Raw genomic sequence first — 72,089 nt, forward strand, 5'->3', positions numbered from 1 at the left:
CTCTTAGGGATAAACATTTTTTCCGAAATTCATTAGTGTTTGTCTCCTTCTGAAAGTGCTCGATATATGGCGATATGAAATTCCATATCCGAACAGGAAGTTAGGGGAGGAGGGAGGCTCCCACTACACCCACCCATCACCTGTTCTTTTTGCGACCTTTCATCAAAGCTAGCTCACTAATTGACACTGCTTGAAACATATTGCGTACATTTTCCTTCTGTTTTACATTGTCGCACGTTATACCTCTCATCTAAATACATAGTTTTAAAATAGTAAAAAGAAAGTCTACATTGAACATTTTCAAATTGAAGATCCGAAATATAATGAACAAAGTTTCTTTGGAAACGAATGTTCTAATAGTGAGATCCTAGCTAACACTAGACATTAATACCTTTTATACCATACCGTCACACTAAATTCGAGAGAGAGACAAAAAATAAATATAAATGCAGTTTTCAGCATGTGAAGGGTACTGTCAACACAAAGCAGTTTCTGTGATCTGTCATAGTAAGTGCAGATAAAATACAAAACTAAGGAATAATCGTTTCTCTGAGATGCATGATATTAACAACACCAAGTGGTTTTGGTGACTCCACCTTACATTAGACATTATCTGTCACGGTAAATTCGAGATAGATTTACGTACAAAGACTGTCACGTATTCTTCGCAAAACCTCGCAATACACGTGCGACTGACCAGGCGCCATGTTTGCGCCATTAATGTCGCTGCCAACTCATCAAAGTAAAATCTTAAAGAATGTAATGAACAGTTTGACCAGACAAGGGAATACCCATCAATGTTTGCGTGAAATTTAATCCCCCTGATATCACCTGACCCATATGGATGCCGGGACCCTAAACTCCTCCTACAATGTTACATTTGGCCGGATTGTCTGGCCGGCCGTAGTGGTCAACTTTTACGCTTGTTTATCACCATACAGCGACACCTTTGTCCGAGCATGCGCCTTTGTTAAGGTCAGAGTCAATTAATAAGGTCATCGCCAATATTCTATATAGAGGTCAACTGTGGTCATCTGATGGCAGTTGGTCTTGCTTGGCCAAATTGTATCTGCAAATTTATGTCCAAAATGACCGGATCTCTGCTGCAGAGAAGTTGACTATTGTATGATATATCTAGCGAACTCTGTCTTCAGACAAATTGGAGCTTAATTGGGAAATAATGAGGAATGATTATTTTATTGTAGTAAAATCGTTAGCAATAACTGTAGTGTAATTTAAGTGTTTCGTGGAGGTGTTTGCGAACAACCCTTATGCGTACAAATGAGTGGATTAGGCCGATACAGAGAGTCAACAAAGCGAGTACTCTTAAGCTTTGTTCAATGACGACCACTCTGGCCATTGTCTATCAATGACCGGTATTGTAGTCCTAGTGGACAGAGGCTCAGGGTTAGCCCAATGTCCGGTAACCGTCCACTTCCCGTCCGATTGTCCGGATCATGTCATTGTACAGAGTAACTTACCGATAAAGCCTAGGCTGTATTACTAGGGTGTCGGGCTGGATTTAAGTGTCATCAGCTCGCGAGTGAAGTGGTCACTTTGTTTTTACATGGAATCAGATTGGAAATCGACTTGTAAAATAATAATGTTATTATATAGAAACACGTGATTAAGGATGATACATGTGTTAATGGCTAACTTTGGAGCGTCGGAGGCATGTGTCCTTAGAAGAGGTCATAGGTCAAAATGCAGGAGACGTTTCGAGCACAGAAATGAAGTATTAAGCTGTAATCTGCTGCATTTGACACTATGTCTTCTGCAAATTAAGTGTCATCTTCATAGATTCTAGTCTAAATGAGCGTGCCCCTCGTTACCTTTTATTCTTTCTGTTTAAAGCCAGCTGAATAGTATGGTCTGTATATAAGTCTAACACGCAACAGTTGTAAATTACTGAAAATAAACCATGATTGATTTTTATATTGCGTTATTCTAATAACAGTTATCCGAAATTGATGTACAACAAATTGGTTCAAATTTTCTATTACATCGAAAAATCCAGATTTTTCAACAATTGAGTATCTAGAGACCAAATGATATGAATTTAAGCTTTAATTGTAAATGCTAAATTGTAGGGCGTCTGTTTCCGTTTATGTTTTCTCTCATTTTATACATGAACTTGCTATTTATTTATCGGTACATATAAACGATTACGTACATAATCAAATTGATGGAGATTACTATAGCTTTGAAGCGATTACTATAGCTTCGAAGCGAAAACAACATTTTTTTTTCAATTTTTCTTTTCCTAGTTTTTCACAAAGGGGATTGTTTTCACACATATTTGCGCGTTTATTTTTTCTCCGCCATCAAAACAGGATCACAATTGATGAGAATCGTTCTTAGTCAAACTCGTCATCTCCCTTGTATGTTACCGACGGCCTCCCTTGATAAAAACACTGACATATAACACTGAAGTCGGATAAAACATCAATACTCGAGATAACCCTACAATTTTCGGGATGTAATGATAATAGTCCGGATAAAACATCAGTAATCGAGATAACCATGCAATGTTCGGGATGAAATAATAGAGATAATAACCCTACAATGTTCGGGATGTAACGATAATAGTCCGGATATGCCATCAGTAATCGAGATAACCATGCAATTTTCGGGATGTAATAATCGAGATAGCCCTGCAATGTTCAGGATGTAATGATTATAGTCCGGATATAACATCAGTAATCGAGATAACCATGCAATGTTTGGGATGTAATAATCGAGATAACCCTACAATGTTCGGGATGTAACGATAATAGTTCGAATATAACATCAGTAATCGAGATAACCATGCAATGTTTGGGATGTAATAATCGAGATAAGCCTACAATGTTCGGGATGTAACGATAATAGTTCGAATATAACATCAGTAATCGAAATAACCATGCAATGTTCGGGATGAAATAATTGAGATAATCATGCAATGTTCGTGATGTTAGAATCGAGATAACCCTGCAATGTTCATAATGTAATAATCGAGATAACCCTGCAGTGTTCGGGATATCAATGTAACGATACTAGTCCAGTATTAACGTCAACGACAATATTCTGGATATAATGATGTTATTCTGGATATACGTATGTAACGACAATATTCGGAATATCGGCATTATTCGGGATATATACGACAATGTTCAGAATATAACGACAATATTCGGGATATATACGTCAATGTTCAAGATATAACGACAATATTCAGGATATGACAATATTCGGGATATAAAGACAATGTTCAGGATATCATATAAGGACATGTTCCCGATATAACGACAATATTCGGGATATATACGTCAATGTTCAAGATATAACGACAATATTCAGGATATGACAATATTCGGGATATAAAGACAATGTTCAGGATATCATATAAGGACATGTTCCCGATATAACGGCAATATTTGGGATGTAATGACAATACTTGTGATACACATAATTGCAAAAAAATGCTTATTGTGTTGTTACCGCTATGGTTGCAATGCATATCTCGAGTATTGGTGCCATATTTCATTTTTATCGTTACATTCCGAATTTGCCATTATATTCTGAATATTGTCATTTTGTAACAGGCGAAGTCATGAAGGCAAAACAGCACTAACTAACTAAACTTCGGTCTATTTAGTATACTGAATCGTGATGTTAAGAGGGGAGGGATGCAACAAGTCTGTGACTGGAAAAAAACAGACACCAAAGCGATAATTGTACATTACATGTAACTTAATTCGTTGATCATTAGAACCAGTCTATGACCCAATACTTATTTTAACTTATTGATTAACACCTGCCACATTCTAAATATAATCATGTGATTAATTTTTTTTACTCGTGGGATTGACGCAACACCTCCGGATATATATATATAGCGATCCCTCTCGACCCCGGGGATGGGGTGCTATGTGATCATGCCCTCCTTTGGGTGTGATCGACTGACTAATACGTGGAAGAAACATAACGCTGTCAGCCTAGCCGATAATAGGTAAAGTGTCAAGTCTAAGACGTCCATTTCATGGTCGACGTTGATGTAATTCTTTATGTGATATACTAGGATTAAACCACGGGTATATTTGTATCACTACCAACACCTGCTTTTCTGACACTAGTATAACTTCACAACGTATCTTTACATTCTCACACCATACAAATACATATAACATTAATGTCAGGGAACTGCTTAACTCTTAAATTACTATTAAGTATCAATACTTTAGTGATTAAACACCATTTAACGAACGCGTTGTTATCATATGTTTTTCAAGTACTCAAACAATAGCAAAATGACCTCTCTTTACAATTTTTTGATAACAAAGAACGTCATGATTTCCATTGTTTTGAGTTTTCTCATAGCATTTTAAAATGTAATAAAGATGAAGTTGTTGTCTGATTAGGCCCGATTCTTAAAAGATCGTTCTCATTTGTAATCACCAAAAAAAGAAGTTTTTGAAACTAACCAAACACTGAGATTAATAAGATAATCACTGTATAAGGCCCAGCAAAACATAAATTAAAATGACGAGTCAATAAGCATTTACCAACACCATTCTCTGACTTGAACATGCTTCTTTTATTTCACTAATAAATGTAATAAAAACATATGCGACAAATATATGCTTTTATAGCGAATGTACAGATCTAGAGATACTTGATGTCTGATATAGCTCCATCAGTCGTAAAGGACTATATATATATAAATGTAATTGTGTGAGTATTCGTTATCATTTAACCTTTTAGTTCCTGTGATTAGCTACATTTAAAGCTCTATTATCCCTTTAACGATCATCGATCATCGAACATAGTGCGTTTAAAACACCAATTAGAGCTCTATGTGGTCGGCCTGTCGCATATATCACTGGCAGCTTGAGTGTGTAGGTGGGCGTGGTCACAGCCTAAAATGGGCGGAGCCAATATGAGGGCGGGCGGAGAGCTATAGTAGGGAACACAGCTTTCTAGCCGCTGTACTGTGGCTATCGATTTCTTTACTAATCCCTTTGCCTATTTATTGATATTCAATTGGCTAATTTAGTCATGTGACGTATCTGTTTTATCACTTTATGTCCGACACTCGGATATACAGCCGTAAATGGACAGAAAGATAGCTTTTATATTCATGATCGGTTATAATTGCCTGCCGTGTCCCCAAAAGTCAACACTTTCAATAATTTCTTTAAAGGGTGCTGACGATTATTTGATGTGATAAGATTTATTCTATTACTTCATATTATCAAAGCATGGATCTACGGTGGACAACTTTATCATACGTCGGGATTAAGTTCTGAGAATAAGCATCCATAGGACATTTATGTAACTGGAATAATTCTGACGCTGAACACTTTCCATATTTATCGCAGTATTTATATGACATCTATTTAACAAGGAATATCTGACCCTGGACACTTTCCGTATTATCCCAGTATTTATAGGACATTTATTTAAGAAGGAATGACAGACGTTGAACGCTTTCCGTGTTTATCACAGTATCAATAAGAATGACAATCTCAACTTGTGAAGTGCTATAACAGATTGTTTTTATTTTTCATCTTGCGTCAATTTCATTCCGGGATATCCGAAGTTTACCAGAAAGACTCTTACACAGAAGATGTTCCCCAATATGATCAGTCCGTCCCCTCTCTACCATACCTTTTTCCGGACAGCACATTTAGCGGGACAGCCAAATGGAAATGCAACATCAGCCTCATTTCTTGTGGAAAACCTTTTAAGAGACAGGGGACATGCCTTATTATCAAGGCCCGGGGGTACGGGGATGGTTCCCCACCCCGGAGCAGGTCAGAATCCAGAAGAACATATCGCCACTTCATCCATCAGTGGACAGAACCCGGCCCCATATCTCAAGTTTGGTGTGAATGCTATACTTGGTGCTGGGGCAGACCAATCGTCAAAAATCGGTAAGTTTACTGAATCAATTTCCATATGAATAAATATCTTAATCATTATTTTGCTTATAAATTAATTCATTAGTTTTTGTTGCTTAATCAGTACACTGTATATTTTGTATCAATTAGAAGTTACCATTATTATTTTTTTCCTTTTTGAATTTGCATACTTAAAGTCGAATATCAATTAATTTTTGTTGTTGTGAAAATGGTCGTGAGGTCGATTAATTACACATTATATGTATATATCCTTCAATACTATTAGTGTCAATTACCGTTAAGTTAACGAATAAAATTTGATAAATCCTTAAGATAACCGATTCTGTAATATTCGGTACATATTCAACCCGGTAACTTTACGCATATGTTCCATTTATCAATGACTTACCAGAATTATACAATGTACGTATACTTTATTTGTTATCTTTCTAATGGTAGACTTCGACGATCTGGTCTAACTTGAAGAAGTGAAAGTATAGCCTCATATATGCATTATTATAGATGAAATCTTAATGATAATTAAAGTAATCAATGAAGGGACTGCCAACCTTCAGTTGGTAAATAATGTGATTTTATTTTGCGTTATGCTACCTGAGGTCTTACCATCAGATAAAATTCAGGATTTGAATCATCAGCACATACTAAAGTGAAACCGTAATCTCTGAATATTAAAATTTAGTTTTTATTCATTCATGAACATTATCACATTTAGCTAAATAAGCAATATGAAGAATTAAACTAGGAATTTGAGTGCTATAGATGAAACAGCCCCATTAATTTATTGGATAAAACAATATACCCATATTGTCTGTATATCAATGCTGTGATTACATTACATCTATGATCTATTACATCCTACAATATTCTGTAACCTGTGGAACGGAAAAGCATTTTATGTATTGGTAAACTGACGAGTTAAACATTTAGACAAATATTATCGACCAAAACATTTAGACAAATATTATCGACCAAAACATTTAGACAAATATTATTGAGCAACAAACCAGTGTCGTTGATGTAACATTGAATCAAATTACAATCACCAAGATGGTAACGACCAGTTACTTCAAACCATATCCAGAGACAGGCTTACTCGTACACAGGAAACATTTAATTGAGGACAATTCTCCTTATTCAACATGGAAGGACTGTAACGGTGATTTCGACTTTTAGGCTGCGTCGAAATAATGTACAATGGAGACATTTCAATTATAATGAAATATTTATTAAAAGCATGAAAACTACTTGAATCTTAGTTGATATTGATCCTCTCGTGATCATTTTATTTCCCATCGAATTAAACAAGTTAGCGTTGGGTTTTCTTACATAATTTCTTTATTATTTCTGTATCTCAATAGAGACACAATATGTACATATTTTAGCTATAAATAGACCGAGACTAAAACTCTCGCCTTTCTTTCTTTCTTTCTTTTCTTTCTTTCTTTCTTTCTTTCTTTCTTTCTTTCTTTCTTTCTTTCTTTCTTTCTTTCTTTCTTTCTTTCTTTCTTTCCTTTTTCTCTTTCTTTCTCTCTTTCTTTCTTTCTTTCTTTCTTTTTCCTTCTTTCTTTCTTTTATCCCAAATTTTACGATAACATATATACAATCTTATCATACGGACAAAAAAAAACCCAAATGAAACCATGGTACATGTAGGTAGGTATAGTACTAATGTGTGTGTTGAGATACTACATGAAGCATTTTCTAACCAATATTTAGCCAGATATCGTTGATTCTGTTGCTAAACATCATACCGGTCAGGTCAGGTGTGAAATTTAATAACCTTGATTTTAATTTGACAGGTGATAAAACGCCACTTACCCCTGTAATGGGGAGTTCTGCGTCTACAACGCCCCCCTCAACGTGTGTGAAAAGTTCCGGGTTCGGCGGGCAACACTTGGGCTGTCAGGGATGCACTGTTCGTCACCCCTCTGTATATGACAACCACTTCTCCGGATTTATGCGACATCCATACCTCGCCGGTGAGTTAAAAAGATAATAACTGCATCTTTCTATTGTAAATCGTTTATAATAAGAGATATAATACTATACCGGTGCCTCAAGGAGGGGGCGTGTGCCGAGGGAGGGGGCGATAATTTTCAAATAACGCATGTGTAAACATTTAATAGAAGAGAAGGTGCAGATTTTCTACTTTTTGATCCAGGTGTTTCATGCCTCTCACCACATTCGTTGATGTTAATGACATTGTAATGTAGGTGTAATCATCATACGAATGTGTTTCTAGAAACTTCTCTAAACGCTGTTAAACCACGTACCATACTCGTCATTTCCTCAGATCCAGTACACTAAGGTAAAGGTCCTTGCGGTTTGTAGATATCATTTCAAAGTTTTAAACAAAAACTGTTATAAACATCCTCAATCTTTAGGAAATAATATCACTTAGATGTAACGGCAGTGATAGTAACCCCTGTGGATAGAGGATGTGGTTTAAAGTCATTGCGTGAATTAAAAATACCCCATTGTGCGGGGTTTTCGTCAATCAGAGGAAATAGTCTGTGTTTTATTTTAACATGTTAGTATATACACTAGTAACATGTTAGTATATACACTAGTAAATATTATCACAATGTCATTCATTGGTTTGTTTGAGTAAATATTGCATAAAACATCCAACAGACTCACTCATACACGTAGTCTCTAATCAAATGGGATGCGATGATTTCAATAGGTCAAATATCAGTAGCATGACCGATAATATCCCGCGAGAAGTAAGGACTATCGAAAAAAGGGCTATTTTCCGCCTGTCACAACCTAGGCCGCGCACACTGAAAATACGCCACATTATCTCATTTTAGGAATAAGTTTAAAGTTTAAATTACTACACCGAATAAAATGACCTATAGTAGAAGTTGATCGTCTGTTAACAACTATGAAATAGAAGGATTTACGGGAAAACTAAAAACAATCGTAAATGGTAACTCTACGGTCATTTGATGAATTATCTACTGCAATTGATAAACTAGGTTTTTTTTCCAAATACGCTCTATTATATGTCAGATGTACAACATATGTATTCAGAGACCCCACATTTTAAATTTTATTTCTGGATTTTGAAAACGGCCCCCTTTACAATTGTGTGTCGAAATGGGCCAATATATGCTGTACCAGCATTGCATTGCATACATACCAGAGTGAGTTATCTCCCATGTCGACCAACAGCTGTTTCACATGTAAATCGGTACGATGATCTATCTCATTTCGTGTTTAAATGAGAAATTCAATAAATGGCTGTGTCGGCAACGAACAATTATTAATAATCGTATAATTAATTCATAGCCCTGACTCGATAGTATATTTCCGCAAAGGTATATTTGATTATGTAAATGACAAGGTAACATCTTACTGGGTATTTAATTCCCATCCCGCTACACGTCTTGTCATAACCATTAACGCCGTGTTTAACTAGTGTTAGGTGTGTGTTATATCCGTATAGTCATCTTGCAGACTTTTTTTTATTCAATGTCAGATAAAACAAATCGATAGCAGGAACAAGCTAACAATGCAAACGCGATTTTCGCGCACGGGTTGCGTCCCTTCACCTTTTGCGACTTCGGCGTATTTTCAAAGAAGATTTATAAACAAAATCAATATAAATAAACATTAAACCAAATATTAGATGTAACCTCTGACCTGTCTGTTATATGCTTCGTATACTAAGTGATTAAGTTTGTGGTCAGCAAATGTCCACAAATTGTCATTTGAAGACATGTTGTTCACATATTTGCGATTTCAACAAATATTCAGAAGGAAACAATGCGACAACAAAGTAAGATATAATACAAACATAGATACAAAAATGACATTTACAACAATATTTTAGAAACAAAGTAAGAATAATAAAGGTAAAATGAAAAAATAATCAACAGCTAAAAAAATAGTTTTTCTCTCGCAGAAGAATTGCATACACACACACACATTACTTCCGCGTATCGCGTTCATTTCTGATACTATTTTATTTCTCACACCTTTAGATTATATGTATACGTACTGAATAAATAAAACACGTATACCCTTGTTAGGAATCAAACAGTTGGCCGTTTAACACTTGCTATGGCACTTAATCACAAGTCATTGACAGATTTCTTGTTAAAACTTTTCATGATGAACAAGATGGACACCATTTGGTTTAAATCTGTAGGGTATCAGTATCTCGATATGTCTCAGTGTACCTATTTATATTGCATATCTATTAAATGCAAATCACTCGTTCAGGTCTACATTTCATTCATGTCCTCTTTCATTACTTCTCCGACATTTAAACTTCAAACAAAAGGGGCGTGGCACCAAGCGTTGTTTACACACGTATTAGGCTTATGAGTGCCCCGCCCACTCTCACCCGCAGGTCCCTCTGCCTTCAGGATGATCAATCCTTCCAAATTAAAGCCTAATTGAGATTCTTGTGAATCACTATTATGCTAAGAAGCTATAACCCACCATTTTACTGCTATCGCACGTATTGATATACTAATGTACCCCACAGTGCTGTGTGCTTTATGTAGGTCATTGCGACAATAAATTACTAACAATCGTATGAGATCATCGCATTGCTTTTTCAACATTTGAACTAACCAGAGACTTAGACTAAGACTCCCGTATCTGATATCAGAGCAAGCCATCAAGCAAACAATTAAAAACGTTCATACCAATAGATCAAAGAACAAAAACAATTTCAAAGAACAACTTGAAGGTAAAAATAACGTTTTTTTATTGTTTACTATGCAAAAACTTACAATATACATCATAAAAATGCTTCTACCTTGCTTATGATTTGTAAACCTACAATGGAAATTGAATATCTTAAAAAACAACTGTTCAAATTAAACTTATTTATTGTATTTAATTGCATGCTATCAACCAGTTTATAACCTATCTCCATATCTCCTTGACGATGATATGAATATCGCATTATATTCATTTCATATTTCGATAATTGTCGTGAGAAATACTGGATATGGTATAACATCCTATTCTACAAACTAACTGTGAAGTTTGATATATTATACAGCGTTTATTAGGAAATAGATGTATTTACTAATACTTGATGGGAACACTACAAAGAATTAATATTTTTCTTTAGTGGATTCTGTATTTCTATCTTCGTCTGAGTCGTGTTACAAGTAATGACAAGAACAATAAATACACACAAAATGTTAGGTATAATTAAACAATAATTAATTTAAACAAAGCATACTTGCATATGAACTATTGTATGTTTGTATACAGTGCCTCTAGAACTGTACTTCCTTATATTCTCTAGTTGGACAACAGAAATCATGTTTCAGTGACACTTCATTTGTACAACGTAGTAGGGTTGTGGCTGGATATCGTGGACAGTCTATTTCAGTATCCCCAATACTATGTTTTAAAGCGAAAACATCTTCGTACAGCCTATAAGGAGACTACTGTGAACATACCGCAGCCTCCAAAAATACACTGTCTGTAAAGCGCACAAAGTAATTTCTCAATAATAAAAAAAAACTGTCAGTAAAATAATCATACTGCGTCTGATAATTTTAAAGTAAAATGAAATTGAACAATAGGTAATAAATTCAAACAGCATTTTTATAATTTGTATAATATTAATTATTAAAGTGGAATGTGATGATGGAAATAACAACACCGAAATGTTTCCAATATTATCTGTTTAACAAACAAAAAATTAATTAAATACAAATATTGATGAAAATATGTGTGACCACCAGGCACAACCAATCGATCAACATCTGTATTAAATTTGCTGTTGTGTCATTAAAACAATTTTAATACGCAAACAAGTTAATACTATCTAGAATTGACGATATTAATTAGATTGTAACCTTGGGGTATGAGATAAATTAACTAATGCTGTGACAATGAAATAACAATGTAATAAGGTAACACCTGTTACACACGGACTATGATAGTTCATCATAGTGGCTTATAAAAATATTTATTGGGTTTTTTTTTTCAATTTAATCATATTTAAATTGAAGATAGGTCCAGGATCCGTTTGGGAGTATATTGGCCTTTCAGAATTTTATATCATTGCTAAAGACAGAAACATATGTATCCGACCACGACAATACACTAATTTATGTCACAAAGTTTTAGCAAGTAAAATGATAAATAAATCTCTTTTGGTCATTTGTATACTTTCAAAGATATCAGTAAAAATTTGAGTTCATGTACCCTAGTAATAATTATGATCCACTTTGAGGTGTTTATACGTACGTATTTTCTTAACGTTTGACTGTCTTGTGTGTAAAAGGACAGATTTACATAAACCCAGTCGTGTGTTATAATGTAAAATTCAATTCTTGCTTAAAGCAGTATTACATATTTTAAAACATGCGTTGCAAATTATTTTTAAAAAACATAGCTGGCAGGTAAAATGATACAATTGATGGGATGCAATGATAGAGCATGTCATATTTAAAATAAATAATGTAGCCAGGTTAATTTAAAAAGCAGATAATATTTTCTAAACAGAAATATAATTAATTCAGTTTTCGCCACAAACAATTTATAATGACAGTAAATATTATCATAAAGTACGAAAAATCTAAGTTATCTTATCGAACAGTTCTTCTAAAATATCCTATTATTTGCTGACTATTTCTACCCACAGGTAGCGTCCATTGTATTATAATGAACTAAACATTAAATATCTTTAACCTATTGTTGTTTTAGCCCCACCTCTCTTACCTGTGCCCAACGCCTTTTCTTTCCTGACGAATATGCGAGGGAAACCACGCAGGGGGATGCTAAGAAGGGCTGTATTCTCAGATATGCAGCGAAAAGGACTAGAGAAAATGTTCCAGAAACAGAAGTATATCAGCAAACCAGACAGGAAAAAGTTAGCTGCAAAGCTTGGACTTAAAGATTCACAGGTAAAAATGAAAAGAGACAACTTGTGAAATAGTAATTATGATTTTTTTAATCAGAAATATGAAGAAAGTAGAAATTTGGCATTGTATTTTGACACAAATAACACTTGTTAGTTCTCCAATAGATAAACATAATGTTTAAGTTAAGTTTAAATAGAAAATAATTCACTTTCAATAAATGACTATCATCAAGAAGAATTATATTCATATATTTCACACTGAATATTTCTGAATAAGGTAAAAAAAGTAAAAATCAATTAATTGATTATCATAGTTCTGTTGCACTCTTGAAATGGAAGTCTTGAGAACACAGGAAAAAAACAACAGCAAAATAATATTTTAATCATTCATTATCAAAGTTTTGCGATTTAAAGGAAACGAGAGAAAGCTGATATGAAAACGAAAAAAGGTTTGCAACATTGAGGGAAATGCTAATTTTCTTAAAACACATTCGATATTCATTCAGACGAAGACAAATAATGTTTGTAATCAAATTCAAAAAATAACCGATGGGGTTTATTAGGGGTAATATTATTTTATTTGCGTTTATTTCTTATAATACTTTAGATATAAATGATGAGTACAATTGTTCTACTCCCGTATTATCCCCTGTCAGACAACCCATACCCACCGGTCCCGGTGCCCCACTAGTACGGAATGTGGCGACAACAATAAGCAATAACATTTATGTCACATGCAGCCACATTTGCTGTGAGGTTTATGAAATCAAAACCGTTAATTAATACTCATTTTGGCGCCGTTACTTCGGTACGTGTGTAATATAGTGTCAGCGACAGACGTTAGATATTGGCCTATAAGTGCCTTTCAGTTAAATAGAATAATTCCTCTTTTCGATCGAATGCTCTTGCAAATATTGTTTCGCAGTTTGGCGTATTTCCCTGTGAGACTCGAGACGGACTAATACATTGAGATGTCATTTGCGGGAGTAGGATTAGAACTATTTAACCAAACGGCGAATTCGTAAGCGATGGAGAATAAAATCGATGGTGAATATATCTTGCGGGGCAGGCCGTCCTCGGTCTCGGAACAGCTGTGGTTGACATGCCAAAAGAGATAGCGAGTAATAAGAAAGCAAATTAAATACTTGGATAATGAAAATCGCTCTGTAATGGAGACTCGGTCCTATTATCAATGCGGCGACTGTGTTCATCTTAAGCAGTGATATATCCGTCGATATGACTGTTAAAGAGACACAGTTCAATAGAATGTGTCGGGGACGGCCATTTCTCTCTGATATATCTCGCATCCCTTTCATAGAACATCTTGTGCATTATGTGGTTTCTTATAAAAATATGTTGGATTATATGGGGAGGTGATCGATCAGGTTTTACAATGTAATAACAATATGATACAGTATCAGCACAAGGCGAAACATACGGTTTTATACACCCTCTTATACTTCTCTACAAAATGAAAATGTTATATAAAGTTTGTTTAATTTTGCAGATTTTGTGTCACATCAGTTTGACTTTATGATAATGAATTTTCTTTATGTTTTAGTTTTAAATAAAATGAAAGGTGAAAAAAATGAATAACGACTGTAAACTAGCTTATATACGCGACTACTTTTCTTCGCGTTTTTTCATGTTTCTTCAGGACGTTTTCAACTTCGGGACCGAGCACTCTTCATTTCTTCTTTTGTTTTATTTGAAACATGTTCGCGGCGATTCATGTTCGATATGCGAACATCAGTAGCTTTATAAATCAACGCATAAATAAAGCAAACTGTGAAGAATCAAGAAAAGGAATCACTGATCAGAACGTATCCGTTAAGATCAAGATGTGATTGTATTTATACACAGTAAATGAATTGTGCATATCAGTCATTCAAATCGATTCACGAATACATCTAATACTAATGACAATTATATGCAGTTAATGTATGTAAATAATTTGCTACTTATTTGATCACTGCATTCAAATAAAGACAAAATGTTTGTGTTTGACAGTAATTTCTGCATAACAATAGAATTGTTTTCCAATCTTGTAGGTGAAGATATGGTTTCAAAACAGGCGAATGAAATGGAGGAATTCCAAGGAACGGGAACTGTTGTCGTCGGGAGGATCACGGGACTCTGCACTTAGTACAAAGGAGGAGACAAACTCCCAGTACGACCAGCCCTCTAAGGACGGCGAGGAAGAGCACGTGCATGATTCTCTTAACGCCAACAGCAATGATGTTCTAGACTTATCGTCAGACATTCCAAAACGAGAGGACGAAAGTGACCTGGCAGATTCGTCAGACGATGACGATGATTTGATCGATGTGTCCTAACAATGTGTGTAATGAGGATACGTGATCATCGTACTGATGTTATAATGCTATAATACTAGTCCAATTCAAATATACATGATCAAATGAACTGAATTTCTTCAGACATTCGACGTGATTGGGGAACCAAGAGTCCCGTTACTATTTATTGACATCGTAAATTGTGATGAAATGTAATCGTTGTTATGTAACTGATAAAGATGGACCAGGTATTTGTTATTTACACGTGTGACTATACAGGTGTGAATGAGTTTAATTTGTCTTTGGTAACAGAACTATATATACGTACAGTACATACCGTGTTGCAAACTGTGAAATAATAACATTTGTATTGTGAACGAAGTACGGCAACAAAGTTATCATGATACAATACAAATGCTCTGGTTTTTGTTTATATTACAGTAGTCAATTAATATGCGCATTCTTAGGTACACAACCCGGTATTTGTGATAGTTTTCTCTTGATATAACACACTTATTGATTTGATAAATACCGGGAATTAAATACGAACTGCTAGTTTTTAATATCATAATGGCGAAATAAGATAATCACTTAAAAGAATGATATTTATCTAGATTTATTTGCTATCGTGGTACATGTATTACCATGGAAAAATAATAAATTCCATAGTTGTTACACAAGTAGTCTTAAATAGAATTGCATAATTAATGATGAATGAATACACTTTATTTATCGTAACCCAATTAAAATATAAATAAAATTATGTGACGTAACACATAATGCAACTTCAGTTACTAAAGTATTGTACAGTATAATTCGCATTTTGAATTAAGTTTACTAAAGCGTCACGTTAACACATGCTTTAAATATAACATAGTGACCATCATCATTTTGTAATAATAATCTAGTGTTTATTGATCTCTGTTGTACCCCGCTGTATCGGTGCTACTACATTATGTATGGTCTGTAAGCTTACCTTTGTACAATAACGTCTTCAATTGACATTGAGATACCGCTATCTGAGGTCCCCCAAAGGTAGCTGGATAATGTAGCCGTCGAATGTACTAAATTATTGTAGTATTGCTATGATAATTACGCCTCCCCTACTTTTGCTTGTTAATTATATTAAAAATCTTAAGCATGAAAACAAATAATGTGATAATATTACATGTTCTGGCTAGTGGAAATAAACGCATGGCACGGAATACAAATGTAGGTCTATTACCGTACAGTCGGTTATTTTATCAGGGGTCATATTTTCACCATTCCGGGATTGCAAAATTTTGATATTAAGAATGACTTGGCTTATATAAACCCATGAAACTAATTCGCGAAATTTTGATTTGCAATTTTTATCTTAACTTTCGGTCCGAAGAAACAACCGGTACATTGTATTATGGAAAAAAAAAATAATTCAAACGACTTACATGTACGTCTGTTCGGCGAAAGTAAATCGTTTAAAGTGACATTGACTTACAGGATTTGTATGTGCGCTTTACCGCTTTTGTTCCATCTTTAGTTTTTAAAATTAGTGCTGAGAAACTCTTTTCATTTTCTTTTAATTTTTCAAAAAAAATATTTGATACTCATATAGCCAGACTGAAAATTAATGAACATTCTATAAATAATTAACATTGATGCGGTAACAAAAATTCTATAATTTAATTGAAACTCACAAATTTATTTTCAGTAATTTGTAATATATTAATTCTTATAGTAATAACTAATTGACCGAAGATCAATAGCAGTTTATGAGGTTAATTAGTTTAAAGTTTCTAATTTCGTTGGCGAACACACCTGTTGTACATCGTTTGAGGTTACGACAACACTGTTATAAATAGGAAATGTATTAATATAGCGTCATTAAGTAGTCAAACGCTTAATAAGCATGGAAACGAGTATTTATACCGAAAGGTTAATATACATAATTCTAACGGAACTATACACTTGGTGGTAAAATAGTTTTGCGGGCAATCTTAGATTAGATACAGCGTGCTCATACGGTGCTGATGCATTAAGCTGTATTTGATTCTGCACATGTATGTAATTTAATAATAATTGTAAACAATACTTAAAATAAACAAGGCCAATCGAACTTAAATTTAGTCCAAACAAAGGATCTGTCGTCGACACTTTCAGCGGTGTAACCGTGGAATTATGATTACCGGTAATATGTAGGGTTAGTATGTGATAAAAGTGCTAGCTGAATAAAGAAAGAAAGATAAATGGTATTTTGATAAATACATGTGATTTTCTTTACTTTTCTAGATATTGATTCCATACATATATACCCAATTTGTCTTTGATGGTATCAAGGCACATACTGTATAATTTTATTGAAAGGATTTGTCCAGTCTTAGAAATAATGCTGCATCAACATTCGTGTCGGGATGTTTCGCATTTTGGATAATATATATGACTTATTTATGATTAAAATACACACTGTAAAGTTCTTTAATGTAAATTTCCTCCTTATAATGTTGTATTCATAATATGTTTTTTGTCAAACGTCAAGGCCGGGATAACGATGGTGCATTTTGACGTCAGAAATATGATTAAATTCTTATTAAATCAAATGGATTTGTTTTTGTTCTTATATCAAAGGTATCCCAGGGGCACGTACTTTAGGGTATATTACACTGTATCTGTTGTGTTGCCAATTTTTGACTGTTTATAAATGATATTTTCTACTACTTTCTTGATCAATAAAATATAAGATGTTGAACCATACAATTCATATAAAGGGGAAATATCACTAGACTATCGTTTCGACTCTGGATGTATATTGTAAACATGAAAAACATCCAACATTTAGCGATATACATACATTAACCGAAGTTGAATTGATAACAAGATGAAATGATTAATTCATTAATTAGTTAATGATAGAACTACATTATTGAATCTGATTATGTATGTTATTATTTTTGAGTAAAAATAATAAAATGCCTGCTATATTTTTTTCCAAACGCATAGACAAATATTGAAATTAGATAACGTTCCGTACGAGTCAGAGGAAAACTATTTTGAAGTAAATTATCATCATAAATACGTACAGTGTCCAAGTCATTTTGTCGAATGTTGAATCATCCGTCATCTTTACCAGTCGGAACACATCGCCTGATTCAGGATCTCTCTATGACGTCTGGAATTAGCCGAGGTGTTCCGATAGTCATAGCGGCGTCACGCAATTTTAATTCAATTGTATTTTACACAAATAATAGTCATAGCGGCGTCACGCAATTTTAATTCAATTGTATTTTACACAAATAATATCACATACACAATAACCCTATGCAAATGTATCATTTTCGTTCATTGAAAGTGATCGAATGACGCTTTGTCTTTATTTTCGCTTAGAACTGTTATTTTTCATTTTTTCTTCTGTATAGATACGCGAGTACGTTAAACGTAAGGGGTGTTTACGATGCCTTTAAAATCACACACACAGGTGCTTTGATTGAATACAATAGCTAGTATAAAGTTCCCCCTCTGGCGAAATGATAACCCCTTCTATCAATAGTTGCTTTAAGTATTTGTTCATTCTCGTTTAAAGACATAAAAAGCAATACATTTAAAGGCGATACGAATATTTAGAATGGCGTTTAAAGTCAATGAAGATATACGCAAATAAAGTGTTAGTGTACCTTTGATTTAAAAACGGGAGGTGACCATAAATGAAGATATACGCAAATAAAGTGTTAGTGTACCTTTGATTTAAAAACGGGAGGTGACCATAAATGATGTTGACAAATCCGATCAAAACGCGAAGTTTAGATACACAGTACCTGTACTTGTAAATGTACTTTCGGAAATATACTACAATTTGGTGTTATTCGAGTAGCTAATTAAAGTCCCCCTCTTTGCTCTCCTTAACATAATTTAAATTCCACGTGATAAAACTCCATTTTTCCGTTAGCTGAACGATATTGCGAGGTTAAATACCGGAGAATCTAGTTTCTATTGACAATTGAGAAAAATATAACTAGAAACTTTTGATTTCTTTAAGGTTGTGTGGATTATAATAACTGAATAAATTATGTAATCCCGAGGAAACCGTTTAACACAAAAGAAACTGAGATTACATAATTCACATGTGCACAATTGTAATTATCTCCTTATAACTTTAACAAAATCAAAAGTGGTATCTTTTATTTACAGAATTTCTGTGTAAGTTAAGTCTCTGATTTCTTTATATTCTATAGAATAATTGCCTTCTCCGCATACCGTCATAGCCAACTACTTAGATTTCACAGCTGGTTCAATTGCAATAAACCATCTGGAGACCGGGTTGTTCTGCTGCAACGATTCATTGCCGCCGATATTGACATTACGTCATTTCATCACCCGCCAATACTGCCGTCACGTCATTTCATCACCCAACAATACTGCCGTCACGTCATTTCATCACCCACCAATACTGCCGTCACGTCATTTCATCACCCAACAATACTGCCGTCATGTCATTTCATCTCCCGCCAATACTGCCGTCACGTCATTTCATCACCCACCAATACTGCCGTCACGTCATTTCATCACCCACCAATACTGCCGTCACGTCATTTCATCACCCACCAATACTGCCGTCACGTCATTTCATCACCCAACAATACTGCCGTCATGTCATTTCATCACCCACCAATACTGCCGTCACGTCATTTCATCACCCACCAATACTGCCGTCACGTCATTTCATCACCCACCAATACTGCCGTCACGTCATTTCATCACCCACCAATACTGACGTCACGTCATTTCATCACCCACCAATACTGACGTCACGTCATTTCATCACCCACCAATACTGCCGTCACGTCATTTCATCACCCACCAATACTGCCGTCACGTCATTTCATCACCCACCAATACTGCCGTCACGTCATTTCATCACCCACCAATACTGCCGTCACGTCATTTCATCACCCAACAATACTGCCGTCACGTCATCTCATCACCACCAATACTGTCGTCACGTCATTTCATCACCCACCAATACTGTCGTCACGTCATTTCATCACCCACCAATACTGTCGTCATGTCATTTCATCTCCCGCCAATATTGCCGTCACGTCATTTCATCACCCACCAATACTGCCGTCACGTCATTTCATCACCCAACAATACTGCCGTCACGTCATCTCATCACCACCAATACTGTCGTCACGTCATCTCATCACCACCAATACTGTCCTCACGTCATTTCAGCACCCACCAATACTGTCGTCATGTCATTTCATCTCCCGCCAATATTGCCGTCTCGGCAAAACAAAATCACTTTAAGTACAAAGCATTTTAACGGCCTTATTTGATACACAGTCAACAGCTTTGTTTCTGTTTAAAATTAGGATTTAAAAGAGATGTCCAAACACAATCGTACCTGTACTTTTAAAAACAAAACAAAAAAAGTTTTCATTTAATCAATATTGTAAACTTGCGGCGACTTAATATTTGTATAAGGCCGACTAATCACATGATGAAGTTTGGTGTAAATGTTCGGTGTAAACTTCAATAAATACTTACCTATAACTAGAACTTAAAATTGGACCAACATGCAAGTGAAAGACATATAGTGACAATTATTTTAAGATAGATAAAGTTAAAACCATGGCAAATGGATAAGTTATCAGGGGCAAAAGTTATACTGAAGTTTTCCCATTTTGGCCCATGCAAATTTATAATAAACCCATCTATAACGTTTAAACTTTTGTATCCCTTCCATATAAAATCTTGTTTAAATATAAGCTGTAACCGCAGGCGTTTGTGTAAATGCTTTATCTCATTATATTACGGTCATTAAAGTCAATGCTTTCAGAAGAGGTAGGATCGTTTTACCATCAATTCGTTAAAAAGTCCTTAATACAACCAGGATTTATTCAACAGGGTATCAACAGGGACTTCAGATTAAGATAATATAATCAGGTACCAATCCCTAATAAAAACTTCCACAATCTATAACTTGTTTGGAGAAGGGTTTTTGCTATAGAAAACAACACATGAATGAAAATGCAAATAATTTGTATATTTGTTTTATAAAGAGGCAGGACTCTAAACTCAGAATGTTTTCATAAGATGAATAGTCATTTGAAATTTTATAAAAATGACTTGAGGGAACGATTTCAATATATCTTAGGTCCAGTTTTAATAAAAGATAAAATCCCTAGTTATAAAAGAAATAATTGGTCGTTTTCAATAGCATTTAATTACTAAAAAACATATGGAGCCCAAAATCATGTTTGATATATTTATTTGGTGCAAATGTTTTAAAACCCGATTTATTATTGGTTTAAATTATACATTTGATACGAACTTTATTTGCACAGAGCGCGTGGAATTTTAAGGGGAAAAAAAAAACAGAGTCGAGGAATAACTTCTGTGAATTTCATTTTATTGAACTAGATACCAGACATACAGAAAATTTTCTGAAACAATAACGTATAAATACATGTAATATAATTCAGATGGAATTAATCAAGCAAATTTTATTTGTTATTTGATCCCTAAAACACATCCCGACATTTCATTATAAACTGATTGATTGATACGAGGTTTTACTATTTTATTGTAGTAAAACTGCTTAAAATATCAATCTAATACATATAACATCGATATCCCAACAAAAATAAAACATATGATTCTTGCTTAAAAATTGATTTAAATGAGTTACAACACCTTATTTCATCGCATCCCTGTGATGTCACAATCCATACTTGGATAGTGCTATCCCTTAAAACCTTGCCCGAATGATGTCAATCATAGTTATTTTTAGCATTGGTTGAATGCTATCAAATTCATTTTTGATTAAATATCTACCCCACTTACAGATATAAACAAAGAAAATGAGTGATTTATTTTACAATCAGTGTCATACATTTTACTAAAGTGGCATGTTAAGGAGTCTAGGAGAACACTTCACTTTCAATCGTATTTCTCTCAATATAAGCATTTTATTCATCTCCTTCCTTACCACCAGCATAGTAAAACTACTTCACAAGTTCTCAATACGGTTAGTTTTGGAAGTATAATATTGAACAGATTGCGTGTAGTATAAATCTAACCCGGTTTACATGTGGTGAGAAAATATGTTATAATCTACACTCTTCCGACGGTCTTTCCAAGAAGTAATAGCAACACTTTCGCAGATAATTATGGTTCTCTTTACTCGATAATTAAAAACAGTCACGAATAAAATAAAAACAAAAATGATTATTAAAATAACTTGTAAAGATTTAAACTGTTCAAAATTTGATAAACATCTCTACGTGGGAATTAGTATCAAAGATCAGATTTTTTCTCTCTGCGAAATCAAACAGCCCTGCAGTATAACGTAATTCAACACAAAAAGGTGTAATATAAGAACAGCGAAGAAATCATTCAGATGTGGACCAACTACTTTTCTACAATGAATGAATCGCTGAACTAGACTTCAACACGTATTCTTTCATTCTAATTAGTGGTATGACCATACCAATTGGCCACTGTATCTGTATATCATACACAAAACTGTAGTAATAGGTAAATTCACTTGCCAATACTACTACATACACTAGCCTAGGTAAAATTAAGTGTATGGGGATATAACTGACACCCAAAAGGTGACCATTATGACGTCACTAATGTTGTCATGATTACGTCAACTGATCACCTTAAAAATAGCTGTTCCATCTTTGGGATAAAATCGTCGTTGATAAACATTTTTCCTGATTTAACTTAAACAATGTTAATGCAGAGACCTCTAGATGAGTTAATAGCTAGCGCGCATTATGAAGATTGTCTGCAGAGCTCTGGCATCTACAGTTGTATAATTGTACACCATGTAGAGGCCATAGTGAGATAGTTTAATGCTTAAATAAAGAACACCTCTATATTAAAGACACTTGTCTATAAAAGATAGACTCGTCAACCTGATTAAGTGTAATTTATGTACCTCTGTAAGGAAACTTGTCTATAAAGGATACCTTTGTTATGTCCTTTTGGTGTCCTTTATAGACAGGTTTGATTGTACTTAAATAGACAAAATAATGATACATTGTGGCGGACTTACTGCTGCATTTTTACCAGAATTTAGTATATCCCACTTCTCTGTCTTGTATATCAAAATTGACATGTGACATCAGCCATTATACAAGGTGCTATATGCGAGTAATGCATGTATATGTTAATCAATGTTGATGAGGTAAGGAGTATGCAGTGGAGAAGTATTTAATTTGTATCTATCATTTATAGGATTTACTAGTTTTTTTCTAGCTATGATTAAATCAAATCCGTTCAGATTTTGTTTGAACAAGACAACCAAGGTTCCCGAAAATTATACCAAATTTCGTGTGAAGACATATAACCCAAAACAAACAAAAGTTTGTTTTGTTTCCTACGAATGTATTAAAAGTTAGGACAATTTGAAGACGTGCTTCGTTGAAGAGGTGAAAGACAGTCGCAGTAAGTGGAAGCAAATGCATCGACCTATGATCAGTAACTGACAGGTGCCTAATGCATCCCTTTAAATCAAGAAGCATACTGTGAGGAACAATATATAAGTACACATTTTAACTGTAGAACTAAGACGCATTAGAACACTGTGGACTCTTAACCATAAACGTCTGAAGAAGAACGTGTAATATGCACGATGTATTATATATATTTGAGTACCTTAGAAAACTAATAAGTACTGTTTAAACTTACCCTGCCGCTAAATGACTAGGAAGGTTAAAATTTTCAAGCTATTAACACAGGTTTAGTAAAATAATTGTCTAGTATAAGTACATGTAATACGAATAGATAAGCGGTACGGTAACGTTGATATAGGATCTTACATGAGTGTACATTTAAAAAAGATTTCATGAAACGAGTATAAGAAGTTTTTGTTAACGCTCGTAAAACTTAAAACTTCGAAGCGAGTTTCATAAAATCTCATATGAAATGAACTCAAATTTAAGTTACGTTCCATCAAAACAAAAACCTACAAAACAAAGAATTTCACGTCAAAACATCTTCCGAAAATCCAGCGAAGGACGCCATTTTCTCCCGCTGTCCTCGTAATCCAGACGCCATTAATCTTTCCCTGACGTTAATTTGTTTCTAAACGACGTCACAATGAATTTGCTAGCAAATGAAAATCGCTCCAGGTCATATTACACTAGTGAAATACGCAAAAAAGTTGCACGGACGAAATCACTGGATATCAAGCGGATTATGTTATAAATATCAATTATGGACCTTTGTTGAGGTCCATATGGTGTTATATCACCCGAGTAGACTAAAAAATGAGGTAATTATTTAAAATTTTTCAAGGGTGATATAACACTATATGGAACGAATCTAAGGTCCTTAATTTTTTAAATTATATCTGATAATTATTTTAATTGTTTGCTTCGTGCAAGGTAATATTGAAACGCATGGAAAATGACTCGAATACATCTTCCCGAAGAACTCGACCTCGGAGTATATATTGTGACGTCACAATTGCAATATCGACTTGGGGGTGACGTCACAATAGGGAAGACTGACTTTGTGGTTCTTAAAGTGGAAACATCGAGTCAATACGCTTTCTAAAAATGGAAACATCGAGTCGATATGCTAAATATCACCCTCCACATGACAGTGTATCAGCCTATGAGAGTGGCGGAAAATCGATGTTTATCTAATATAACGTGTTATCTAACATTTCCTTTGTAATATCGAATATCTAACGTTCCTACGAATTAAACCCGTTGTGACTTAAGTACATAATGAATAGCAACTTTTGATAATGCACATTAAAATATAAAATGTAAATTCAATGCATGCTACGGAAGTAGAGCGTTTTACTTTCTTAGTGTGATTATGATTTGAAGTTGTTTCTTAAAGTTATATGTTCCGTATTTTCATACTCACGTATCAAGAAGAGCTTTTCATATGCCATTCACAACAAAAAGTTACCAACATGTTGAGAATAACAAAAACATTTACATAGTGTTATTAGTAAATGTAAAATGACATATGCAGATATGTTTTCACTTAAATATGCATAAAGCGTAAAACAAGAACTTATATGGTGCAAAAAATATGTGCTAGAACTAATGCTTATAGGCCATCATATATTTTTTCACAGCTTTATTCATCACACTTTATGGATAACACTAGACTACTGGAGACAGAATAGTATAACAAAATGTACGATCAGTTACGGCACATATAACTGGAAGATTGACATAAAAACATAGTAGTATTTTACTCCTGAGAACTTTACCTACATAAGGAATGTGGCGTATCCCTCAGGGTCAATCACTCAAGTCATTTGGTAAATGGTTTTGATTTAATCCAATGACGATTACAGTGTATTGCATTCCTGCCCACAAAGGGTCCGTGGCACTTAAACAAATAAACATTAAAAGCCACCCAATCTAGGTTCTAATCCCTGGTGGTTTTGTTGTCTGGACATTCACTGACCATTCACTGACCATACACATCTCTACCTTAAGTAGTTCTATTAGACACATAATTGACTAAATAAACCCAGTACACATTGACCTACTGCTATGTAAAGAGGATCTTACGATGTTTGCTATTAAATAACAGCTATTAACTTTAAATTTCTCAAAGAAACATTTGAATAAAAGTCAATCTTATCTCACATATCTTCAGGTTATTTTCATTTGCTATTTCGGAATTTTATAATCAAATGATTGTTTCTCATGGGAACGATAGTGGCGATAGGATCAATGAGCTATGGAAAGAGAGTCTATTAAAAATCATTGGTATTTAAACGCTTTAGATCTTGTCTTTACTTCCATTTACATGTAGCTGTAGATGGAGTAAGGATACTTTATGGATTTATTTTAATCATCTTATCATATTGACCATGGAAATATACTTATAAATCTCAACAATTTCTTGGTTAGGGTTGGTTACTGAATGCCTCTCTATAATTTTAATTGAAGGAAAGGTCTAATATAGCTATTACCTATTGCCCAATACTAATTGTAATCTTAGAATTAAATAAAACTAAAACTAAATTGAACATTTTAGTCGACAGATAAAGTACTGAACAAATGGTCTGTAGTCTATTAGAGTTGGAAAGGAAATCGAAGTTCACACAATCTTGTTTTACTTTTAGGTATGGCTATAATAGAATAAAGATGTAAATTTTACACTCAATGTCGTGATATATTTGGATACGATTCTAATTTGAGAACCTGATTAACTTTCTATTTTATTTTGACAATCATAACAAGGGATGCAGATCTTCATGAACCATTTGAACCTTTTCAGCATTTTGCGATGTTTCTGTGATTAAGACTAATATGTTGCTATTTTATTGAATTACTGAATTTCTGCTAAAAGATAAAAGCTGCTTTGAAAAAATATTGTTAGTGTATTATTTGAATTTGTCGCAAGCTCAACACAATTTGAAAAGAAAAATGGTCAACCACTTTTACGAAAACTTTTCTTTGCGGACAAATAATACCAATTGTAATATATGCATTAGAAAAGGCATCGCAATGATTTTCAGTGTGAGTTATACAATGCATCATTATTGAACAAAAAAATGTTTTAAAGGTTTTCCTTCATCGTATAATTTTACAATCTAAATAATATTTGTAAGGTCAGCGGTATAATAAAATTAATCTTATTTACTTTAATGTTCATAATTTACAAAGTACATTGGCTTGTCGATAAAATATATTGATCTTTTTTCACCTTACATCACGTTATGGACCTTCGCAACACGAGTCTATAATGGCCCACTACAAACTAATCTTGACAAAAGTTTGTGTATCTGTGTTTCTTTTGATGACAGCGCCTGATTACATCTATTGACGGTGTTTCTATGTTCTACCACACGTGTTACCTCCAGTGCTCGTCCAATCCAGGTATAGATGTAGGCGGTGTGTAATATCGGAGATAGATTCACGCTGAGAATTTATAAGTCGGCACTGTAAATTTACACCGATTTGTTCGAGGATAAATATTAATACTACATACATTATAATTGTGTTTATGATAATCAAATAACCCGCAATAGCCGACAATCGATTAGTTAATACAGTGTTATTGTCACCCAATACTAGGCTACAATTGTTTTGTCAGCTGTTGCAGCGATGTAAGGGGAATTATCGCTCTATGATAATAATCCGGGAGAAACAGATGGAGATACAATTATACATATCTATTATGTTATTTTGGATAGTGTATTTCAAACACTTAATCACAAAGAGGTATAATTTAAATTATACAAACTGTTTCTATATATATACCAGGTTACTCGAATTAATCGCGTTGCCAAATGTTACGTTATTAACGGCCCCCATAACGAGATCGGATGTTCCATTGGTATTTATCAGATCAGAATGTATATCTTTATAGGTAGAACATCAGTGGCTATATATCACACGGGTAATCAAGATCCTTTAAATGTTTTATTTGCTGTTGTTCGCTTTATTAATTATCCATTACCTGATAACCTTGTAGACCACAATCTGTACTCTTATCAAGTTATCAAGTTCTTTAATGGACCAACGATTGGTCTTCACAATAGACGATGTATTTGATTGAGGACAATGTTATCCGGTAACAAAGGGTGGAAGTTAATCACGTAATTATAGGTATATTACTGTTCCATATGGTGTCTACAGATAAGATAAACTGTTGATATATAGTGCACTGTTATGTCATTCAGTACATTTCGCTGTTCTTAGAAATACATGGAATTGTTCTAAGATCCTTGATGACGAACAGCCAATTAAGCGTTACTGACGTTAAAGTAAACTCGAGGTTCGTAGTTTGACAAGCCAGTAAATTATAGAGGTATAGGGACCAGGCGTTACGAAATAGTTTCCGCTCCCATTTCACGTATTATTGTAAACAAATTTATACTTTATACTTTGCATTGGTCATTAAATGGACATTAAAATGCGATCTTATTAAAAACATTAAGCTGAAATAGTAGGTACAAATGTATTTCAGGAAAAGTCAAGGAACATCGCAATGAAACCTTGAAAGTATAACGAACTTTAATGGGTAGTGGTATGATATATTACTTCTATCAGAATGAGAGGAGTTGTAATAGCAACATGTTCAGGTAATCACATGGAATACACGTTATTTTACTATTCGCATTACATGCACCTTCAAAATAAATCTACTAATTTACTATGCGAATCATTGTGAAAAATGATATCGTATCCGAAGTTACTGTAAACAATCCTTCTTTCGTGTGCGATTTATTTTTGCGAATTTTGTGATCTAGGTACGTTCGCGAAAGTTAATTTCTTGCAATATTAAGATATAAGATATCTGAATTCAATTTTAAATCTGCAAAAATTAATCTATGTGAAAAGTTTTTGAAACTAAAATCGACGATTCAGTAGCCGCGAAAAATAGCTGGTTTATAGTAATCTGTAAAACAAAATAACACAATTGGATATTTCAGAATGCTACATAATTCTCAGAGGACAGACTCTGTATTAGTCTATCCGACTGCTTGATATGAGGCGTAGTAATGATATGAGGCGTAGTAATGATATCCAACACAAAGTAGTTTTATTTCATTTTCGTAATAAACATTTGCGTGTTGTTGCAATTAAAAACATAGCACCATTGCATTGTTACGATAGTATACAACTGTAATGGTGACGAGTGACATCTGTGATAAAGACAATCATGAAAAAGTTTTCATTGAATACTAATATTATATAATAATGGCTTCACGGAAGTGATATTGAGATAATTAAATAAAGAGGTGAGTGTTCTTGTTTGTTCTTAAATTTAAATTAATTCATTAAAATATAATGTAACAACAGCGTGAATTCACACTCGTGTTTTAAACATATTGATGTTACATGGCGAATTTTCACATTCTGGCTTATGTCAAACGAAAAAAAAACACACAAAAAAAAACAAAAAAAAAACACCGCTCACACAACAATTGATATGTGTTATAGAATGTTTCTAAAATATGTACAGTTTATGACACAAAGCATCAGATGTTCACTTGCTGAACATATTTCAATTAACATTTTAATTAACACAATATCTACTCCACATGAAATATAGGTATAAATCATTTTAGATACCCTGATTCACCAACTATATGGTATTTAATCATATAAGCAAAATTGCCATAAGATACATGAGAATAAAAATTACTTTATTATCTGAAATGTTTGACAACATATCATAGAAATATTATACTTGTCCATTACCAAGTTCTCTCTCAAGCATTTCGTATATAATGCACTGTAAACAGTTGGCCAGATGTTCAAGAAGGTCAGCAAATGAACGGGGTCAGAAAGGTCAGCAAATGATCATGTGCGGGGCCGCAAGGATTGAAAGATCAGTAATACATTATTCCGAGTATTTCAATAGTAGGAGATCAATAACCTCAAATATGTATCCTACCTATTACGAAATTGAACGGAATTATACAATGTACTTTGAAGAAGTAGAAAGAGTTTAATGGGATATTTATGCAATGGGGAAAGGCTAAACACAAATGTCTATGTTATTCGCCTTAACTTTCAATCTGTCAAAACTCAAAGTGATCACGTTATTGTTTTCGTATCAACTACAATAAAATAAACAATATGGTACAATGTGTTTCCAAGATTTAACATGTAGCAAGAGCTAAATCGGATTTTTACGGAATCTCTCTTTTTTGGCCTGAATTACCAATCTGTCAAAACTCAAAGTGATCACGTTATCGTAATCTCTACAACATAACTAGAAAAAATATCCCATTTCGAATCGAATTTGAGACGATTGCAAAAATAGGCCAACGAACACAGGAACGACGTGTAATTGCTGGTAGATAATCCAATGGACACCTATTTCTAAAGCTAATCTATTTCTTTTATCTATTTCTGAGAAGTTGACAGCACTTTTATCATAATTGGAATTGTTCTATATGACTAATTCTTATTATCAGAGAATATGTTATGGATATTCCTCTATCACTATCGTTTTATCATGAGTATAACTGATTGTCAAACAAAACACGATATTTCCGAATGTTTCATAATTTTCAGAGAATGGACGCTGCATTGGTCTATCTGACTGTTTGGGATATGTTTTATCATATCGTTAATTGCGTACACGGATGTTTGTCAATAAAATCGGCTATAAAGCATTGATTGCAAACAGGGTATAAGGGAGGTAAATCAAAATCTACTTTATTTTGTATGAGATCTAAATATTCCAGAGTTATTTCCCTTTTGTCTTTTCATGATTATAATAACAAATATAATAGAATGTCATAAATATTCGACGTAACTTATTAAAGTTATGACCAGTTAAATGAAAATGTTCACCTCTTTATTGACAATTATCACCGGTGTATTAAGAATTGTCATCTGTTTATCATTAACGGCAATTGTTTAACGCCGTATATGTATATAATCAAACCCATATTTATTTCTAACAACAACTATTTCTGACAATGGAATGGTAATACAAAAAATTGCCTTGAGCATTTGTAACAAAAAAAATTTAAATAATTGAATACTCGATGGAACAATAGGAAATGCAGCCAGAATACCGATAGATGTGAATTTTCCAAAACTAAGCAATAGTAACCGGGTTTAAAAGGAAATGATTAACGAAACAAACAATGAGACATGAATAATTTGTACTTAATTTTAGAACTGATACTATGTAATTGGCATCCTTACCTAGCTGTGCACCATATAACCATCACGTTTACAATAGGAAACATTGTAATTAGCTTACGTTCGTAGCAGATAAATAAATCAATTAACCAACAAAAGTTAGCTTTATTTCATTTTCACCTATTATTTTCAAGTTGTTGCACTAAAATACATAGCACCATTGTTTTGTTTTTTTTGGTTTGTTTAGTTTTACGTCCTATTAACAGCCAGGGTCATGTAAGGACGTGCCAGGTTTGTTGGTGGAGGAAAGCCGGAGTACCCGGAGAAAAACCACCGGCCAGCGGTCAGTACCTGGCAACTGCCCCACATGGGATTCGAACCCGCATCCCAGAGGTGGAGGGCTTGTGGTAATATGTCGGGACATCTTAACCACTCGGCCACCGCGGCCCCAGCACCATTGGTATTATACAACTGTACATATGATTGGTGATGAGTGATATCTGTAAGATAAAGACAATAATGAATATGACTTTTGTATGTTTTCATTGAATAATTACTGCATAAGAATGGCTGCACTGTAGTGAAATTGTGATTATTAAATCAGAAATTAAATATCTGTGAAAATACTTGTGAGTGCTCTTGTTGTTAATCTTAAACTCAGATAATTGATATATAACATTACAGTATATGGTAATCAATACTGTTTAAAACATTTCCATGTTACATTTACGAGGTTTTAGATTCAGGCTAACGTCATACAAAACAAAAATCACACTCACAAAACCATTAATATGTGTTACATAATGTTTCTTATATGTACAATTTATTAAACCAAACATCAGATGTTCACATGCTGTACACGTTTTAATTTACATTTATTAATTAAGGAGATATCTACTCCACACCACACATAATTATAAATCGTCAAAAATTCCCTGCTTCACAAACCTATATGTTCTTTAATCCTTTTTACGCAAAGTTGTTATCTAATATGAGGAAACAATATATGTTATTAAATGTAATGTTTGACAATATATCATGATTAGTGTATATATATGGTACGTATACTTGTCCATTTCATATTACATTACGTTCATAATTTCATTCTCTCTTCTCTCCCAAGTATTCCTTATATTGCATGATAAATAGCAGGCCAGACGTTAAGAAAGGTAAGAAAATATGCGGGATCGCAAGGATAGAAAACTCACCCACACATATTTATTTGTAGGATGTCAAGACTCATAACTTCACACATTATTCAGAGTATGTAAGCTATAGTCAAACAGTAGGAGGCCAATAACCTCAAATATATATCGCACCTATTACAAAACTGAACGAAATTATACCATGTGCTTTCAAGATGTAGAAAGAGTTTAATGGGATATTTATGCAATGGGGAAAATCTAAACATAAATGTCTATGTTTTTTCCCTTGAACTGTCAATCTGTCAAATTTTAAAGTGATCACTTTATTGTTTTCGAATTTGAGACGATTTCGAAACATAGGTTGGGGCCAACGAGTACAGGAACGACGTTAAATTACTGGTACATAAATCAATGAGAAATAGAAAAGAATGTCAATGTCTGAGAAACACTGTCACATATTGGTATTGTTTGGTTTGTTTAGGTTTACGTCCTATTTACAGCCATGGTCATGTGAGGACGTTCCAGGTTTGATGATGGAGGAAAAACCGGAGTACCCGGAGAAAACCCATCGAGAAGCGGTCAGTACCTAGCAACTGCCCCATGAACTCGCGACTGAGAGTTTGAGGGCTTGTGATAAAACATCGGAATGTCTTAACCACTCGGTCACCGCAAATATTGGTATTGTTTCATTTGACAAGTGCTTATTGTTAGGAATATATGATGGATTTTCATATATCTTATTAACTGAATGTATCTTCTTTTTCTGTGAGTTTCTGAGTCGTGCTGGGTATTTCTGCTTCCTTTGAATACTTGTCAAGTTTACAGCCGAGTCTTACTATAACTTTCTCTTCTGGCAGTTGTCTCCACTCAAATTTACCTTTGATGTCTTTGAAAACTTTCCGCATCGTTAGCTTAGCTTCAATAGTCACAGGGAATTGTAGCTGACTCCGGTTATAAGCCCTATCGATATAGTACCACCAGCCAGTGCTCATTGGAAGCTTACTTAAACCGTTGATGTTGTTAACAGTCCGGTTGTAGCCATATCCCCCAAACACATAGCGAAATATGTCTAAGGGAAAAGGTACACGAAATGGTGGAATGTCTCCAGACTTGTACTTGATACTTCGTGCCAGAGAGCGCTGAACAGCAGATTCGAACTGACGTGCCACAAGTGCGAGTTCCTCATAACTTACTTCGGGGTAGGAGAACAAGGTTTCGATATTTTTTGGCAATATTGACTGAGGTTCCCATGTAGACTCGGCGAGCTCGTAGTTTTCCCATTCCATAAGATACATGTACATCGTTTGAGTCTTGTTTTATGAAAATACACAAAAGGTGAATAATAAATATCGGATTTTAAATAAATGTTCATTTTATATGAGAAAATATGAAACATAATTCACGAGCGAAGTCATTTGATATCAGGCGGATTATATAAAAAATATATAAAAAAGGCATAATGGTTATGAAATAAGTTAAATGGCATGGTCATGATCACAGTAAATTGCTTTTGTTTTCTCTTGAGATTTCGTGTGTTCAAAGTACTGTATTTGAAACAATATAGGGGAATAAGTAATATTTTGGTGTACATCAGATATAAGATAATGAAAATTCTAATTGATAGTACATATGCTGTAATAACACTAACAATGCGGATTTAATGTTTTTACCTTTGAAAGTTTTCGTCCAATGATTCTCTTGAAATTGTGAACTTTCAGCCCGTAAGGTACAGTGGGGCGGCTTTTAGCCATCATCTGATCATACGTGTTATCAAAGTATCCCTCCCAGTTTGTTTGCCGATATTCTCGAAAGTTGTATCTAGAGACTTGTTTCGTGATCTTTTGTGATGACTTTTTCTGAAACATTCAAATGTGATAATTTTGTTATTGTTTTCATACTAAATCTGATTGGTCAATTATTGATACATACCTCTATAAAACGTCCGATAATGACGCAAAAACGAGGTTACTTGTAATGGGACGTTATAATTATAAGATTGCGTATAATTTTTTGAAGAAAAATTCCCTTGTTAATTAAACGGATTTTCTACCTTCAGCTCGTATGATAAAATAAATAGAATCATTGATATCACTACTTTTTTTATTTATTTTTTAATTTGATCGGGTTATGAAAAAAATGTTAACTTTGCAGACCGGAAGAATCCATCATAGAGATTAAAAACGTTTGCAAACCTTTCATTACGCGATGAAATGTTTACATCATGTCTCTGTATACTGTATACATCAGTATATCAAAGTAACATTCATATCAGAAAATAATTTTAGTAATATGAAAACAAATATATTTGCACATATTTACCTGTTTGGCCCTCATTTTATAACGTTGACTTATATATGACAACCGTTCTCCTATCTCCTATGTAATATCATCTATGTTGATCTAGCGAGGTTTGGCCGTGTTAGTATTATTTGACTGGGAAGTATATCTGCTTATATATAGAGCGAGTTATCTATACGTACATGTACGTCACAGCGACCCGTCTGAACATGTAAAATACAGTAAATCAGACTTCCCGTAATGTTTATATATAGAACTGCTGACTAGGCAGCCACTCACACAGGTATACCCCAGGTACATTAATCGGGAACCACTCGGGTCTTTCCGGTAACATAGAAGTTTTCCCGAGCTTGCCGGAAAGGCCCGAGTGTTTTTTTTGCAGCTGATTGACGTTACACAATACCTTAATGGGGACAACCTACGTCATCGGAAGGGATATCGGGCACACAAAAATAATGAAAAAACGCCCGCTTCAAGATGAAAATCGGCTGAAATTATGACATAAAAGCAATGCATCTTCTAAACCTATCGCGCGTCAAAGACAGTGTATTGTTAGAGACTCTGTGAAACTATAAGATATCGTCAAACTAGCTCAGATAATGCAAACACCTCGACACAATATTTTTCGACAGCAGGGATATCGGTCACATTTTATTCAATAAAACGTAACAAGTTGTAAAAAAAATAAATTTTGCTGCCACAAAACCGTCCCATTTACTAATATGTAATATATGACTATTGAAAGAAAATATTTCATTCATTATATCTTCTAGTGGAGAAACATAGACGGTGCTTAATTGTAAATTATGAAAGTGATATCGGTCACACTTAGAACTTTAGGGGTAACGGTCACATCCAAAATTACGAAAACTGAATATTACAGCATTGTACATGTAGTCGTTATTTACGCATTCATGCAACTCCAGTGGAAAAGCGCTAATACACTTTTATTGAATTTATCTGATCTTGAAAGATGACTTTTTAACCGATTATCAGCAAATGGTTGGCGAGCTATAAAAAACCTTTCCCCCATTGTCATCCATCCGTCTTTTGTTTCTGTTATTTCTCTGAAAGTACTGGAGGGGTTTCATATGTAGATCCAGTTATGTATAAAATATTTCGGGATCAATCAGAAATCGAGATGGGAAACAAGAAAACATCATTTGTTTCGATACAAATACATGTATTTGCCAGAGAGTATTAAGGATCTATTTTAAATTCCATGTTTAGAAAGTCATCTTTCTTGATTCTAATAGTTGAACTTGCTGCTATGGTTCAAATTCCACATGTGAGCATAGTTATGCATATTTCATATTGGGACCGATCCATTGACACAATGGCCAACTGGTAGTCATCTTTGGTTTTCATATAGGAGTTATTACCCATATTTATGTACTTAATGGACCTTTCTGGAATTTTATAAGTACTATATCTCTCTTTACCATTGTTGTGCATAATGCACAAATTAAAGCACGGTAGTCGACAACTTGAAGTTCGTTGCCATGTAGATATACAATTATCAAATATCTTGTTTGATATAGATATTTTGATATTCATTTATGTCATAGGGTTGTATTTATTAATGCTCATTTTTGGGACAGATAATATTACAAAATAATGAATATTTGGCTATCTTGGAAATTTTTGACTACCACGGTGCTTAATAGCATTCATATACATGTAGATATATTTACTTTTTCACTGCAACCCCACTATTTATACTTACCAAGTGCATTTGACATTCAGGGGTGCATGATCTGCTATCCGCCTATTTTCATGTAACGTCATAATTTTTGTGCCATCGATCACATAAACTATAGTTGTTTCGTCCTTGACGATATTGCTTTTTTCCTTAGATATCTTTAAATGTTATCATACAATTGTTATCAAATGAAAATGCGTCCAGTTGACAATTAGGGGAGCATGAATGCCAACTGGACATCGGCTAATTCAACATGAAGCGCTAAAGATATTGGTCCCACATATCAAATTGACTAATTTGCAAATCCAATGGTAGACGTCACGATGTTTCCTGGGCCTCTTGTTATCGACTGATTTGCTTTTATAATTTGTTTGCGTATGATCATTTGTGATATTGTTGTTAAGATATATTCTATTTACCTTTTCAACCGTTATAGTGTGTTTATTTGTATAAAGCAAATTATTGAGTTGAAAATCTTTGGAGAAACTATCAGTGAACTGTCATGAAGAACTGTACAAACGCTATCAGCTAAAAACCCTCAGTGATCCTGTCTATCATGTATTCACGTATTTCCGTTGCTTATAGATCAGTGTGGTTTTCCTTTTGTTTACATCGGATGCCTTTACATCTTTAAGTTTTATGTAGTTTCTTATATATTGTCACTGCGAAGTTTTTAAATTATAATTACTTTAACACAGAAACGTGCTTCAAAATAGTACAATGGTACTACATGGAGATGTAATTTGTCTGGTAAGGGTTGCCACAGTTCCACTTTGCTTCAGCAAGCATTCCACGCAAAGACAATGCAAGAACAAATGGGTATGTACAAATACATGTATAGACAAAAACAAAACAATATACAGTGTACGAATAACCAAAGTATTCAGCAAAAAAATAGTTACGATAATATTTAATGATGTTTCATGTATCTCGGTAGTATTTCCTCTTGAATGATTAGATAAGGAAAACCAAGCTGCAATATTTCAGCAATCTTTACGAAGCGACAAACCATTTCAAAAACTTTGGATTTGACCGTTACCATGTGAACGACATTCTTTTCAAAAACAACAAAACGCCAATTATACAGGTACGTCACTTTTGAAGCGGATAAAAATGAACTATAGTTACTACTTGAAATATAAGGTAATTTATATCAGTAAATAACAATAAAGTTACGAAATTTACACTTGACATATTTTCAGTGAATAAATTGTGACCGATAGCCACGCTGTCAAAACAAAAAACGGACGGATGCCGAGCAATGGACGAAAGGCGATTTCAATAGCTCGCCAACCATTTGCTGATAGTGGGTTAAAAGTCGTCTTTCAAGATCAGATAAATTCAATAAAGGTATTTTTTGGAGTCGCATGCTGCTTAAATAACGACTACATGTACAATGCTGTTATATTCAGTTTTAGTTACTTTGGATGTGACCGTTACCCCTAAAGTTCTAAGTGTGACCAATATCCCTTTTATAATTTCTAATAAAGCACCGTCTATGTTTCTCCACTAGCAGATATAACGATTGAAATATTTTCTTTCAACATTCATATATTACACTTTAGTAAACGGGACAGTTTTGTGACAGCAAAATTTGTTTATTTACAACTTATAACGTGTTTGTGAAAAAAATGTGACCGATATCCCTGCTGTCGAAAAATATTGTGTCGAGGTGTTTGCATTATTTGAGCTAGTTTGACGATTTCTAATAGTTTCACAGAGTCTCTAACAACACACTGTCTTTGACGCACGATAGATTTAGAAGATGCATTGCTTTTATGTGATAATTTCAGCCGCTTTTCATCTTGAAGCGGGCGTTTTTTCATTGTTTTTGTGTGCCCGATATCCCTTCCGATGACGTAGGTTGTCCCCATTGTTATCACAACTATGTTACCTTTCTTTTGTTAGTTTTGTTATGTTTTAAGTGCTTAATTTATCTAGTTTCATCTGTACAATGCGTACTTTCCCAAATCACTAAAGTATATATTAAAATATATGAACGTTTCAAATATATTTGAAATAGATCATGTACCAATATAACATTTTAGATTTCTCATGTTAGAAGGGGCATAACTCATATTTCGCGTGTAACCTTTAATGTCAACACTCACATTAAACTTCTTCTCATTATGGAGTTGTTCATGTAAATGGGCAATTAAAATGATCAGCTACGGCACCTAAAATTTCCCCATAAATAAACTAAAATCTCGTCAATTGTTAGAGGTTTTTTGGGAGTATAGTAAAACATGGGATTTTCATTAGGCAAAAATTTTCGTGGTTTAAATAAAGGATGTTTCATTACAATTATTGTGTCATCGGGTGTCTCCGTATACTTCTACCAACCCATAAACTACGAAATATTACATCAAGCATGAATATACATATATATATATATATGAATAGCATGTTACAGAGTATTATATTGTTGTATTGCTGTACGGTACATGTGTAAGACTCCAACTAGAGATGTATATATATAACACTTATGCGTCAAGGGTACATCAATATGGTGTAACGATGACGATAATGAATGATGGTGATGCAGTAGTCATTAAAATAATAATTAGTTTTTAATCGTATACATATGTATATATATATATCTAATTATTAATTATAACAAAAACACATATGAAATAATTTATTCTGCCTTTATTGTCTGTGCAATCAGTTCCTTATTATTTTTATATATGACATACATGAAGTGCCATGAGTTTTTAAGGACGCAGTTAATCATCTTAATATATTTAGAAGTAAAATAAGAAGCGCAAACTTTTCAGGGGTGGGAATAGTGTAAAGTAAGTAACTTTTGTAACTGAAGAAAATTACTTTTTCCCCTGCTTCTGTTTTTGACAGAGAAAATAGCATTTGTAACCGGTGTTGCATCTTTGAGATTGACTATTTAATAGATTGCTGTAATAACTTAACTAAAACGAGAACCAACGCCTTTTCATTAGATATTGCCATCATTATACATATATCAATGTACTTGGGTCAGTAAAATGTAGACAAAAATCCTTGATGTATTATAGTATTGTTCAGCTTCTAAATAGTAACATCTCTTCACGCTCAGTGTTAATTCCAAAGCCGTATTCATTTTGAAATTGTCTTTTTTTTTTCAAATGACCTTATAACAAGACATGTTTTTTGTGATTGACTTATCTTACTGAAGTCACAGTTTTTTTAAGGTCGACGGCCTCATCTGTTTGCTAAGAAAAATACTATTGGTGATGCAAATTTCGTTTTCAGTGTGAGACGAAAACAATGGCTCGATGTCATACATAACGCACCGTTAATTTACCTTTGTTGTCGTCATACCAGTAGTCGGAGACTATTATTACATATTGACGCATAATTTTCTATGACGTGTTGTACATGTACAATGTATCGGTATGATATTTTAGTTCCTGTTTTGTAGAATGAAGTTTTTTCCAAGCTGTGTTCAGACGAGATTTGATGGAATTCGGGGTTTAAGCAGTGACCACAGATGATGTTTTCCAGTTTTCAGTGATATAATCATGTCCATTATTTGCAAGCGCATACCGTGTCAAAAAGGTAGAAATTTTGTTCTGCGAAACGCAAATTACCCCACAATAACTTTCCAAAATAGTGAAGTTATTGACACTTCACCTAATACACATTTAGGGCTAACACTTACTTACTTGTAACATGGAATCAACATATCCAAAACATATGTACAAAAGGTTACAAAAAGATATTCTTCGTCATATAAACACTTAAGTGAGTCGAAAAACATTAATTTCTCTATATACAGCATTTATTATACCAATTTTAGAATATGCTGACATTATTTGTGATAACTGTACTCAACAACCATGATGTATAAATTAGTGCAAAATATATCCTCTCAGTATTTACAAGATACTCTACTACCTTTTGTTAATAATCCTAATAATAATCACTAATACTAATCTCATCGTCACACAAGACAGTTTAATTTCCCAATTTGTAGGACCAACAATTTCTAAGTTAGCTTCTTTCCTTTCATTTGCCGCACATTCAATACCTCAAATGATAAACATTTTAACTATCCTTCTTTTGCAAGTTTCAGACATCTATCAAATACAAATAAAGTTACCGATATGATACATGTATCTGTAGATACTTTAAAATCTTTTTACTTTTTAAGGGGAAAGAAGGGCAAATATCATACTTACCCAACTCAGAAATAGTTCTAGTGATTTAAAATCTAATTTACACCCTGATCATCTAACTGAAAACCCATCATGTAGTTCTCATTATTTTCTTAAATGCCAACTCTACATTAATTTTCAATGAATCATTCTAAAACCTCAGTAGATACAATAATACATATAATTACATTAGTGTTGATACATTTCTATATGGATGTTATAATTGTGATGTTAATATGATAAATAGACAAATGCTTAATGATATTCATCATTCAAGTAGAAAATCTAAACGATTTAATATTTATAAAATCAAAGTTTCTGTACTGACCGTAGGATATACTTACGAATATAGTATAATCTTTTATTCTGAGGGGACCCAGTTGAACAATAATTCTGTGTTTGTGTGTTAATAAACCAATTTTCAAACAATTAGTTTGTGATTCTTTCAACTTTAAAGATGCTCCACCGCCAACAGACCATAAATGATACTCATCATTTGAACAATAATTGGTGTTTAATCGTGTATATATATGTCTGATTAACACAAACAATAATATAAAATAATTTATTTTGCTTTTGGTGCATGCGCAGTCAGAACTTCATTCTATATAGAACATAGTGGCACGGAATTTTTTCGGGATGCAATTAATTATTTCTAATATTTTTATCTTAAAGTAAAATTAGAAGCTCAAACTTTCCAATGGTGGTAATGGTGTAAAGTAAGTAACTTTTGTAACTGAAGAAAAATACCAAATCGTCTGATCCTGCTTTTGATAGTGAAAAAATACCATTTGTCAGCGGTGGAGCATCTTTAATATAATTCAAACTTATTAATAAATATTACATGAATACATACCTTCACACGCGCACCATTACAAACCCATACATTACAAACTTAATACAGTTAATTAGTAAATATAAATAAAATAATACACATTAAAATCAGACATTGTATATTTCATATGTATAACTTAGTTTAAAAATATCTGTATTAAGTTTATAATTTATGTGTGTGTAATGGTGTGCGTGTGAATGTATGTAATACATATATAGTTTATGTAATATGACCTAATAATTTACCTTTTCTATGTGTTGTTGTTATGTAATTATTCATTTCAAATATTTTAACTCATTATCCACCCAAGCAAAGAATATATATAGGCTTTGCCTGTTATTCAATCCTTTTGACTGCAACATCATGTCAATAAAATTTGTTGAAACATTAATTGCAAACAGGGTATAAGGGAGGTAAATCCAAAACAACTTCAGTTTGTATGCAATATAAACAATTTAGAGTTATTTCTCATTTGTCCTAATATAATTATCAAACAAAATACCAAAATGTTACTTATATTTACATTGGTACAAGTTAATTGACAATTGTCACTTGTTAATTATTAACAGTAGTTGTTACATACTGTATATGCATAGATATCCAACACATAATTGTTTCTAACTACAGCTATAGCTGACATCGGAATTGAAAATTAAAATGAAATGTACAAAAAAGTGCCTTGAACGTTTTAACCATATGAAAATGAAAATTCAAATGAGTACTCGTTCAAATGACAGGAAATGCAGCCATAATATTGATCGATATCGATACCCCAACACAAAGCACTAAGAACCCGATTTGATTTTAGTAAGTTGTGAATAATGAATTCAATACTGAGACATGAATAACAATTTGTACTTAACTTTAAACGTGATACGCATGTGATTGGCATCCTTACCTAGTTATGCATCACATACCAATTACGTTGTCAATAGGAAGCATTGTGATTAGTTGGTGCTTTTAGCAAATAAATAAATCAATTAATCATATCAAACAAAATGATTTTTTTTTCATTTTGATAATAATTATTTACATGTTGTTGCACTCAATTGCATTGTTACGGTATAATACAACTGTTGCAGTGGTGAGTGATATCTGTGAGATGAAGACAATAATGAATATCACTTTCGTATATTTTCACTAATTATATTTAAATTAGATCATTGATATATAACATTATAGTATAAGCTAATCAGTCCTGTTTTAAACATTTTCACGATTTATATACGAGGTTTTATGTTCAGGCTTATTTCGGACCCAAGCCAAAAGCAAAAACAACAACCAAACTCACAAAACCATTGATATGTGTTGTAGAATGTTTCCAATATGTACAATTTATGACACAAAGCATAAGATGTCCACGTGTTGTACACGTTTTAATTAAAATTTACTAATTAAGGAAATATCTACTCCATATGAAATTTAACTATAACTTATCATAAATACCATGCTTCACACACTTTATGTTATCTATACGCAAAGTATGAGGAGACAATATATGTTAGTATATGAAATGTTTGACAACATATTATGGTAAGTATATACATGGTACATGTCCATTTTATATAACAATATATTCACCGTGTCTATCTCTCTTTTCTAACAACAATTCCTTATATTTCACTATAAACAGCAGCGTAGAGGTTCAGGAAGGTAAGAAAATATGCGTGGTCGCAAAGATAGAAAGTTCACCCACACATGTGCATTTGTAGAATTGTTTGACTCATCACTTCACACATTATTCAGCATGTCAAAGCTATATCTTTACAGTAGGAGGCCAGTAACCTCAAATAATTATCGAAGTAAACAATGTGGTTTCAAGATGTAGAAAGAGTTTAATGGGATATTTTTTCAATACGGAAACATTTAAACGAAAAATGTTTTTTGCCTTAACTTATAATATGTCGATACTCATATTGATCAAGTTATTGTAACTTTTCGAATTTGAGATAATTGCGAAACATATGTTGGGGCCAACGAACACAGAAACTATGTAGAATTACTAGAACATAATCCGTGGGAGAAGAATGTCAATGTCTGAGAAACGCTTTGTCACATATTGGTATTGTTTTGTTTATTTATTTCTACATCCGATTAACAGCCATGGTCATGTAAGGACGTGCCAGTTAAATATTAAGTAAATATTAAAATAACTGGTATTAGGTATCAGTTTTAAATTGTCTTAATGAAGTGGTTTCATTTATTTGTAATTAAAATAGGGATGGTTTGAAAATAATAATATTTTGAGTATGTGCAAAAATGGAGAGGATAATCAAATTCAAATCTATCGATGTTAACGATGTATTTCGATGATAAAATTCAACTGGTTTATACTCTCCAGTATCGAGCTGAATACCCTTGACTAGCGAAAATATTCAATATCGTATGGAAAGTTAAATTCTCTAATTTTAGTCTTTAATTTTTATAATGGCAGATTATAACACTATAACAATGTAAGGTAAAATAGTCGTATATTTTATGGGTATAAAAGTGTATACACGAACCTCTCAAATACATTTGGAATAGATCAAAATAACATTTCAAATTTCTTATGTTAAAAGGGACATAACTCAAATAAAAATATCGCGTGTTGCCTTTAATGTCAACACTCAACATAAGACTCCTTCTACTATATGTAGTACCACCTATTTATTTCGGTATTATGATTTATAGGCAAACTCGTATAGCAATGCTAATCCTCGGTTTATAGGCTGAACATTTTCTGTTCTAGCTGTTATTAAAACTTCTTTAAATCTAAAAATGCTCCCACAAATATTTTTAGAATTTAAATAAAAACTCTTATTAGATCAATTAAACAAATGATAATTATTTTTCTATCTTTTTCTGACTTTTTGATTGTCCTATTCATTTTTTTTTCATTCCACAATGAAAAAAAATCCGAGATTGGCGCGGAAACCCGACGTTATCGTGACGTCACAATAGAAACATTGACGTATCGTATTGATGTGGAAAAATAATCCCTTGGAAAAAATCAATGGAATCGTACGTGTAAACGTATTAAATTTTATAAAGTAGCCTAGAAAATTAATTATAAGCAATAGTGACTTCAATGCTAAATCAAAACACAATTCTTTGTCCTAGTATCATTAAGAAAATAAATGCTATAAATTATCGTTTAAAAATAGATTAAGTGAATCCGTTAAAGAAAACATTTAATGGTTAGATTTTATGAACATATGAAAATGTATTAAATTTATGTGTTTCCTTAATTTCATACTCGCGAATCAAGAAGTGCTTACAATATGTTTTTCACCGCCAAAAGTTACCAATAATTTGAGAATTACAATACTTACAATGGATAGGTTTAAATTGAATGAAAATTAACTTAGGCAATACGGCTGTTAGTTACGTTAACAGTGCAGTGAAATAAGTATACACGATCCCCCAAGAAGCCAAGTTCTGGTCTACTATTTACAGCGTTCATCAAATATATTTTCATCTAAACATACATAAGTACGATGGCCCATATCAGCCGACATGGCAACTGCTTTACTAAACTGTAGTTGTACACACATTTGTGGTGATTGTCATGGCAACTGCTTTAGTAAAAAGCACTTGCCAACATGTTTTGTCATTTTACTCGTTCGCAACTGCTTTACTAGATTAGCTATTTTGTCATCCTTACGCATGGCCCATATCAGCCGTATTGGCGAGTGTCTGGCTTTTTAGACAATTAACATTCCACGCCGATATCAAGCCTAGTTTGATGCCGTACAGGTGTGCTGATTAAATGACCTTCGAAACCAAAACGATACTTTACGACACAAGACAAAGGCGATTAAAGTTATATACAAATAACATAGCCACAGGTGGTAACAAGTTATTGTACGGTTAGTAACGGTAAATAATTTTGAGAGCCGGATGGGGAGAGGTTACAGCCCTAGGAGGGGGACAACCAAATGATAGCTAGATTATTTCTCCTTAGTTTGGAACCTAATCAGACATGTATACTTAGTAGAGACAAAAAAATCGAGCCAAATTTCAGTGATTTTTCCCAATATACTAGGGACTGGTTGCCAGTCCAGGAGGGAAGCTAATATAATGCAGGTGTAACGTTGAAAACGGACTTCCGTTGCAAATTGACCTCGGGTCAGTTTTCAACGTTGAAAACAGACCCCGTACGCCGTTGAAAATTGAACATGCCGTTGAAAATTGACAGTGGCTAGGGTCAATTCTCAACGGCAGGTCTGTTGAAAAATGACCGTTGAAAAATGACCTTGACAAACTATCAACGGATGGTCTTTTGAAAAGTTTGTACTAATGATTTTCTTATGATTATATCATCGACGATTTTACGTTTGTCAGGTATTCAGTAATTGTTAATATATATTTATTCCCTGCAATACAAGAATACATGTATTATATATCTGCGTATGGATCAGTTATGTTGTGTTCTGCGTATGGTTGTGTTGTTGTGTTGTGGTTGTGTGTTTGTGTGTTGTTGTTGTATTGTTGTGTTTTATGTTGTGTGTTGTTGTGTTATTATGTGTGGTTGTGTAATGTTATTGTGTTGTGTGTTATTGTGTTGTGTGTAGTTGTATGCTGTGTGGCTGTGTTTTGTGTTGTGTTGTTGTCTGTTGTGTTGTTGTTCCGTGCTTGTGTAATGTGTTGTGTGATGTTTTAATGATATGTTGTTGCGTTATGTTGTGTGATGTTGTGTTATTGTGTATTGTTGTGTGGTTATTGTTAGGTGGTGTTGTATTGTTGTTGTGTTGTGTGATGTGTTGTTGTGTGATGTTTTGGTGTGTGATTTTGTGTTATGTTATGTTGTGTTGTGCGATGTTGTCGTGTGTTGTGTTGTTGTGTGTTATCATTGGGTGGTGTTGTATTGTTGTTGCGTGGTTGTGTGTTGTGTTATGTGTTGTTGTGTGATGTTTTGTTGTTATGTTGTGCTGTGTTGTATGGCGTGTTATGTTGTTGTGTTATTGTTGCGTGTTTGTGTTATGTGTTGTTGTGTTAGTTGTGTGATGTGCTGTTGTGTGATGTTTTGTTGTGTAGTGTTGTTGTGTTGTTGTTGGATGTTGTTGTTGCGTGGTTGTGTGTTGTGGTGTGTGTTGTGTGATGTTTTGTTGTGATGTTGTGTCTTGTTGTGTAATGTTGTCTTGTGTTGTGTGATGTTGTGAAATGTGATGTTGTGTTATTTTGTTGTTTTGTTGTGTTGTGTGATTTTGTGTTTTGTAGTGTTGTTGTGTTGATGTGCTGTGTGATACTGTGTGGTTTCGTGGTGTTATGTTGTTGTGTAAAAACGAGTTCTTATGGGGTCACTTTTCAACGGGGTCTATTCAACTCATCTAAATCTCTCATTATATGCCCCTACCTAGGGAAAACCCATATTTTTACATAATACCTGATATTATTAAAGATGAATAAACATGAGTATGAAATTTTATAATATATTGAGTTACTTCACTGAAAGTCTATTTTCATTCAAACGTCAACATTAGCCACAGATTGCGTTACATACCAATGATTCTACCAAGAAAAGTGTCGTAAAATATCGCTTTGGTTTCAAAGGTCATTTAATCAGTACACGTGTACAGCGTCAAACTCGGTTAGATATCGGCGTGGAATGTTAATTGTCTCAAAAGCCAGACACTCGCCAATACGGCTGATATGGGCCACGCGTAAGGATGACAAAACAGTTACTCTAGTAAAGCGGTTGCCAAACTAGTAAAATGACAAAACACGTTGGCAAGTGCTTTTTACTAAAGCAGTTGCCATGACAATCACCACAAATGTGTGTACAACTACAGTTTAGTAAAGCAGTTGCCATGTCGGCTGATATGGGCCATCGTACATAAGGCATAAAAGGACAAGAGCTATTAGGATGTATAGATTCTGTGTTGAAACTAGTTAGCCCAGTTATAGGACATGCCACATTAAGATCTATAGGATCTTAAATGAATACAAATTTAATATACTTTTTATTGCATAGCTACAACAACCATTATTTCGAAGAATGCTACGTCAAAATGTATTGCGAAAATCCAGCGATGGCCGCCATTTCGTCCCGCCGTCCTCGAAATCATAACGTCACATCATTTTTCCTGACGTAATATTATTGTTTCTATCTTGACGTCTCAATGAATTTCCAACCAATGAAAAAAATCGCTCCAGGTCACATTCCACCAGTGACACATGCAATATAGATGTTTAAGTATCTTACATTATTAAATAACCAGAAAGTTAAATTCAGGAGTCAAGTAAGAAAAAGATCTGTCAAATGTGGAACAAATTAACATCGTATTGACGAATTAAGTATTTCGCATTGGCCGGTTTATCCAGCAGTATTCATTCGTCAGTATGTGGGGAAATTGCAGGAAAAAAAGTTTCACGGCCGAAATAACTGGATATCAGATGGATTATTTGATAAATGTAAACATGTGAATGATGTCTGTAGTCGCTAAAATATATTCGAACGATTTTAGATTCTAATTATTAGTTTAGCAAATTAGTTCGACTTCTTTTTATTATGGTCTCCGTAATAGTAACATTATATTTAAAAATCGAAGTCGTAAGGGGATATCAAAGTCACAACGTTATTTACCAGTTTGCTTCGAAAAACGTGTGTTGTTGCGAACTGCTATAAACATTATAATAATGTGAATAAGCTGTGAAATATTGGAATTGGAAGTGCGGTATCATGAAACGTAAAATATCGCTATGGATAAAATGGCAACAAAACTTCCTTAGAAACCATCTGCGAACCACTTGAAAGCATTATTGTTTTTCTTATCTCAACGCAAACATTTCCCATACAATGCCAGGTTCAATATAGAGAATATAGCTCATTACGCTCAAATGATCTTGTAACTTCATCAACATTTTCGTTACACGATTAGTTGTAAAATTGACTGAAAAGGTTAAACCAGCCTGTTTAGGATGCAAGGTGTACTTATGTCAGAAGGATGAACTGACCCGTACGTAGTTCACGAGTGCAGGAACGCATTATATACTGAATAGATGTTTTAATTTCACGGGAAAAAATAGCGATCTCCAATATGATATTAATGCACAGGTACAAATGTTCTAACAGAAATTAACAATACTAGTGGCTATTAGCATAAATAATAGACGACCTTCATTGTGAAAGATAGTCATTTATTAATCCTGAGAGTGAAGTCTGCTGCCAGAGTTATGTCCCTTTCATACTTTCCAATTATTCAATATATAGGACGTTGGCCAATCAACAATTCACAAAGTAAGCACGCACACCTGAAGATATTCAGGATAAATCAGTGTTTACCAAATGTGATGAATTTATTTCAAAAGAGTTCTAATGAGTAAATTCGACACACCTATTGAAATTGAAATTGTTATTGTTAATAGTAATTATTCAAGGTTTTAGATAATTTCTAAACTACTGAGATTTTGAACTGTATGCCTTTATATTGGTAACACTTCTTAAGTGTAAGTTGATAAAAAGTTTCTATGCATCGGGACTAACATTAAGTATGGAGTAGAATGTTTTGGTGTTAACTGCGTTGCCAGTTGATGTGCCTTATATGATATCAATTAGCTATAGAAAAACCTCCTCCAGTGTCAGTGTAGAAATCAGCATCATTACGAAAGCACATTTTACAGTCTTGATGGTGTGACGTTCGATGAATAACACTCACTCAATATGGCGGTCACAAAACTCATTTATTCATGCTGCTGGTATTATTTGCAGATTAAACAAATTTTATTTTGAAAATCATATGTAACTATATTTCCCTCTTAGATAATTTTCAATTCAATTTAAAATAGTTTTTATCTACATAATTGGGATCGATAATCTTAGTTTGTATCTTTTGAGTTTGAGTTGCTGGCGAAAATATCTTTCTTCACAATAATTATTTGATTTCTGATATTAAAAAAACCTATTTGTTTTACCAAAGAGCATATCTAGTAGCTAGAATTTTTGTACTATTAGGGAAAAAGCAAAAATAAAATGCACTGATTTTTATAGTATATATGTTAGTTTACAAAATTGTATCACTAATGATTGTTTCATTATGTTATATATGACCAATTTTAAATCAATACTCATCTAGGGCAAATATAGATTTTTAGAATATTCTCCTGGCTACATTTTATCTAATAAATTTTTTCAGATTTCAATGTTTTGAAAAAGTATGTAGTATAGAATAATACATATTGCATGTTTTTAAAAATGGTTTAAAAGTGTGGACAAAATCGAAAACATGCGACATACTTCAAGCAAACCCAAAATCCTCAGTTTTTACCCTGGTAAAGATTTGAATTTCTTTTCTTGAAAAATCAATTTTTAGTAAAAATATAAGTAAATATCATTATAAATGGGTACTAAAAAGCTTTTATTAACATAAAAAATAGTTTCAAGAGGTAGGCACAGGATGTCCCCTTGCCGCATAGCTAAAGTATTGTTAGAAAACATCACTTTAGACCCTTTATGCCTTTTTTAAAAAAAAATAGTTAAAAGGACAAATAAAGAAATTATGTACCTAGACCTTTAACACTGCGAGATTTGAAAAAAATAAATCGGAGCATGGGCGGATTTTGCAACCCCACCTATGAGTCAAAAATATGAAACACCTCTCTACAAATTGTGATATTATCCTTTTCAAAATTGCCGCGGTTGTGTTATATTTTCTATGTGGCATCTTGCTACAATTTGATTTTTTTTATATCTTTAAAAATCACAAAAACCTTTGGGTAATATATAAAAATGCATGCAGATACGTGGAAAATTGCTAACGTTACCGCTAGACAAGATTATGATAGATACAATGGACAATCCTTCTAACTATAGACCAATATCCCTTTTATAGAAAGTAGGAAAAACATCCCGTGGCACCGAAAGAGTTAAGCATTTCTTCTTTATCAGCGTCAGTCAGGTATCATGACAGGCTATTCCACAGTATTTCAACTAATAATATTGTAGAAAACTTGTATAATATTTTGAGTTATTTTTGACCGTGTATGACTTCGAGGACTTCTAGTAAAATAAAAAGCATAAGGGTTCAGGCGGCTTTTTTTGTAATGGCTTAAAATCGTAAACAGAAAGTCTTCATTAACAAGACTTCTCAGTTTGGTACTGTAGAAGCATTCTTCTTCATTCTCCTGCCAAGAAATTAAACAATTTGTAACCTTTTCAGCTTTATATTCCTGTTGACATTCATAATCCCATGGAATGCAGTATATAGCAGCCTTATTGTGTGATATTTAATTTTCTGTTTTTAAATAATAACATCTCTTCTTTTGCAACCTTTGATTTTACATTTATAGTTAGGACTTGACTATTTCATTACTTCCCTGCCTATTATTGTCGGCAAATTGTAAAAAAAAAAACCACCAAAAACACAGGATCGCGATATATCAGAATTGATGGAAATTAGAAAAAAATAACGGTTAACATCAAAGTCAGTTTTGAAATCTCATACATACATTCCTTTGAGATATCAAAAGTCTTTACTATTTTTTATCTTTGTAACTTAATTTAAACTTTTTGGAGGTTGTCGATAACGTATAAAACGTGATATATCCTATTGAATGGTTTATTCCATTTACTATTTTTACACGATGTTTGCGTAAATTGTGCTGACTTTGATTTTAGTTTTGACTTCAAGAACGTATTACCCCCCCCCCCACCTCTTTTTTGGTTTAATGCCATGGCTAAAAAAGAAAAAATATAAAACAAATAAATAACACCAGATTGTAAGGTGGGTAATAGCTTCAAACCTAAAAAAGTAACATAATAGGTTCCGGAACCATGTAGGAAATCCGCGGTTACAAATTTTTCTTTGTGTAAAAATATCAAACATAATTATTTGCATTGCGATAAAAGTCCATTCCTATATGGAATGAAGTACTCATTTCGCAAAATGATATATTTTCGTACTTTTATGGTCATTAGACATATAGGTTCGCGATTATAAAATACAAATAGAAAATACAAGAAAAAAAAACATACAATAATAATGATAATAAATGAAAATACAACAAAACAACACGTGCGTAATATTTCCTTTTTTATACCAGAGACATCACATTAAACAAATATAACATAACATTATTGTACCGCTGACACAAAGTGTAACAGAGAAAGGCCATTATTGAAGAGTCTGCCATAGAACGTCAACTGATCATTTATTGATAAAGGAGTGCGTCCTTACTGGAAGAGTCACATACCAAACATCGTGGAGGACTGATCGTCTTCAGGATGTTTGAAGTGCAGACTTTTGTCGTTCACCTGGCAAAGATAAAATTGAATCCATCAATCCATCAATTAATTTCGTATATATCATTTAAGAATATCATCTAACTTGGAACATATGTCGTTAAGAAGACTTTCAAATAACGCAAAGATTCAATTTTGTTATCTATTTATGATTGGTTAAGCCAATGCTGTAAATAACCGTTTTAATACATTTTGCACATAATACCAATATATCACACTTTATTACAGTATTTGCATTGATAACAATACTCTCATTTTCTTTAAATTAAGCCAGATCCTTAAATAAAAGATTTTAAACAACACATATTTAATCATATATAAATTGACCTACAGGAAATTTTACGCTAAAACCGTCTGATGCGATGTTTACCTGTCGTTTGCCGTAGTTAGGGAGGGAACACAGACGACACATTCCACTGATCAAGCACTGTCTTAGGGTAATGAGACACCGTAGAGGACATTGGCATTCTGAAATGATCAAAGATGATTCCAATAATTTCTTGTTGATTTGTATTTGACCATAAGAGACAGAATCTCGGTTTTGAAATGCATCGATGGTAAGGATATTGCTGGCCTTATTATATTTGGTTACTTCATATTTCTACCTTACTGGTGAATACCTAGCTGAAGCACCTAACAATAAAACGGATCAAACGATACTTAATATCAGTTCAAAGTACTGGATATGAGGAAGGTGACCTCTATATGTCTTTATAGACTTAGTTTATTGAATAGTTGAGTTTATTCACCGTTAAATTATTTTCCGCAAACTTCAAACCCGGGAAGTAATGTATAATGTATACAGCTTATTACTATCAGAAATCTTTTAACGTTGATGAATTTTTGAGATCGTTTGAGCTAGATGAGCTGAAATAGTTATAACAATCCCTACATTACGACAGATAATGCAAGTTAACACATAATTGTTGAATTCAAAATATTCTTGCAAATGGTTTACAGATGTCACCTGCAGATCGGTCTTCGTTATTAAGGAAAATGGCGGTCATTAAATCGGTTGTATAATCAGTACGATGATTAAAGTAATATTTCAAACTTGTCCACATTATCACATTTGTTTAACGAGAGATACAGACGAATATCCTAAAGCTTGTGTCATGAGCCGACAATTTTGATTTTTCTCTTAATTAATTAAATGTCAAGTAATTATGTTGATATGCAATCGTGCAGAAGGAATTAGAAAGAACATAGGAATTACAGAAATAATTAGAAGATTTCGAGTATCTTTTAGAACCAAAGGCATCATTAAAATATCTGCGTATCTTATCTGCCTGTGGGCATTAACGGTCACCTGAGTTAGAATATATAATGAAACAAATTAAAGACATAAATACACTGTATGCTGGGCCTTGAAGTTGGTCAGTGATTATTAAATTTGACTTTTTAGACTATGAAGAGTATTTGCTTCCATCAAACCTGTGAACTTAGAGGTGTTTTTTGAAATTTTAATCATTTTGACCCTGTTTGGTCCTGCCCCTCTGGCCCCAAGGGGTCATCGAGGACGTATATGGACGTTAAAATGCTATATCTTAGGCTAATAATTCTAATCAAGTTTGACTAATTTCCTATGAAAATTGGGAAAATAATGTTCACAAATATGTGTTTTCCTATATAAACTTATGGTTAACTCGACCCCTCCCCAGCGGGTAACGTGAGACCCCAAGGTCATATGATTCACAATTTTTATAAAACACCTTAAGACCTTTCCATCTATAATTATTTGATTCTACTATTTCCAGATTTTTGACGCTTTAGCCTATTTGACAATTTTTTAGCCCCGCCCCTCTGCCCCAGGGGGTCGGCCAGGACCAATGTGGATATGATATTAAAATTCTATCTCAGGCTAATAATTCTAACCAAGTTTGACTCATTTCCTTTTTGAGCAAAAAATGTTCATAAATGCGTTTTACCTATATAAACTATAGTAAACTTGACCCCCTCCCCAGGGGGAAACGTGAGACCCCAGGGTCAGGGTCATATAATTCACAATTTTTGTAAAGGACCTTAAGAACTTTCTATTTATGAAAAGTATTTCATTCTACCATTTCCAGAATTTCAGAAGAAGATTTTTGAAGTTTTAGCCTATTTGACCCCATTTGACCCCGCCCCTAAGGCCCCTGTGGGTCAGTCATGAGGAAAATTTGTTAATAGGATTAAATGGCCATCTCATACCGATAATTCTGACAACATTTGACTCATCTCCTATTACAAATGACCAAATAATGATCAAAAATGTGTTTTCCCAATGCAAACTATAGTAAACTTAACCCCTTCCCCAGGGGGAAATCTGAGACCCCAGGGTCATATAATTCACACTTTTTGTAGAGGGCCTTGAGACCTTTCTATCTATGAAGAGTATTTGATTCTACCACATCTGTAAGTAGAGAAGAAGATTTTTGAAATCCCACAGCCCCCTGGGGGGTGGGGACCATAAAAATCACAATTTTGATTGGCCTTATGCCTTAGAAGCTTTGTGCAAAATTTCATTGAAATTGCTTCAGCAGTTTTGGAGAAGAAGTCGAAAATGTAAATTGTTTACGGACATACGACGCACGACGGACGACGGACAAAAGGCGATTAGAATAGGTCACTTGAGACTTCGTCTCAGGTGACCTAATAAATGCGATATAGGTCATAGAATATTCATATTCAGTGCATATATAGGAGTAAAACGGCTTCCCCTAACGTAATTTTGTTTCAGAATCATTGAGGGTATTAACATTGCACTCTAAACGAGCTAGAACATGATTCCTGTAACAGATCACTTCATTAATCAATCAAGCATATCCTTAGCAGTATCACAATGTTTAAAATATACAAAATAATTAATTTCCTGAATAGTACTAGGCTTAACTTACGAAAACTTTGAGATGTATGGGCCCTGTTTTAATAACTAAAACCTTACTTTTTTACGCTATATAAAAGTTACTTGGTTAAATTGGCTAGCCCCCTACTTTTTCCAAAACCCTCGGTCAGCTGTGTGTTAGTCTTCGAACTAGCACACCCCTGGAATCTAGCACACACCCGGACTCGGCAATTTCCGTTTAACCAATCAGATTCGATGTGGGCGGGACTTGTTTCCGATCACGCCATTAGTTGCTAGGTGACGTAACAATTTGGCGGAGCTAGTTTCCGATCACGCCATCTCCGTTGACGTACTCAGACGACGTAAGTATCGATCGGAAACTGTTACCGAACACGTCGTCATGTTTATCTTGTTAAGTGAGTGGCTTGTGAAAAATGCTATGGAGTCAGAGGATAATACCTTTTATATGTCTACATGTACGTACAGTTGTTATGTATATATTTAGGCTACCTGTAAGTGGTTAACGTCTCGGAAATTTAGTATTATGCGACAGTATTACGAGACAGGAATATAGCTTGTGAGAGAAATATATTTTTAGTCTAATTATAGCTTTTGTATGTATCGGTACATTAAAAACAGTTAAAGTATGGGATTGATAATATATCAAGTTTCCGGTTTCCCTCGAACTTGCCTATTTCCCTCGGCTCCGCCTCGGGAAATAGATAAGTCTCGGGAAACCAGAAACTTGCTATATCCCTCAACCCCATACTTTAACTGTATACTAAAACCAGGTATGTTACGACAATTAACCTATATATGTCAGTAGTTATTACAAACGCTATACATTATCAATGTAAAGTTATTTCAGTATTCCAAAAATGATTTTGTACAGGTCTCATTACGTCGACATCTTGACTTTCCACTGATATCAGAACATTACACATTATGTGTATTACACAGTATGGATGCATATTTTTCACAAGACATTTCCATCTTAAGGTTCATTAACAGCTAACATCGGTTACGTCACAAACTGTGAAACAATAGAAAACATTGAATGGTTTTATAATATAATATCTTTGTACATAATGAAGTGGGTTTTTTTCATTAAGCGATCGCATTTGTACACAAATGATTTACTCAATTGCATTATTGAAAGTCTACTCTTAAAATGACCACTATGTTTGAAGGATTTGCTTTTCTTTGTTTTTTATGATTTATTATTTTTTCATCAAAGACATCTCTGTTATACGAATTTATACACTTTTACACCGGTCAACCATTTGGGATCCAAAAAGTGGTCGTATTGAGCAGGTAGAGTTTATAGAGAGAGAGAGGTTGTTAAGCCAAGTTTGACTTAGATGCATACACTTCGCAATATAATTCAATAAAAATTCTCGAAGAACTGTTCAATATTTATCATACGAAATATAGAGTAAACATTGGCCTATTTCATTGTTTTTATGAAGATGTTTATGATTTATAAAATATGTATATATGAAAATGGATTTGATGAGGGTTATTTCCTTGTAAAAACGCGAGAAGGATAAGCTCAGGTACTCGTCACATAAACATAACTCACAATAATGACATTTCAGAAGGACATCTGCAAGAGAAAGTAATTTAATTGCCTAGTGACAATTACGCGATGGATATAGAACAAACATCGACAAGAAAGTAGAATTTCTTCAAGAGTTAATAATTGAACTATACCTCTTGAAAATAAACACATTTAAATGAAGATTACACATCTACCATAAAGTAAACAGGACTTACCTCTGATTGTTCTGTAGATTTGTCGTGTCTTCACAGATGATGACCTTACAATTGTCATACATGTAAATAATGAAACACAAATTAGGAGCGCATAATACCGCATTGTTCTAAGGTGACGGTCTGGCAGTTCTATTATCCACCTAACCAATGCAGTGACAGCCGTTTAAATCTGGTATGTTATTAGTATTCCCGATTTAGTTGAAAATCAATGACCGCTTTGTAGTGAGAACAGGATGTCTATTTTGAGATTTCACCTGTTAAGGCGATAATGTGATGTGATACTAATCTACAATGTGAATAGCCTTTTATAAACGTTTACTTCTAACTGTCTGTTCAACCATTGGTATTTCTCGTTTCTGTCATGCGCATATGAAACGTCTTATATATCAGTTTCTCGTTGAAGGGTGATTTTGTGCGGAGAGGCGTAGTCTGAATAAATGGTCCCGCTTTATTGGAGAATACCTGGAAATCTTGTTACTTCATCTGCCAAACGTTAGTGGAAGGACCATTTCTATCATTAACATATTAAATTGTATTTTGTGGATAGAAACTACTCTGTTTCATGGGAAACATTTCATTATTCATCATAGTCGTTTGGTCATGTTACTATAAAATATAAATCCATTTCTTTTGAGGGCGTTAAAATGTACTACATATATACTTAAATAAACAATTTACGTTAAAATATTCTCAACTTTCCACTGTAATCAGAAATTTGATTCGGATGATTGTTAAACATATATGTACACTGTTTAAGCAGACATTTCGATTTCAAAGTTTAGCTCAGTAATATGCCAAAATAACATAAAAGCTCTAGTCATCAGCATGCTTTTAACACTATACTATACGATATGACCTCCAAAAATAAAAACATTTTTGACAATACAATTGAAAAAACGGTAGTTTTGCTTCAAAGATCACAAAAAGCGATTACCCATTTAAGTCATTTACAGCCTACTCTGAATATTATCTGCTTTTGGAGATGTATTTGTACCATATCAGATTTTGTTCCTTGTGTTTTTTTTGTTTTTTTTTTTTAACAAGAGGTTTATTTTTATCATACATATGTATTATTTTTTCACAAAATATCAAAGCTCGAATTTTTTAAAAAGTACCATATACTAAATAAAATGATGAAATATAAAAAGTGTACTTCAATAGCACAAAGAATAACTACATTCTAAATTAAGCGTCAAACACTTTGTAGAAGGGAAATCAGAACACGGTCGTGACGCACCACGATACAGTTGTCCCTCCAACATATTTTACAGTTTTCGGTTTATCTAGATAACATAAATATCCTGTTATCTTCAGTTTCCTGAAATGCATACACTAAAATAAACAGTTTGTGTTAAAATCTTATTGATGTATCAGAAAGTTGAATCGGGTCTTTGTTTCACATACATGTATATATTGTTTCATTTCAGAAGACATATTTCGATTTTCTGGTTCATTAACAGCTAAGGTTAAATTGAGGAATATGCCAAAGTTTGAAAAGCGTTTTTGAGTATTTCTTTCGAATATATAATTTCTTTGAAAATGGTGAAGCAGTTTCATTACTTTCAACTTCCGTTTCAATAAAATTTCCCTTTCACACATTATCATTATCAAAATTTCACTTTGTTTTCTTCTTAGAACAGAGGTAAATGAATAAATCAATATATACATACATGAAACACATTATTTTTTCAAAGTAACTTATCATGTCTAAGTATAATTGCTGAGTGAATTTGTTACACGCATTTTGTTCCTGTTCCTACTGCAAATTGTACTGAATATCTTCTCATTATGCATACTGAAATAATATTCGGGAAAATTAGCACGGTAATTTACTTTGAAAACAGTCATATGTTATGTATTATAACACACACAGACTAGGAATTATCAATAGCAGAAGGAGACAATTTACAACAAAAAAAATATAATCAAATTACATATCCCATATTACTGATTTATACATTCTGTATGTATTAAAGATGCTCCACCGCTGACAAATGGAATTTTTTTCTCTACCAAAAAAGGAGCAGACAAATTTGTATTTTCCTTCAGTTACTTAAAGTTACTTAATTTACACCAATACCACCATTGAAAAGTTTGAGCTTCTAATTTTAACTCAAGATAAAAATATCAAGAATAATTAACTGTATCCCGAAAAAATTCCATGGCGCTATGTCCTATATGGAATGATGTGCTGACTGTGCTGCATGCACCAAAAGCAAATTAATTATTTTATATAATTTTTTGTGTTAGTTAGTCATATACATACACGATTAAACACCAATTATTGTTCAAATGATGAGTATCATTTATGCTCTGTCGGCGATGGAGCATCTTTAATATTTCAATTTTCATTCAAGTTGGACTTTTTAGACTACTACTAAATAAATCCTATTTGCTTGGAGTGGGAATGTAGGAGGGTGTAGACCTAATCATTATTCTACACATACACATTACACATTATAAGGTTTAAGTATGCTTCGATTCGGTGTATCGGATCAATGTCGGTCCTTTTACCATTTTACTAACCCATGATGACACAGTCTAGACACTATCCTTCTCAGCGTTGGTGGACTCATAGATGAAATTTTTATTAAGCAGAAAACCCCTGTTTTATTATATGCATAAAAATATGTATGTCCTAAAATTGTTGAGATCAATCTAGAGACTTATATGAAGGTTTCACATTTGCATAAAGAAAATCAGTAAAATGGGTTAAATTGATGGTTTAGAGAGTATCCGAATGTGCGTGTATGATAGAAAATTTCAATATTATAGCAGCACAAAATGAAAGCCGCGGTGCGAGGTAAGATTGCTTTAAAATTTAATGATATACATGTACCTATGTCGAAATAGCCTCAATCCCGCTACCACAATCTTGATGTTTGGTCTTAAAATGTGTTAAAGAAAAAATGAAGAGGGGGACTGTATTTTTTTGTTAAAAATCCCAATTTTTTTTTTTAAATTCAAGGGACTGAAATTCTCATATTTTTTAAAAAAAAAAAAGAACCTTCATGATAATTAATTTTGCTAAATTTTCATTCATTTGTCTTAGAAATCACAATCAAACAGTTTGATATTGTGTAAATAAAAATTTTCATTTTTTTTACAACTAAAGGGAGATTATTGTTTGCACAGTTTGCTTTTCTGTAATTTGCTATCTAGTTATTGTATGGCATGCTTGAGTGTTAATTGATAATCATTTTACACTTGAACAGAAAGCTAAAAAAATCCCAGCTAACCAGGTGTCTTTCAGTCCATTTTATATGAATTTGAATTAACATTGCTCTGCTTATTATCCGGTATCCATGGAGATTTACAGCAAAAGTGCTATATTTTGGATTTTTTTTTATTGATTTCTCAGTTTTCATATACGTAAGGCTATTATATGTATTTTTTGTACTAAAATGAGTGTTCGGCTAAGCCAATATTGTCAGTTATTGCCATTTTCTTAAGAAAAGAGGGAAAATGTGTTTTTTTCCCAATAAAATGGGAATAGCGTACTGTTTTATATGATTCAGGGGCGTAGGAAGCGGGGGGGGGGGGGGGGGGGGGGGGGGAAGGGGGGCAGTTGCCCCCCCCCCCGTTCCCCAGGACGGGGGGGGGGGGACAAACATGTCTTTTTGCCCCCCCATTTTCGCCGACTGAAATTTTCTAATAATGCTTATTTGAAAGGAAAAAGGGTCCTCCTGCACATTTCCTGAAAATTTTCCGCTGCGCGACGCATTTCCTAAAACGTTCAAGCATATAATGTCAAACCTTAAATAGTGAAAATTCAATACACACGAATATTAGACTAAACATGTCCATCAAGGGATTCTATGTACTATTTAAAAAAAGTATCTTAAAAGATCAATTTGTTTATGTCTTAGCGAGACAATTAATTCATTTAGTAGGGTTGCATAATGTTATGACGACACAATTATCATTTCTAAATGCAGGTAGCTTTAAATCGAAAAATTACCATGTTGAGAACGCTTTATTATCATTAAAATACATCGTAAAACTCATCTCAGCCATTCTAAATCGTATTTTTTTCCCGGGGAAGACACCCCGGACTCCCCAAACACCAAAATCTTGCGCCTTCGGGCGCTCGCAAATTCATCAAAAATGCATCGTAAAACTCATCTTAGCCATTCTAAATCGTAATCTTTTCCCGGGGGTGACCCCCGAACCCCCCAAACACCAAAATATCGCACCTTCGGGCGCTCGCAAATTCATCAAAATGCATCGTAAAACTCATCTTAGCCATTCTAAATCGTAATATTTTTTCCCGGGTGAGACCTCCGAATCCCTCAAACACCAAAATCTCGCGCTTTCGGGCGCTCGCAAAATCATCAAAATACATTGTAAAACTCATCTCAGCCATTCTAAATCGTAATATTATTCCCGGAGTCGACCCCCAGACCCCAAAATCTCCCGCCTTCGGCGCTCACACGCTAATTTGGCCAATTTGCGTATTTGTTAATTTCCGTTTAGCACCCCACTGTCTATAAATGTGTACAAGGATTATATTTAATGATATATGAAAAAAGTATATAAAGTATATATGGTTGTGAGTTGAATCAATCTCCTCCTGTAGGTGCGGTGCACGGATGGGGGGGGGGGTACAAAATATTGAGGACCCTTGCCCCCCCCCCATTACGTTTCATCTTCCTACGCCACTGTGATTACATGCATGTAATATTCTGTATTTCAAGGGTGGTCACTATACACTGTGATGTAATATGCTGGAAACTATGACAGTGTTGATCTCATATTAAGATTTATCTATCAGAATAAATGTATTAAGTGCTAAGATAAAGTAAAATAGGATTTAATAATATATTTAATTTAATTTGATAGGATTTTATGACGTCATTTACGCAAATAATGATGACGTCACCATTATTATGGCGTCATGGTAATTATGACGTCACAGAACAGGGTTAGATTTCATAAGCAACCCAGAATTTTACACTTTTCTGCATAAAAAGAAACTTTAAATACCGTATGATTTTTTCTGAATAATTTTATTTCAGAAACCAGCATAGTAATTTAACTTTTGATTTTTCAAATTACCTCCCCTTGCTACTTGTATTGGAGGAATATTGGTGAAAATATACCTTATGGGGAAACTGGCATTACTCGGTGACCATTAAAGATACACAGTAGCCGGATAGGTCATTTTGTTCGCCACAACATTGTTTAGACATTATTTGGTATTCGGAAAACTTAAAAATACAAAACATGCTGTATAAGGTAGCATGCGCAGTTCACAGTTAGACCGAATGGCCATAGGTGAGATTTCAATTAAGCAGAAAGCCCCTGTTTTATTATATGCATAAAGATTAAAAAATATGTATGTCCTAAAATTGATGGGTTCAATATAGAGACTTATATGTGGTTAGCCTGCCACTGCATGTACACTGGCATGTGTTGCAATTTAACTCACCACGTGCAACACGATTCCAACGGAATCCGGGCAAACTCCGCATGAGGTGTTGCTTCTCTTTCTTCTTTTGCTACATGACATGTCCGACTTTCATTCCCTAGAGATACCCTAGGGCTAGCCCGATTCCATTCTAATTTCATCCTCTTTGTGGCCGATTCTCACACGCTTTCGTTCAACCGTTTTGCTTAATTTCAGTACGCAATTATGCGCATGCGCGAAAAATCAAAAACCCAATCCATCGCAGCTTCATTTGCAAACTATACATTCATTCTGACATCGTAATAAATCAAGAATTTCCTTCAGTTTTGTATTCAAGACACATATTCGCAATCTCATACGCACGCAGAAATTAAATTGGATATTTGTTATATATGATTTTTTTTATCCTTTCGTCCGTTTATCTGGTTTTACCAAAAAATTATTTGGTTGGGCGAAACCTACCTTTAAAGCCCACTTTATAGATATGCATAACCGATGATATCTAAGGAAGTTATTAAATATTATTATAATCATTTCTTCAAATTCACTAAAAGTCATAAATGATCCATTTCTATTCAATACATCAAAAACATTCTTCACGTGTATTTGATTAGTTTATACACAAGTTGAAGTGACCAATTAATAAAAATAAAACTATATATATTTATTCAAGGATTAAAATATGTTTCTGGTGATTCCATGTTATGGAAGGGTTAAGTTGAATAGGGTATCGATATTTGGAATGGACAGCAAAGTCCGTCCATGACACAAATATCTGTATCCATCAATAGAACCTCCTGAAAGATATATTAATACTTATATCTACAGTCTTACCTTTTATGTTTACAACTGAAAATTAACGCCATTTAGTGTTTATGATACTAATACGTTTAAAATGAAATATAGCGTTCGGCTTAGCCACTAGATGGTGGCGGTAATTCACTCAAATATATCAACGAACATACAAATGAAATAAATCCTTTCTGATGAATCCTACATGTATATCTGCGTTTTCCCGGCACGGAACTATACATCGTTTCAATAGGTTGTGTGGTTTGTGTTGCGTGTGTGGACCGTTAAAATAATGCCTGTGGTATATTCGTGCTGTGTTTCCACCTGAAGTGATTGTGATAGTGATCTCTCATTACGGCTTGCTGTGAACAACGCAAACGAGCAGATTATTTTATAGACAAACGAGCAGATTATTTTGAAGACAAACCAGTCGTTCAACACCAGGTCTTGCTGAGAGGTGATCAGAAGCAGGACCTCATGGCGTGTTTCACTTAGAGGACATAACCCAGATACTGCGGTTTTTGTTTATTTGATTAATCAACGTCCTATGAACAGCTGGGTCATGTAAGGACGGCCTCCCATGTATGCGGAGTGTACCATGTATGTAGCACGAGGTGCGTGTTATGGGAAACTGTGGTATGTTCTTGTTGTGTCTTCTTGTATATTGGAACTGTTGTTCTTTTTATAGTGCTATATCAATGAAGCATTCTGCAGAAGATACCAATCAACACAGCTCACCCGGTCATATTATACTGACGGCGAAACTCAAGTTTTAAATTGAGGCGGTTTCAATGAAGACGTTAAAAAAAGGAAAGGTATAATGAAAAATATAAAATCTGAATATTTAGCCGACCATTTAATCATACAATGGGGGCAGTAGATAGACATACACTTTACTCGGTCAGATTACATTAACAACAGTTGTACGGATGAACCCCTATATGATGAGCAGCAAGTAAGAACGCTGAACACAAGGCAATAAAGGGTGACTATCCTTACAGTCGCAGTTTATGAGCATGTATTGCGATTCACATCCTTGACATAAGCATCAGAGAGCGTGTAGGAATCGCGCTTTCAGTTTTAATTTCCTAACCGTATTTTTATTACTTTCCTGGTAGAAACTGGAAAACAGATAGTTGCGAAATCGGGATTGAGAAATTCGCCCACGCTCATGTTTCTTAATTTCAACTTTATGTAACTTAAGTTTTCATAGCACTTTCGAAATAACCGACAGGAATACAATAAATTATACGCTTAACTGAGGTCGTAGGCGTATATGAGTTGTGGAAGAGGTAAGAAGTACATTTTGGATACTGATAAGAAATCAATCTAAAACTGATTGTTAATAAACTTGAACATGACATTGTTGAATTACAACAAAAAAGAATTAGTATAACTTGCGCCTCAAAACACGGGATTTCCACCCATGTAATGATATAAGTAATGTTAGCGAACAGACGATTGGTTGAACGAACGAACGATCTCACTCAATATTAATCAGAAAGCGTTTCTTACGAAAGTAGTAGTCTGGTCCAACCGAAAAACAGATTTAGGGGAATCCCCCTTTGGGCACAAGATTTCATAGAGAGGTGAATATATTGGAGCCTGCTGATTGGATATATTCAGGGTACACCAGTTAATGGTTTATGTGTGGGTCGGACAATACATGTAGATGTAAAATTTGTAAAGAATTTTGATAACTTCATTTAACCTGAATAGTAGCAAACGTTAACACGGTCCTCTATGGGAATTTATTTGGTTCTGTGATCTCAAAACGGCCGGGTAGTTTCTCAAAATAGCACCGGTTGTGTTTGAACATCCGGTGTCACAGGTGACGGCTCTGCCACACACATAAAATGTTTTTAAACCTGTCAGTTATTGTGTTTGTGCATTACTTTTATTGTTTGTTTGTTCAAATGTACGTCCTATTAACAGCTAGGGTCACGTAAGGACGGCCTCCCATGTATGCGGTGTAGCTACACATGTACGTGTATTTACGCAAACACGTGTACATTGTTCATATATACGTGTACATGTAGAACTTAAAACATCCCGAAAAGTATTCAAAACTAAATGAAAAAAGACCTTCGAAACGGCCCGTGTGTAACGAAGATTGAGCCCAGGACAAAATTTTAACCCGGCTGCTGATTGGCTGGCTTATTATGAATTTCAAAATTAAAAATGTTTTCTGACAGGTAGTTATTCCTTGATAACCGTGATATGAATTTGGAAATTCAGATTGAGATTTAGGTTCAAAATATCTATTTTGATAATGAATAGGTAAACACATTAGACTTTCAGGTGTTTTTAAAGTGCAAAAATTCTCCTTTTCGTATGAAGATCTGGGCCAATGCGGAATAACTCGTACAGTTAGAGTTTTAGTATTAGATACGGATTATCTTCCCTTTGGCCACAGGCCACATCATGTAATCACAACTCAAAATCGCTGAAAGTTCTATACTTTCGCCATTTTGAATCATATGACATTGAACTTGGTCATTTTATGTGTCTGAAAGCATGATCTTTCACATCCAATTCAAAACATTTCACCTTTGAATTTTCATGAATTACGCTAAAATTTACGTTAAAAAATGAACGAAACGCCATATTCGGAGGTCTATATTTCCGCCATTTTCAAATTCATGTCTTTGAAATTAAAAACCTGTACAGACAATAGGCTAAAGCTTACATTTACAAAAAATCAACACTCTACATGAGATGATAAAGTCCCTACGAGCTCACAAATAACGGAAAAAAAATAAGAAAATGAAACAAATTGCCATATTTGGAGAGGTATATTTCCGCCATTTTTCTATATAACCCCTTAAAAGTAAATAACTTTTAAAGACAAAAGTTCATACAACACAGGTATGACAAATCAACACTGTACATACAGGTTTAAAGGCGCTGAAACGTCTTGTGCAAGGACAAATATAAACTAAAAATTAGATTTTCGATGTCCTATATCTCCGCCATTTTGAATCTTATGACCTTGAACTTGGTCATTTTATGTGTCTGAAAGCATGATCTTTCACATCCAATTCAAAACATTTCACCTTTGAATTTTCATGAATTACGCTAAAATTTACGTTAAAAAATGAACGAAACGCCATATTCGGAGGTCTATATTTCCGCCATTTTCAAATTCATGTCTTTGAAATTAAAAACCTGTACAGACAATAGGCTAAAGCTTACATTTACAAAAAATCAACACTCTACATGAGATGATAAAGTCCCTACCAGCTCACAAATAACGGAAAAAAAAATAAGAAAATGAAACAAATTGCCATATTTGGAGAGGTATATTTCCGCCATTTTTCTATATAACCCCTTAAAAGTAAATAACTTTTAAAGACAAAAGTTCATACAACACAGGTATGACAAATCAACACTGTACATACAGGTTTAAAGGCGCTGAAACGTCTTGTGCAAGGACAAATATAAACTAAAATTTAGATTTTCGATGTCCTATATCTCCGCCATTTTGAATCTTATGACCTTGAACTTGGTCATTTTATGTGTCTGAAAGCATGATCTTTCACATCCAATTCAAAACATTTCACCTTTGAATTTTCATGAATTACGCTAAAATTTACGTTAAAAAATGAACGAAACGCCATATTCGGAGGTCTATATTTCCGCCATTTTCAAATTCATGTCTTTGAAATTAAAAACCTGTACAGACAATAGGCTAAAGCTTACATTTACAAAAATTCAACACTCTACATGAGATGATAAAGGCCCTACGAGCTCACAAATAACGGAAAAAAATAAGAAAATGAAACAAATTGCCATATTTGGAGAGCTATATTTCCGCCATTTTTCTATATAACCCCTTAAAAATAAATAACTTTTGAAGACAAAAGTTAATACCATATAGGTATGAAAAATCAACACTGTACATACAGGTTTAAAGGCGCTGAAACGTCTCGTGCAAGGACAAATATAAACTAAAATTTCGATTTTCGATGTCCTATATCTCCGCCATTTTGAATCTTATGACCTTGAACTTGGTCATTTTATGTGTCTGAAAGCATGATCTTTCACATCCAATTCAAAACATTTCACCTTTGAATTTTCATGAATTACGCTAAAATTTACGTTAAAAAATGAACGAAACGCCATATTCGGAGGTCTATATTTCCGCCATTTTCAAATTCATGTCTTTGAAATTAAAAACCTGTACAGACAATAGGCTAAAGCTAACATTTACAAAAAATCAAACACCCTACATGAGACGATAAAGGCCCTACGAGCTCACAAATAACGGACAAAAATAAGAAAATGAAACAAATTGCCATATTTGGAGAGCTATATTTTCGCCATTTTTCTATTTAACCCCTTAAAAATAAATATTTTTTGAAGACAAAAGTTCATACAACATAGGTATGAGAAATCAACACTGTACATACAGTTTTAAAGGCGCTGAAACGTCTCGGGCAAGGACAAATATAAACTAAAAATTCGATTTTCGATGTCCTATATCTCCGCCATTTTGAATCTTATGACCTTGAACTTGGTCATTTTATGTGTCTGAAAGCATGATCTTTCACATCCAATTCAAAACATTTCACCTTTGAATTTTCATGAATTACGCTAAAATTTACGTTAAAAAATGAACGAAACGCCATATTCGGAGGTCTATATTTCCGCCATTTTCAAATTCATGTCTTTGAAATTAAAAACCTGTACAGACAATAGGCTAAAGCTAACATTTACAAAAAATCAACACCCTACATGAGACGATAAAGGCCCTACGAGCTCACAAACAACGGACAAAAATAAGAAAAAGAAACAAATTGCCATATTTGGAGAGCTATATTTCCGCCATTTTTCTATATAACCCCTTTAAAATAAATAACTTTTGAAGACAAAAGTTCATACAACATAGGTATGAAAAATCAACACTGTACATACAGGTTTAAAGGCGCTAAAACGTCTCGGGCAAGGACAAATATAAACTAAAAATTCGATTTTTGATGTCCTATATCTCCGCCATTTTTGATCATATGACCTTGAAATTGGTCATTTTATGTTCCTGAGAGCATGATCTGTCATATGCGCTATTCAAAACTTTTCTGTGACAAATTTCGTTTTTGACCTTTGTTTGACCCCGTAGCGAACTCTTGACCTTGACATAATCTCTGATAACATGGCATGGGAAAAGCACGCGCAATGTCAAGATCTGTCTGAATAACTAAACGTGAACCATGTACAGCGTACGGTAATGAAGTAATGAGCGTTTAAACTTCGTTCCGAAAAATTTGTTTTTTACGTCTGTGACCTTGACCTTGAACCTTATCGTACAAAATCGAACTTACGTTTCAAGCTCTCATGTACATACATAACGTGTCCAAATTTGAGCGCCGTACCTTGTTCCGTTCGTGAGAAAAAGTGTTAAGATGGTTTCGTGGAAATAATAAGAATAATAATAATAATAATAATAATAATAATAAGAAAAAACAGAACAATAACAATAGGGATTTCCATCCTTAATGGAAATCCCTAATTAGTATAAACTTGCGCCTGCCAAGCCTACAGGAACACTTCAACCTAAAATTATAACTGGTCAATAGAAAGGTTCAAATGTCTCTGTCTAATTGACATGCCATGTTATTAGGGATTTCCATTGAGGATGGAAATCCCTATTGTTATTGTTCTGTTTTTTTCTTATTATTAGGGATTTTCCATTGAGGATGGAAATCCCTATTGTTATTGTTCTGTTTTTTCTTCTTATTATTATTATTCTTTATTTTTCTTTTTTATTCTTACTTTTCCACAAATCTTGTTCGCAGGATATCTCAGGAACGAAATAAGGTACGACGCTCAACTTTGGACACGTTATGAATGTACATAAGATCTTGAAATGTACGTTCGATTTTTTACGAAAATGTTCAAGGTCAAGGTCATAGACGTAAAAAACAAATTTTTTTGGAACGAAGTTTAAACGCGCTCATAACTTCATTACCGTACGCTGTACATCGTTCACGTTTTGTTATTCAGATAGATCTTGACATTGCGCGTGCTTTTCCCATGCCATGTTATCAGAGATTATGTCAAGGTCAAGAGTTCGCTACGGGGTCAAACAAAGGTCAAAAACGAAATTTACCACAGAAAAATTTTGAAAGTTGAATATGAAAGGTCATGCCCTCAGAAATATATAATGACAAGTTTTAAGGTCATGAGATCCAAAATGGCGGAGATATAGGCCTTTGAAAAAAGGCTATTTTGGCGTTTTCCCGCCAAAAATTTTAAAGGTTTTCAGCGCCTTTAATACTTAACATACATGCTTGATTTTTTGTATAGACATAGCATGGAAGAATGTCTACAGAACTTATGCCTTTTTATTGACCTTGACATTCATTCAAGGTCACAGGGTTCAAAAAGCTTTAAATCTTTAAACGACTTCTTCTTTATAAATAAGAGGTGTAGAGCGCTGTAATTTGGACACGTTATGTACGTACATGAGTGCTTGAAATGTACGCTCGATTTCGGAGGATAACGTTCAAGGTCAAGGTCACAGACGTAAAACACTGCTTTTTTCGAACGAACTTTAAACGCTCATAATTTCATAACCGTACGCTACACAACATGTACGTTTCATTCTCCATGTAGATCACGATAATTCACGTTTTTTTCTCATTACATGTTATCAGAAATTATGTCAAGGTCACGAGTTCATTTGGGGGTTCAAATGAGGTCAAACAAAGGTCAAAAATGAACTTTACCATATAAATCTTTCGAAGGGCGCATATGAAAGAGCATGTTCTCAGGCACATAAAATGACCAAATTCAAGGTCATATGATCCAAAATGGCGGAGATATAGGACATCAAAAATCGAAATTTTTAGTTTATATTTGCCCCTGCCCGAGACGTTTCAGCGCCTTAATACCTGTATGTACGGTGTTGATTTTTCATACGGCTATGTTGTATGAACTTTTGTCTTCAAAAGTTATGGGTTTTAAAGGGATTATATAGAAAAATGGCGGAAATATAGCCTTCCAAATATGGCAATTTGTTTCCTTTTCCTTATTTTTTCAACGTAATTTGTGTGCTCGTAGCGCCTTCATAATTTAATGTAGGGTGTTGATTTTTTGTAAATGTAGACTTTAACCTATTAGTCTGTACAGGTATCTATTTCAAAGACAAAGCTCTGAAAAATGGCGGAAATGTAGCACCTCCGAATATGGCGTTTCGTTCATTTTTTTTAAAGTAAATTTTACCGTTATTTATGAATTTTCAAAGAGAAATGTTTTGAATAGGATGTGAAAGAGCATGCTTTAAGACACATAAAATGACCGATTTCAAGGTCATAAGATTCAAAATGGCGGAGATATAGGACATCAAAAATCGAAATTTTAGTTTATATTTGTCCCTGCCCGAGACGTTTCAGCGCCTTAATACCTGTATGTACAGTGTTGATTTTTCATACCTATGTTGTATTAACTTTTGTCTTCACAAGTTATTTATTTTTAAGGGGTTACATAGAAAAATGGCGGAAATATAGCTCTCCAAATATGGCAATTTGTTTCTTTTTCTTATTTTTGTCCGTTATTTGTGAGCTCGTAGGGCCTTTATCATCTCATTTAGAGTGTTGATTTTTTGTAAATGTAAGCTTTAGCCTATTGTCTGTACAGGTTTTTAATTTCAAAGACATGAATTTGAAAATGGCGGAAATATAGACCTCCGAATATGGCGTTTCGTTCATTTTTTAACGTAAATTTTAGGGTAATTCATGAAAAATTCAAAGGTGAAATGTTTTGAATCGGATGTGAAAGATCATGCTTTCAGACACATAAAATGACCAAGTTCAAGGTCATAAGATTCAAAATGGCGGAGATATAGGAACATCGAAAATCGAAATTTTAGTTTTTATATTTGTCCTTGCACGAGACGTTTCAGCGCCTTTAAACCTTTATGTACAGTGTTGATTTTTCATACCTGTGTTGTAATGAACTTTTGTCTTCAAAAGTTATTTATTTTTAAGGGGTTATATAGAAAAATGGCGAATTTAATATAGCTCTCCAAATATGGCAATTTGTTTCATTTTCTTATTTTTTTCCGTTATTTGTGAGCTCGTAGGGCCTTTATCATCTCATGTTGAGTGTTGAATTTTTGTAAATGTAAGCTTTAGCCTATTGTCTGTACAGGTTTTTAATTTCAAAGACATGAATTTGAAAATGGTCGGAAATATAGACCTCCGAATATGGCGTTTCGTTCATTTTTTAACGTAAATTTTAGGGTAATTCATGAAAATTCAAAGGTGAAATGTTTTGAATTGGATGTGAAAGATCATGCTTTCAGACACATAAAAATGACCAATTTCAATGTCATATGATTCCAAAATGGCGGAGGTATAGAACTTTCAGCGATTTTGAGTTGTGATTACATGATGTGGCATGTGTGACACAGGGAGATAATTCGTATCTAATACTAAAACTCTAACACGTACTTGTATATTCCGCATTGGTATCCAAGGATCTTTATAATATAAGGAGCAATTTTGTGCACTTTTAAAAACCCTGAACTTCCTAATGCGTATACCTATATCATAATCAAAATTGAATATTTTGAACCTAAATCTCAAATCGGAATTTCCGAATTTAATAATCACGTTTAATCCGAATTAAATAATGTACCTGACAGAACCACATTATAATTTTGAAATTCCATAATTATCGGCCAGCCAAACATCGGTCTGGGGATAAAAATTCTTGTTCCTGGCTCAATCTTCGGTTACACAAGGGTCCGATTCGAATGCTATTTTTACATCTAGTTTTCAATACATTCTCTGGGATTTTATTAAGTAGCTAACTGTAATAGGGATGGTTATCCGACAAGAGACCAAGTAGGGTCGAACCGACTGTATCTATCACCCGATATATGAATAATGTCCCAAATCGTGATCGTAATAGTATTTTTAGTACAACAACGGATCCGGTTTCCTCCACAGGTTACAGGCCTGTATCTCAACAGGTTCGATCTCTAGGATGTAGCGGAAGCACTGACACTAATCCAATAACTCAACTAGGTAAATACAGGTACAAATAACTATTTATTATATAAAAGACAAGTAGATTAAGTATTACATAGAAGATTCACAATAGTGCCCGTTAAGACAGATAACAATAAGAGATATAAGTGCCGAAGCAGTTACAATGTATCCAAGATTAACTATAGCCAAACTTTAGGCCTAATTAGCTCAGTCCTGTGTGATTACCACGTTCCCTAAACAAAGCCTAACACCCTACGGAGCCAACTAGTAGTTCCGTTAACTCTAGAAGGTATATATTAACCAACCTAACGAGTGTAAGAACTAGGATACCTACCTAAGGGCCCAAAGCCCGCTGATAAAGAACCCCTAATTATACACAGACCCTACGTTAGCTTAAAAACACTCTAAGTATAAATGAACCCACGTTAGCAGTCTAGCTCAGAAACCCTGCAGTGTTTGCCAACTTTGACAGATGCAACTACGAGGCTCTGCTTCCCTACCTCTTCCCTCAGTCAATACTAAGTGCTTCTTAGAAGCAGCCCCATTTATAACAACTCATCAAAAACCCATTAACCCCAAAGTGACCACTGATTGGTCAATAGTCACGATGTCCGTGACAGAGCACCATATTTAGTGTGAAAACCGCGTGCTACAACAACCCACACCTACACACTAAATATAACTTCCGCTTTAAAACAGACAAGACTCAACTGACTGATAAACACCTCCCAAGTGTACCACACGTGTACTCCGGCCAGCGGTCATCATCGGGATGATCATGAGGACAACTAGGTTGATGAATGTGACTGCTAAACAGCAAAACACACCCTAGATAAGACCTGTTCTCACGGTGTTCCCCTGAATTTGGGTCAAATATACATAAACAGATCACTGAAGTGAAGACTTAGAAGAGTGCAATAACAAATATACATACTGTAGAAAATAAATGCAACAATGATAGAAAACCCGTTCTATCACACTACATATACACGTATATATGAACAATGTACACGTGTTTGCGTAAATACACGTACATGTGTAAACTAACAACCGCATACATAAGGATGGAAGCCGTCCTTATGTGACCCTAGCTGTTAATAGGACGTACATTTGAACAAACAAACAATATAAAGTAATGCACAAACCCAATAACTGACGAGGTTTAAAAACCTATTTATGTGTGTGGCAGAGCCGTCATCTGTGACACCGGATGTTCAAACACAACCGGTGCTATTTTGAAAAGATAAAACTACCCGGGTCCGTGCCGTTTGATATCACAGAACCAAATAAATTCCCATAGAGGACCGTGGTTAACGTTT

The 72,089-nt window shown here is 33.9% G+C and overlaps 2 protein-coding genes and 1 long non-coding RNA gene across 3 annotated transcripts; 1 reads left to right on the forward strand and 2 right to left on the reverse strand.

Annotated features, from left to right (window-relative positions):
- Nucleotides 1-5,086: 5,086 nt before the first annotated feature.
- LOC138329440 (homeobox protein DBX1-B-like) lies at nucleotides 5,087-17,607 on the forward strand. Its single transcript, XM_069276450.1, has 4 exons — nucleotides 5,087-5,915; nucleotides 7,703-7,882; nucleotides 12,591-12,790; nucleotides 14,799-17,607. The coding sequence occupies exons 1-4, from the start codon at nucleotides 5,609-5,611 to the stop codon at nucleotides 15,081-15,083; spliced, it is 972 nt and encodes a 323-aa protein (XP_069132551.1). The 5' UTR covers nucleotides 5,087-5,608; the 3' UTR covers nucleotides 15,084-17,607.
- Nucleotides 17,608-31,401: 13,794 nt separating this feature from the next.
- LOC138329441 (uncharacterized) lies at nucleotides 31,402-34,204 on the reverse strand. The gene is made up of 3 exons (XM_069276452.1): nucleotides 34,084-34,204; nucleotides 33,435-33,620; nucleotides 31,402-33,074 (listed from the first exon to the last, which is right to left on the reverse strand). The coding sequence occupies exons 1-3, from the start codon at nucleotides 34,096-34,098 to the stop codon at nucleotides 32,505-32,507; spliced, it is 771 nt and encodes a 256-aa protein (XP_069132553.1). The 5' UTR covers nucleotides 34,099-34,204; the 3' UTR covers nucleotides 31,402-32,504.
- Nucleotides 34,205-50,750: 16,546 nt separating this feature from the next.
- On the reverse strand, nucleotides 50,751-55,882 carry LOC138328791 (uncharacterized). Its single transcript, XR_011209356.1, has 3 exons — nucleotides 55,573-55,882; nucleotides 51,343-51,440; nucleotides 50,751-50,984 (listed from the first exon to the last, which is right to left on the reverse strand). It is a non-coding gene; the product is annotated as an uncharacterized lncRNA (long non-coding RNA).
- Between the last annotated feature and the right edge of the window lie 16,207 nt (nucleotides 55,883-72,089).

Source organism: Argopecten irradians, chromosome 8 (genome assembly GCF_041381155.1).
Source record: "Argopecten irradians isolate NY chromosome 8, Ai_NY, whole genome shotgun sequence".
In the NCBI taxonomy this organism is placed as follows: Eukaryota; Metazoa; Mollusca; class Bivalvia; order Pectinida; family Pectinidae; genus Argopecten; species Argopecten irradians.

Coding starts and splice junctions, on each gene's coding strand:
- LOC138329441 (XM_069276452.1), bottom strand. Junction 33,075..33,434: donor TTGGACGAAAACTTTCAAAG/GTAAAAACATTA, acceptor TCATAAAACAAG/ACTCAAACGATGTACATGTA.
- LOC138329440 (XM_069276450.1), top strand. CDS start 5,609: ATGTTCCCCAATATGATCAGTCCGTCCCCTCTCTACCATACCTTTTTC. Junction 5,916..7,702: donor AGACCAATCGTCAAAAATCG/GTAAGTTTACTG, acceptor TTAATTTGACAG/GTGATAAAACGCCACTTACC. Junction 7,883..12,590: donor GCGACATCCATACCTCGCCG/GTGAGTTAAAAA, acceptor TTGTTGTTTTAG/CCCCACCTCTCTTACCTGTG.